General features: G+C 33.8%; 7 protein-coding genes and 1 long non-coding RNA gene across 9 annotated transcripts; 5 read left to right on the plus strand and 3 right to left on the minus strand.

The window, feature by feature from the left end:
• The first annotated feature begins 8,232 nt into the window (after positions 1 to 8,232).
• Positions 8,233 to 10,108, plus strand: LOC107953962 (ammonium transporter 1 member 3). The gene has a single exon (XM_016889412.2). The coding sequence runs from the start codon at positions 8,575 to 8,577 to the stop codon at positions 9,961 to 9,963; it is 1,389 nt and encodes a 462-aa protein (XP_016744901.2). The 5' UTR covers positions 8,233 to 8,574; the 3' UTR covers positions 9,964 to 10,108.
• A 1,091-nt stretch (positions 10,109 to 11,199) lies between these two features.
• On the minus strand, positions 11,200 to 14,078 carry LOC107953961 (LEAF RUST 10 DISEASE-RESISTANCE LOCUS RECEPTOR-LIKE PROTEIN KINASE-like 2.5). The gene is made up of 4 exons (XM_016889411.2): positions 13,806 to 14,078; positions 12,742 to 13,416; positions 12,612 to 12,653; positions 11,200 to 12,528 (listed from the first exon to the last, which is right to left on the minus strand). The coding sequence occupies exons 1-4, from the start codon at positions 13,876 to 13,878 to the stop codon at positions 11,363 to 11,365; spliced, it is 1,956 nt and encodes a 651-aa protein (XP_016744900.1). The 5' UTR covers positions 13,879 to 14,078; the 3' UTR covers positions 11,200 to 11,362.
• Positions 14,079 to 16,979: 2,901 nt separating this feature from the next.
• LOC107953960 (probable transmembrane ascorbate ferrireductase 2) lies at positions 16,980 to 20,363 on the minus strand. Its single transcript, XM_016889410.2, has 4 exons — positions 19,963 to 20,363; positions 19,394 to 19,442; positions 17,529 to 17,728; positions 16,980 to 17,426 (listed from the first exon to the last, which is right to left on the minus strand). The coding sequence occupies exons 1-4, from the start codon at positions 20,128 to 20,130 to the stop codon at positions 17,121 to 17,123; spliced, it is 723 nt and encodes a 240-aa protein (XP_016744899.1). The 5' UTR covers positions 20,131 to 20,363; the 3' UTR covers positions 16,980 to 17,120.
• A 17,597-nt stretch (positions 20,364 to 37,960) lies between these two features.
• LOC107953958 (probable inactive receptor kinase At5g16590) lies at positions 37,961 to 40,394 on the plus strand. Its single transcript, XM_016889409.2, has 2 exons — positions 37,961 to 39,497; positions 39,585 to 40,394. The coding sequence occupies exons 1-2, from the start codon at positions 38,210 to 38,212 to the stop codon at positions 40,205 to 40,207; spliced, it is 1,911 nt and encodes a 636-aa protein (XP_016744898.2). The 5' UTR covers positions 37,961 to 38,209; the 3' UTR covers positions 40,208 to 40,394.
• Positions 40,395 to 42,531: 2,137 nt separating this feature from the next.
• On the plus strand, positions 42,532 to 46,662 carry LOC107953957 (protein FLX-like 2). 2 transcript variants are annotated; one of them, XM_016889407.2, is made up of 6 exons: positions 42,536 to 42,691; positions 44,375 to 44,955; positions 45,232 to 45,377; positions 45,474 to 45,571; positions 45,966 to 46,405; positions 46,511 to 46,662. In XM_016889407.2, the coding sequence occupies exons 2-6, from the start codon at positions 44,396 to 44,398 to the stop codon at positions 46,521 to 46,523; spliced, it is 1,257 nt and encodes a 418-aa protein (XP_016744896.2). In that variant the 5' UTR covers positions 42,536 to 42,691; positions 44,375 to 44,395; the 3' UTR covers positions 46,524 to 46,662. The 2 variants fall into 2 exon arrangements, with proteins under 2 accessions (XP_016744897.2, XP_016744896.2); XM_016889408.2 differs by having other exon boundaries at positions 42,532 to 42,691; positions 45,966 to 46,662.
• Positions 46,663 to 48,499: 1,837 nt separating this feature from the next.
• On the minus strand, positions 48,500 to 49,380 carry LOC107956605 (uncharacterized). The gene is made up of 2 exons (XR_001700169.2): positions 48,976 to 49,380; positions 48,500 to 48,887 (listed from the first exon to the last, which is right to left on the minus strand). It is a non-coding gene; the product is annotated as an uncharacterized lncRNA (long non-coding RNA).
• Positions 49,381 to 53,238: 3,858 nt separating this feature from the next.
• Positions 53,239 to 55,840, plus strand: LOC107953955 (probable endo-1,3(4)-beta-glucanase ARB_01444). The gene has a single exon (XM_041097385.1). The coding sequence runs from the start codon at positions 53,506 to 53,508 to the stop codon at positions 55,696 to 55,698; it is 2,193 nt and encodes a 730-aa protein (XP_040953319.1). The 5' UTR covers positions 53,239 to 53,505; the 3' UTR covers positions 55,699 to 55,840.
• A 333-nt stretch (positions 55,841 to 56,173) lies between these two features.
• On the plus strand, positions 56,174 to 58,428 carry LOC107953956 (cinnamoyl-CoA reductase-like SNL6). The gene is made up of 5 exons (XM_016889406.2): positions 56,174 to 56,955; positions 57,257 to 57,429; positions 57,527 to 57,712; positions 57,790 to 57,943; positions 58,034 to 58,428. Exons 1-5 carry the CDS (start codon positions 56,748 to 56,750, stop codon positions 58,345 to 58,347), a joined length of 1,035 nt encoding a protein of 344 aa, XP_016744895.1. The 5' UTR covers positions 56,174 to 56,747; the 3' UTR covers positions 58,348 to 58,428.
• Positions 58,429 to 60,948: the final 2,520 nt, after the last annotated feature.

Genomic DNA, 60,948 nt, shown 5'->3' on the forward strand with positions numbered 1-60,948 from the left:
TTATTATATATTTTAGAAATATATAAGAACATATTTGATATAAAAATTAATAAAACTAATTAATCTAATAACTTAAACTCTAACATAACCGTTGAAACCCTAAACCCCAAATCCATAACCCCCTAACCCCTTACCCTAAATCCCCTAGCCCCTAAAGCAAAACCCTTAAACCCTAAATCCCCCTAACCCCTAAACATCAAATTTTCAATTACACAAACAAACGGTGACGTTTTCACAAAATTGTAGACATATTTGCGGCGTTTTCCCGAAAAACGCCAGTAATAGAGTACATCATTCAACTGAAACGACGCCGTTCTGATAGAGTATTAAGAATATTAGCGGCGCTTACCTATAAAACGCCACAATAGAAACTGATTCCCTAACACGTAACGACGTCGTATATTGCAATATTTGTGGCGTTTTTTACTACAACGCCGGTAAAGGCTACCTTTTGCGGCATTTTTCTATAGAAACGCCGCTAAATTTCTCTTTTTTTGTGGATCTTACATTTAAATAATTAATTACCTATTTATTTAAAAAATACATAATTACCTACTTATTTATTTGTTTATTTATTTATACCAAGATTATTTTGGTCCTATATATACAAATTAAATAGTTAATTATAACTATATATATATATCCATATACATCAAAAATATCAAATGGCCGTTAAATATTTCGGTTAAATGTTTTTAAATATACAACGTTACTATATATTATTAGTTAATTGTATCATTTAACAATCTTCAAATTATAAATTAACATGTATCCATAAAATGATCATCTAACTACCACGCACCTATTATATCTATTAATAATTATAATATAAACTATACTAAACTTCATTAATATATATATTAATTAAATTTATTGATCATCTGGATTTATTTTACAAATATATATATTTACCATAAAAATTAATCAATCTAATATTAACCTCTTAAGAAACCCTATCATGACCCCGACCAAACCCAAAAAATTCCCTAAATTTATATTAATAATCACAAATTAATATAGTGAAAATCTATTAAACATGCAAGTTAATTATATATATATATAGTAGTTTAAAATGTTGTGTACAAATTAGTTGAAATATGCTAGCAATATTATCTTTATCATGACAAAAATTTCCGTATGGATCTAAATATAAGTTTTTATCATTTTTGAACTTAAGTATCGATATTTTTGCATCTGGTATATTGCTACTAATTAACCATATATATAGCCATGCATATATATATATCAAAAAAATCAAATGGTTATTGGGGTCGGTTAATTAATGTTTTTAAATATACAAGATAATTATCATTTAACAAGTCTCAAATTATAAATTATCAATCGACATGCATAAAGTGATCATGATCTACCTATTATAATATTCAATATTTTTGAAATTTATTCTAGAATATCTATTTTACATATAAGAATGTATATATTCACCATAAAAAATAATAAACAAATCTAATTAATTAAACCCTAATTAACATGCATGACCGTTGAAATTAACCCTAAATCTCAAACCCTTAAACCTCTAACCCCTAAATTAACCTTAAATCCCAATTACCTTAAATCTATACCCCGTACTCCTTAAAATACCGTCCATAAAAAAATTTCCCTAAATGTTTAATATATATATATTAATCATAAAATATAGTCAATAATTAATTGTTAAAATATATATATTTTGTATAAATTAGTCGAACAATATATATATACTACAAAAATTTATTACTCTTATAAAAAGTTAATTCTATTTTTAATTTATTCTTTACATTAATACAACAATTTAAGTTTTATTATATTATATTTTATTCATAATTTAATATATTTTCTCTCGTAAAGTAGTAATTTAAATCAACTGTTATAAATAGTTCGCACGTTATATATATACGACTTCTCTTTAATAAAAACTTTTTATATTAATCAATATTATTTGTTAATTATAATTTAAATGTAAATTGTCCCACTATATAATAAATAGAACAAAATATTAATTATTTCAACTTATAAGATTTTTGTTACTATTAGCGGCGCTTCGGTAAAAACGCCGCTAAAGGTCAATACATTAGCGACGCTTAGATACAAACGCCGCTGAAGACAAGAGAATTAGTGGCGCTCAGTTAAAAACACCGCTAAAGATCCGAGTATTAGCGGCGCTTGTATAACAACGCCGCTAAAGATCCAAGCATTAGCGGCGCATAGACAAAAACGCCGCTAAAGATCCGAGCATTAGCGGCGCCTACACGAAAACTCCGCTAAAGACTCGAGCATTAGCGGCGTCTAGACAAAAACGCCGCTAAAGATCTGAGCATTAGCGGCGCTTACACAAAAACGCCGCTAAAGGTTTAAAAAATCGCAAAAACGACGCCGTTGGTCTTAGGTTTTTTGTGGCGCTTTATGTAAAACGCCGCTAATTCCTATTTTAGCGGGGCTTCCAGATAATCGCCGCTGAAGCTCTACCTTTAGCGGCGCTTTGGATAAATCGCCGCTAATGCTCGATTTTTTGTGGCGCTTTTGTTTCAAACGCCGCAAAAAGTGCCGCTAAAAGCCTATTCTGGTGTAGTGATATCATCTATACCATACACTTATCATCATTTATTTTATTTATCACACAAAAATCTTATAATTTCATTATTTATCTAATAAATATCTATCTAATAATTTAGTATAATTATTACAAATGTATATACTTCTATCAATATATTTGTATTAAATCACTTCTATACATTTGTCTTTGTTTAACTTATTTCATAATAATAATATAATAATAATTAATATAATTTATTATTTAATATTAAACCTTAATGATTATTAATGAAATTAAAAAAATATCACATAAAAATCTTCAATCTTACCCACTTATGCCGCTTCATACTTGTGAATTGGCTTAATTTTCATTTTGGTCCTTTATACTTTCTTTTAATTTGTAAGTAAACTTTTACCCTTTACTCTATTTAATCCTTTTTCCTAATTATTCTTAATTAGACTAAATTTACCCATCTAAAACCTAATTAAACACACAACTAGTCTCATAAATATTTCTAATAATTATTTTCGAACTCAATTTACTAAGACGGAGGCTCAATATCATACTTTTCTGATGCCCGTGAATTTTGGGTCATTACAGTAACGACGCTTGGATGGAATCTTTTCCTAACTATTCCGTTTCTCATCTACCTAGAATTAAATTTGATCATCAACCACTTCTTTTAAATTTATCCATGAAGTTAGATATGCTCCTAATTGTCCATTCCGATTTTTAGCTGGTTGGCTACATCACCAAAATTTCACTGATTTTGTCAAGGAAAATTAGAGTTTCGACTGTAATATGACTAGCACGATTGTTGGTTTTACTGATAAGCTTAAAAGGTGGAACAATTGTGTTTATGTACATATAAACCAGAGGAAAAGGAAGTTAATGCATAAGCTTTCTAAAATCTAGCATGTCTTGGACCTTTCGGGGTCTAGTTCTCTTATTCATCAGGAAGTGATGATTCGATATAAGCTTGAAAATACTCTTCATCATGAGGAGATGCTCTAGAAGCAAAAATCAATACACGAGTGGCTAAATTTGGGAGACCATAATACTAGCTACTTCCATAAACACACAGCTAAGAGAAGGAATTTTAATAAAATCATTGTTTTATGTAATGCTGATGGGGATTGGATTTTTTATCATGAGGTTCTTAAAACCGAAGCGGTTAATTTTTCCAGAATCTTTATGGGGAGAATCCAGGCCCACTAGGAATTCTTCCTCCTAGTGCTTTTCCTTGTCTTAGTCCTGAAGATGTTGATTTTCTCAAGAGAAATGTTATGAATGAGGAAATAAAGATTTCTCTTTTCGACATGGCACCCTTGAAAGCCCCAAGTAGTGATGGTTTTCATACTGCTTTCTTCCAGAATCAATGGGATAATATTGGAGATGCTATTTGTGGGTGGGTCAAGAAGGTTTTTGAGGAAGGTACCATCGACCTAGAGTTAATAACACACTTATTGTGTTAATCCCCAAAGTTTCAAACCCAAAAAATTTCTTACAGTTCTGGCCTATCAGCCTTTGCTCTTTGTTGTACAAGTTGATCATGAAGGTCATTACTAATAGATTTAAGAGTATCTTTTTGAAGATCATAGGTTAAGAACAAGTGGGCTTCATTGTTGGGAGAAGTATTATTGATAACGTCATTATTGCTCAGGAAGTTTTACATTCTAAGAGAACTATGAAAAAACTCCAATGGATGGCAATCAAGATTGATTTGGAAAAGGCTTACGATAGAGTCAGATGGGACTTTGTAGAAGCTTCTCTCAATGCAGCAGGTATTCCTTCGCATTTGGTTAAAGTTATTATGAATGCTATCTCATTATCCTCTATGCAGGTATATTATCCTCTATGCAGGCATTATGGAATGGTGCGCCAGCATAAAAATTTAGGCCGGTAAAGGGTATTCAACAAGGCTGCCCTTTGTCACCATACCTCTTCGTCCTCTGTATGAAATAGTTGGGTCATAGATTTTATGTGGGTATCTCTTCAAAGGAGTAGAGCCCCATTCGATTATCATGCATAGGACCGAATCTTTCACACCTGTTCTTTGTAGATGACTTGGTGATTTTTAGTCGAGCTAATTTGATTCATAGGTGTCTCTTCAAGAATTTTTTGAGTAAATTTTGTGAGTTATTTGGTCACAAGGTCAATTCTAGGAAAACGAATGTGTTCTTTTCTACAGGGGTTAACAAACTTTTAAGGAATAAAATCAATGACATGCTTGGTTTTCAAGAAGTTAGTGAATTAGGTCAGTATCTCGGGGTTCCACTTTTTCATCGAAGAGTTACTAATAACATATTAGATTTTTTGGTGAACACAGTTTGTAGTCGACTTTCTAGTTGGGATGCAAAAAGACTTTCCTTTGTTGGAAGGGTTACCTTAGCACAATCAGTTTTGTTGACTATTCCAAGCTACCTCATATAGTCAACTCTAATCCCTAAAGGAATTTATGACTCTATTGAAGAATTAGCAAGACAATTCATTTGGGGTGCTGCGAATGGGAAAAGGAAAATGGCTGTGGTGGGTGGGATGATGTCTGTCAGCCTAAGCTACACGGAGGTCTCGATTTTTGGGATCAGAACAAAGCTTTCATGTTAAAAATTGGTTATATCCTTATTACTAAGACTGAAGCTCCATGGGTTCAGGTCCTTAGAGCTAAGTATGGACTGTGTGAAAGTATGTCGAACTCTATTATGAGGAACAGTTCTATTATGAGGAACAGTTGCTCCTATATGTGGAAAGCAGTTGCCAAAGCTTGGCCTCTGTTGCGCAGTAATATGATCTGGCCCATTGAAAATGGGAGGGCTATTCGTTGTTAGGAGGACAATTGGATCCCTAATGTGGGACCTCTCAATCAAAACGTTCCGGGTCATAGAAACATTGTTCCTGAGAGTAAAGTTAATGAGATGGTTTTGGTTAAATGACGATTGGAACCTTGATTTTTTTTATACTGTGGTTGTCAAAAGAAGTGGTTAAACGAATCATTAGCATTTCTCCTCCTTTAGACTTAGCTGGGCCAGATATTCTATCTTGGTCTAGAACGAGGACCGGTGTCCTTTTTGTGAAAAATGTTTATTATATGCTGAATGAGGAGTCTTGGAATCCGGATGAGGTGAATTGGAGTATTGTATGGAAAATTTTAAGGCTCCAACGTGTCAAGCAGTCCATCTGGTTAATTCTTAAACAGAGACTTTTAACTAACTCTGAAAGAGTTAGAAGAGGTATTGTGCAAGACGCATCGTGCCATCTTTGTGGCCATACTACGGAGGATATCCTTCTTATCCTCAAGGATTGTTCTTTTGCGAAGGAAATTTGGCACCATGTCATCCCAGCTAATCATCTTGGAAGTTTTTTTTCTGGTAATATTTTGGAGTGGCTATTCTCGAATTTGCAATCTCTTTCTACTAGCAAGACGAGTGACTCAACTTGGGCTTGCCTCTTTGGTATTATTCTTTGGCGCATTTGGAAGAATCATAATTCGATCATTTTTCAAGGGAATGCTATGAATACAAAGGATATAATCAGTGCCTCTTATAGTTGGGCGAAACATTTTCTATCTATCCATAATGAAGCATTGGTTTCTCAACCGAAGCAGACCTCAGTTCGTCAAAATTCAGGTATGTGTGTCTTCTTTAATACTGATGGTGTTGTTCACTCTGTGTCTGGTTTCTCTGCTGCAGGTGGAGTGATACGCAATAGCAAAGAGAAGTGGATCCTAGGTTACAATCACTTTTTGGGGAAATGTTCAGTAGCGGTTGCTGAGCTGTGGGGTATATTGGATGGTCTACTTCTCCTTCAGAAACAAGGTTATGACGAGGTCATTATTCAATTAGATAATTTTGAAAATGTGATTTCTATCTGCAAAAGTAAGGTTGGTGGTCCAAAAAACTCCCTAATAAGGAGGATTCAACAAATCCTAGCCTTTGAAGAGAAGTGGTCCTTGAATTATGTTCCTAAAGAGACCAATCAGATAGCTGATGCTTTGGCGAAAATAGCTCTATTAAGTGATAAATCTTTGCATATGTTTGAGGATCCCTTTTTGGAGATTAAAGAGATTTTGAAGGATGACAGCTCTTTTGATAATTTGCCTATGATCTTCTCTATGTAATTCTTTGTTTAATTTACCAAAAAAAAATCTCTTTATTTCTTTATACATTTTCTTTTCTGATTAGGCACACTCATTGAGATAGATAAAAAAATTTATATAATAAACATATTTATAAAAAATTGATGCAAAAAATAAAGGACTTTCCTATAAAATAGTAAAATTGAGATGTTGAAATTCATCTTGTCTTAAGTTGAAATGTGATCATATATTTTTCTTTTTCTAGATTTTATATAAAAATATATAAAAAGATTTAACCTTTCGTAGCATTATTTCTTACTTTGCAAAATGAATAGGTTGTTGGTAATTTCAAATAAGAATTGGGATCGGATTGATGAGTGATGTTAACTCATTTAAAATAATTAAACATGTTTATAGTTATAAATTAGGTTTAATATATAATATCTAATACCTAGGTTTTGCTTCAATGTTCAATTTAGTATTTAAGTTTTTTTTTGTCCCAATTTGGTAGTTGAATTTGACTTCAATGTTCACTTTGGTACTTAATTTTTTTTTCAAATTTATACTTAAAGGTTTTTTCGTCCTAGTTTGACACTTGAGTTTGACTTCAACGTTCAATTTTTTTTTAAAGTACATCGACCACACAATGCTAAAAATAAAACATTTTTTTAAAATTACATTGATCATCACTGTATTCACTAAAAACATTTGTGTTCAACATTCTAAAAGATAATCAAATAAACATTTGTGTTGAACATTTGTGTATCCACTATACAATTAGACCAATCAGGACGAATTCGTTTTTAAGGTAGTGGTTTTACCACGATACAATAAAATTTTTATTTTTAATTCGGTATTTATTTTTCTAACAAATTTATATTAAAGTAGCTCATTTTTCAACATTTTATTTATGGGTTGTTTTTATTTGAATTTTATTATTCTCTAATACAATTATGATCTTGGAGAGAGTATCTTTGGATTTTTGCATGTTTATCTATGAATTTCTAAAAACATTGTTTCATTTTTGTTTGGGATTACAATTCCTTTCTAGAGAGTATTGTTTGTTGCATCTTCAACAATTCTATGAAGCCATATTGTGGATTTTGTTATTTAAGAGAGTTAAAAATTTCGACTTTTAATTCTTAAACATTATTGCTTTTCCTAAAAAAAATACAGTAGTAACTTTTGATTTGCTAAAAAAACATATTTTTAGGGTTCTCTCCCTCATTTGTTTTCAGCATCCAAAGAAAAAAAAAAGTTTCTTCTCTTCACCCGTTTGTTTCTCCTCCGCCAAGGGCGGTCGTCTTTTGTCCGTTCGCAACTATTTCAGCACCAACATAATACTCCGTTACTTTTACGGTTTAGATCTTCAAGGAACCGACCCTGAGTCTTCTGAAACGAAGGCCAAAGTTTCGAACCTCCTCTCGCGGATCTCCGTTTTGCACCGTCGGATCGTCAAAGGTCGTGGAGTGGACATGTCGCTCCCCTTGGCTTGCCTCGTCACCGTTCAGAAGCCTATATTATTATTGCATATATATGCATATAAATAATATTTCATGGAGAAAATGTTGATATTAAAATACAACTGATGGTGACATAAGCGAAACATGATCTTTTTTTTTAAAATTACCCTTTAGTGCCGAAGTATTTAATTTTAAGGTTTCAATAAATTAGGGGAATTGTGGCATTCCACCAAGTTTTAACATGGATGATGATCCAATCCCTTAGTATTGGAGATGGCAATTTGCCCCGGCTAAACCATTTTCAAGACTGGCCCTATCTACCCTATAATGGCCCCATATATGGAATGGATTATGGAATGCTCTCAACCAACCACAACCCACAAGCATAGCTACCATTCAATGTACCCCCAACTAGATACAATGTTATTAACTATCTCACTATATCTTCATTTTCTCCAATTACAATTTAGAACCAACCAACACTACCATCTCTATCTTCAACAATCATGGAGATGTCTTGGGAGCAAAGCGTCACCTACTCTATCAACACTGTTTACCTTCTATTTTCCGCTTATTTAGTCTTTGTAATGCAGCTTGGCTTTGCCATGCTCTGTGCTGGTTCAGTCAGGGCCAAGAATGCCATGAATATTATGCTCACAAATGTTGTGGATGCTGTTGTTGGTAGCATCTCTTATTATCTCTTTGGTTTTGCCTTCGCATTTGGTGACACCTCCAACCCTTTCATTGGCACAAACTTCTTTGCCCTCAAAGATATTCCTAATACCTCATTTGATTACTCTTTCTTTCTTTACGAATGGGCTTTCGCCATTGCAGTTGCAGGGATTACCAGTGGGTCAATAGCTGAGAGGACCCAATTCAGTGCTTACCTGGTTTTCTCATTTTTCCTCAGTGGGTTCGTTTACCCTGTTGTGGCTCATTGGGTGTGGTCGTCTAGTGGGTGGCTCAGTACCAGTTCAACCAATCCACTGTTTGCTTCTGGTGCTATTGATTTTGCAGGGAGTGGCGTGGTGCATATGGTAGGTGCGGTCGCTGGATTTTGGGGTGCTTTAATTGAAGGTCCAAGAGTGGGTAGGTTCGATGCTTTTGGCAAGCCTGTGCCAATGCGTGGCCATAATGCAACCCTAGTGGTTCTGGGGACATTTTTGTTGTGGTTCGGTTGGTTTGGGTTCAATCCAGGCTCATTCGATAAGATCCTCGTGGCCTATCCTAGTACAACAAATCAAGGTAATTGGACCGCAATTGGCCGCACAGCGGTTACAACCACACTAGCCGGATCAACGGCTGGAATTGTAACATTGTTCGGCCGAAGATTACTAGTGGGCCATTGGGATGCACTCGATGTATGCAACGGAGTGCTAGGGGGGTTCGTCGCGATAACATCGGGCTGCGCAGTCGTTGAGCCATGGGCTGCTATCGTTTGCGGTTTTTTCTCGGCCTGGGTCTTGATTGGGCTGAATAAAGTGGTAATGAAACTGAACTTTGATGACCCATTAGAGGCTACCCAATTGCATGGGGGATGTGGTGCATGGGGTTTGATTTTTACTGGATTGTTTGCAAAAGAGGAGTTTGTGATTCAAGCCTATGAGGCAGGAGACACCAGTGTGGTGCGACCTTACGGGCTATTCATGGGTGGGGGCTGGGGACTGCTGGGGTGCCAAGTGATAGAGCTTTTGGTGATAGTGGGTTGGGTTAGCGTCACAATGGGGCCTATATTCTATGCTCAGCATCGACTGGGGATACTGAGAATATCAGTGGAAGAGGAAATTGCAGGATTGGATATTTCCAGCCATGGGGGATACGCTTATAATACACATCAGGAAGAAAATCAGCCTCGTTTTTATGCAGATTATATGAGAATGCATGGTCACTCATAAGCTTATCACCCATTTATTTTCTATTTTTTATTCTATCTTTCAAACATCATTTGTATTATTGGATTATTAGTACATGCGACTGCTTAATTTGGTAAGATGTAATTAATCATTACTAAATATGTTGTAAATTCCAAATTTAGTTTAAGTTTAGTTTTTATCCTAAGTTTTTTTTTCGTCCCAATTTGGTAGTTGAATTTGGCTTCAATGTTCACTTTAGCACCTAAAGTTTTCAATTTTATGCTTAAAAGATTTTTTCATCCTAATTTGGTACTTGAGTTTGGCTTCATTCAATTTGGTATCTAAGATTTTTTTTCTTTGCCCTAATTAAGTGCCTACATTTTTTTACTAAAACATGTGTCAAACATTCATTGAGCCGCATGATGTCATTTGGTTTGTATTTCAAGTTAAAACTTGAAGTCAAACTTAAGTACCAAATTAAAAAAAACCCCTAAGTATCAAATTAAACCTTTAAACTAAATTCAAGTACCAAATAATAAATTAAGCTTACAAATTATGGCTTTTTCTCGTAAGTTTGAACAAGTGTTTGAACTTGAGAAAGTCAACCCTTGATAGCACTCAATATGGTTATATATACCCTAATATAAAAGTTGTCTTAATTGAAAACTCATTGTTTAAAGGACAAGTAATGATAATTTTTTGTTGCATGAAGACTCAGTCACTTGCTATGTAAAAAATAGAAAGAAAGAAAAGAATGGAAATATGGAAGAAATTGAAAAAAGAAGAAGGAGAAGTGATATTTGTGTCTCTGTTCATGTGATTTCTTAAATGAGTTTTAAGTTTTAAAATATATTTTTATTGATAATAATTTATTTGATGTATAATCAGATTTTAAATAAGGAAATGATTAGTATATTAAAATGGTTTAATACATTTGATATTAAAGTATCACACTTTTTTCTAATATAATAATGTATTATTTTTTGGTCTAATTTAACATATGTATCTGACAAAAAATATATATTTAGATACTCAAAGATAACAGTGTTAACTTTCTAACGTCTAATTCAGATTTTAGACTTGGTTTGATGAAAGTTAATTACTAATAGTATTAAATAATTATGTACTTTCATCAAATTAATCAAAAAAAACCCAAATTAGAAAAAAACAAATACCATATCAAAATTTGCAAATATTTTGCTTATATTACCACAATTTTTTTCTAATTGCATGTACTAAAATATATATATATGTAGATTTGAGATTACATCGATCAAATTAAAAATAAAATATTTTATTTTTAAATTACATTCATCATTACTATATTCACTAAAGACATTTGTGTTCAACATGCTAAAAGATAATCAAATACTAAAAACTATGAACTAGCCAAAGTTAATGGGGTTCATTCACATCTATATATCACACACGCTAATAAATTTTATACACTGGTAGTTGAAATAAATGCACTGTCCTCCGTCTGAATGGATGGTGCAAAAAATGATGTTGTGAAGGTGTTTTCCGGTGATCTTGGAGGAGAAAACAGGAACGGCGTCGGCGGAATCGTCAGAGCTTCAATGCTTCCTTGCAACATTTCTATAGCTTTAGTCATCGATGGTCGATCCGACGGATTACTTTGAATGCACCACAAACTCACTATGATCATCTTTCTAATTAGTTCTTCATTTTCAGCTGTCATTCCTTCCAGGTTCAAATCTGCTCCTTTAAGACGGTTGTAAATCCATACCGGAAAATTCGAGTTACTAGTCTGACTATGAATGTTTTCTTTTTCTCCGACCATTTCAAGGACCATCATCCCATAGCTGTAAACATCGGACTTGTGGGAGACTCCTCCAAAGCTACGGCAGAATACTTCTGGAGCAATATATCCAATAGTTCCTCTAGCGCTTATCGTGGAAATGATACTATCTTTCCGCTCACATAGTTTAGCAAGTCCGAAATCTGAAATTTTAGGACAAAACTTTTCATCTAGAAGGATATTGTGAGGTTTTATGTCGAAGTGTAGAATCCTTGTATTACAACCTTGATGCAAGTATTCCAATCCTCTGGCTATTCCAATTGCGATGTTATACAATGTTTTCACTTCTAACTGTTCAGGTTTATCTGGAGATTCTCGATGACAGATGAACTTATCCAAGGATCCATTCGGCATGAATTCGTAGATTAGAGCTCTTATTGATATCTCATAGCAGAAACCTACAAATGCCACTACATTAACATGGGAAGTCCTGCTAATGCTAGCCACTTCATTTATAAATTCATCTCCACTTCCCTTGGCTTCATTTAGGACTTTAACGGCAACAAGTCGACCATCGGATAATGCACCTTTATATACAGTTCCGAATCCACCTTGACCTAGTTCGTCTTTGAACGACTTGGTTAGTCTCTTGATGTCTGAATATGAATATCGCTTGGGAGCAAGTTCGGCACCATACTGCAAAATGTATGCCTCGATCCTTTCCCATTGCTTCTTTTTTCCTCGTTGCAACTTCAATAAAATACCTCTCGACAACGTCTCGTTCTTAATCCGGAAAGTTACTGTCATAATGACGACTACAAAAACAACAGCCCCAGCCACTCCCAAGCCTAAGAATGAAATTGGGAAATATTAGCTAGCTGCCATTCATTGTTATCAATTGAATTAAAATGTTAACCAATATAGTACCTACCTAAGGCTAATTTGAACTTTGGAGTGAAACCATCTGATGACCCTGCAACCATCGAAGAATCGAGTTACGTATCGTAGCAAAAGTACTGATTTAAGTGATTATAAAGAAGAATGATTGTTGATTATGATACCCGAGATGGAATCATCATCCCATCCCACTCCAAAGCCATTTTGAAGGGTCACATTCAGATTAGCTTGACTTGGACCGTGCTCCAAAACCCTTAATATCGAAGCGAAGGCTGGGACAAGAACATTGCTCCGACATGATCTCAAAGCATCCTTTGCTTCAACGGAGAGGTCAGGAAAGGCAGTTGGAACAAGGTAGTAGCCGACAGTATCAGTTCCATTCATGCTGCAATTAAACTGATGATTAGTAAGGCCTTGATACTGATTGGCCTCGATGGGGCAACCGTAATAGAGTGATATGTTCTGGGTATTCCAAAGAGCGCGGAAAGGGCTGAGATTCAAAGAGGTGTTGACAAGGCGGCGAGGACAAAGCACACTATCCTTATTAGACATAGGTTCAAGAGTCAGAGATCTGAGGGTGGTATTGTATACCAGAAGTTGGTAAGTCCGTGAACTGATTGTAATCATGGGATCACCACCCTCACAAAACAACTCAAATCCCGGTTTCCCGCAATACGCCGGGCTACCCTTTCGCCGAAACGGGTAGCTTATCTCTTTGACGATTCCGCAGTTGAATGGTTTGTTACATTCAGGGGCATTCCTAGTGTCAGTGCTGCACATACACACCAGAACCTGGAAGGAAATAAACATTGCAACTACTCCAACAATGGGGGAAGTTCCTGCAACATTCACTTATTTCTTTTAACCAAAGCCTCCTAATTATTGACAATTAAGTTGTAATACCCCCACACAACACTACATGTCATAAAGATATAACATGAAAACAAATTAATACACAGGAATTATTAAGTTACCAGCAAAATCTGCATAACTAACATAAAATTACGGAATTAGAATGCAAAATACTTGTAGCATGGTCTATTGTTAAAGAAACAAAATCAACACAACACAAGCAAAGACAAGACAAGTATTTAATGTCATCTGTGTCTCAAGAATCAGTCCCAAACGCATGAATACTCCGGGGAAGAAAAAAGATGGACAAAGACAGAACCCTCAAACAAGCAGCTAAGAAGCAACATCCTTGACTTTTAAGAAGAAAAACTCATACCAGTTATTGTCAGAGATTCCATCAACCTCATTCTATGCGTTAGTACACGAGAAAGGCCCACAGAGGTTGCCATTAATGCTTAACTTGACAAGTTCAGCTAGCGTCTGAAGCTATCAAGGAAGTTGATTTGCTGAGAAGAAAGGGTTGTTGATTTTAAGGACGGGAAAACAGAGGAAATATCGGAGTCTCTTCTTCTTCTTGGCGAGGCTGTAGGTGTGGAAGCACCAATCAGCAGTAATTAAGATTAAGATATTGAGAGTAAGGAAGACTATGAAATTAAAATAGGTCATAAAGTCTACCATGATATGACCCATCATTTACAGCAAACAATGACTCTAGTTTCCATCATGTAGGGCCAACTAATTTATACCTTTGGGACCGTGTTTCCCAACTCACATTAAATACCACATTGATAGAAGTTGGGATCGAAAGTTACATTCTTTAATTTAATTCGGTAACTTTTAATTATTTATTTTTTAATTTTAAAATTTTAGTCATCAAAAAATAGTAATTGTTAAATTCATTAAATTAAGTTATTTTCAAAATATAATGTGACAAACATATTATCACGTGTAATATCATGTCAGCTTGTTATTTTTATATATTATTCACAAAAAATTCAGTTAATTTATTAACGAATGTTATTTGTGTTAAGACTAAAATTTTTTAAATTCAAGAATAATCCAATTAAATAAATCTATAATTGTACACATAGTACATGACTAATAGTTAATTTATTCGAACAAATTTAACTATTACTAATTGGGTTAGGATTAAAATTTCAAATTTTAAAAAAGTACAAAAAATAAAATTGATCAAATTAAAGTATAAGGACCAAATTCACAACTTTCACAAAGTACAGAAACTAATAACACAATTTAACCAAAATAATAATAATAATAATAATGTACTAAAGGGTTGAACGAATCAACGCTCATGATACAATGGATCCGATAAAAAAAACCACCTAGTTTTCCCGACAATCAACTAAGGTAATATAATGGATCATGATAAAACACACCTAGATTTTCCATGAAGGAACCATCAACAAGAAACAGGCAATTAACAAAGTAATATTAAACCAAAGTCTCTAGTTAAAAAATAGTTATTTATTTTTATTTGAATGTGATTCGCATCGACATTGTTACCAATATAGGATGACGTAAGTTTGAGTACCCTGAAACGTATTATCATCTTATTTAAAGTTTGGGGAGGGGTTAATTTTAGACATTATATCTAAAAGAGCAAATATGATAAGAACTTATAATTAAATTAATGTTTAAAAAAATGTACATGTTTATCAATTGAGATTGTATTATGTTGGTAGTTTAAAATCTATTAACTATTCAATCATATTATATATCATTTCCTTTTATTTTTTATTATCTTTATATACACATGCATTTTGAATATTATTATTGTTGTTAATCTTTTTTTTTTTAATTTGTAAGACTTTCTACCATTAACTATTTGCTTTAAATAAAATATCTATTAGTAAGATGTGGAAGAGAGGATAAAAAGGATCGTGATATTATTTTACTTAAACATGAGTATAATGCATCCATATTATATGTATTCTTTCAAGTCGTATATAATAGTAGAAGATTTTTTTTTTTTACTTTTGAAAAAATTATTAATAATTTTAGATGAAAAAAATTTAAGAATTTTAGTTTATTGGTAATTATAATAATTATTTATAATTTAAATTATTTTTATAAAACTATTGGTTTATATTATTTATTTTTTATAAAAATGAATTATATGAATTGTATATATAAAATTTATTTATTAAAAAGTTATTTTTTAAAAAAATTGACATCATCTCTCGTGAAACCATTTGAAGCAACAAGATAAACGAGTGTTCTCTTTTTGACATAAAAGATAAATTTTTTTTTTCCAATTTTTGGCAAAAGCAGATTAAGGGTTTTTTTTTTGTCAAAGGGAAGATAAAGTTATTAAAAAGGAAAAGAGATAAAGTTGAACAAGGGAGAACCAACGCTTTCCAAAAACCTTCAATCAAGCAGCCAAAACCAAAACGTCCACACGCCTAAAGCTTATTTATATTAAAATTTTAATAAATTAAAAAAAATTAAGTATTAAATAAAAATTAAAAAAAAATAAAGTGAAGTGGGGTTTAAATAGACATATATGATATGTAAAATTAATGAGAATCCGATTAAACTTTACCCATAAATATTTATTGAAATTGGGGATAATATTTGATCCGTGATATATGAAAAAGGAAAGGAAGAGAATGAGGAGTGAAGTCCCCACATAGGTAGAACAAAAGTCAAAACCGTCGACTAGGTAGCACCATAAAGTTGAATCCGTTAAGACAAGGACAAAACTTGTAAAGTTAAAAGAGAAGACTAATTCGATCCCCATCTTACCCCAAAACTATCCAATTTGCCCAAAGAAAAATAACACTACAATCTAGAACCTAAATAAATAACAGCCAACAACTGAATTAAAAAAAGAAAAAACGTGGGCATCGAAACAGCTTACTACATGGCATAATTTGTTTTCTACAATTGTTTCTCAAAGAATTAAATGGCGAAATTACAGTTACGGCCTTGTAAGTGTTGCATCATAATGCGGCAATATTAGTGTTGCGTCATTGTCATGCTAAGGTCCAAGTGGCGGTTGACGAGGTGCGGCACTGAGGACTTGAAGGTTCATATTAAAGTTGGTAAACTCTTGTAATCATGCGTTTAAGTACCTCATAACTTTGACCAGTACCACCACTCGGGACCTATCAGTTTCTGGGGCTGACCCAGTTTTTCATATCTGATGATTACTATCCTACTACATCATAGACTTTTGGTTAATCGATAAGTATCCTGCTTAATATTTGTGTTCAACAGTGGTTACACCTACATCTACATAACAGGAATGTAAACTATCAAGGTTCAAGAAAAATTGATGATATCAATATTATTACTTTACCCTTTTTTTCTTTTAGGATTTAGTTTGGTGTTTCTGTTCTTGGGTATGTAGAGCTAGATGAACTGCTTCAACCAGCCAATCAAGTTCAGTTTTTTCAGTTGCAAAAAATGGTTGGCAAAGAAGGAACCATTTGCCATCTCCTTAATCATCAATGTAACTCAACTTACTGCAAACTAGCTTTATGGTTGGTAAAGAAGAGGAACTAGTTAAATTGAAAATGAAAATCACTGAAAAAAGAGAGTAAATATTAAACCATCGACACCTCGAAAGTCCAGTAGAGGATTAACATGTACTAGTCGTTTTTAAGGTTTCATTACTGGTTCCATTTATCCCCTGGAAATACAAACACAGATTGTACCTATAACCTATTCATTCCACTAGTCCCCTGTGGACATCACTTTTGCCATTCACAGGAGTGAGTGTGGCCAGAATCACAAACCCACCCAGCACAACAATCAAAATACCCAATGAGTTCACTAGCAATGCCTCCGTAGAGTAGCGTGATATTACCCGGTTTGTTTGGAGAAATGTAAGCTTTTCTAAGATACCCGTAGTAGCAGTAGCAACAGCAAGTGCATACGTATACATCCCGAAGAACACATGCCAGGGCAACAATGCAGCTCTGCTGTTTCTTGAGCCACCTGGGTACCAAAAAGTTGCGAATCCAGCAGCCCACTGGTGGAGAAGAAATTATAAAGTAAAATACGAGACATCATTAAGGTCCGTAACTTCACAAAATGAAGCCAAAATGCACTGGAAAGGAGCAGAAAATAGAACCTGAATGCCGAATAAGAAAAGGCAAGCTATGCCCAACCATGAGTGTAGACTGTAAAAGTTTTCAATGCCCTTATCGTTGTGGAACTTCAAAGCAGCCCATACACCAATAGTACTCAAGATAAAAGCAAGACACTGAACTGTAAGATGAACTAACTTTTTGAAGATTTTTGTCCCAGGAACAGTCTTGTATGCCAGCATGGCTGCATTAAACAAATATCAAATGAGTTATACAAAGCAGGATGGCAGATCAAATGTAGAATTAAGTTCTATTCTTCATGAACAAAATATTTTTAGACAAGTCGCAGTTTCACCATGCTATGGCAGATCAAAGGAGATATATATGTGTGAACAGATAAATTTATCATGAATTTGCTGGCAAGTCCTAGAACCAGGGAAATGGGTAAAAGAACCAAAATAGTATTTAATTATCCAAAGAGCATCTGGCACAATCAATTGTGAGTATGACTAATGTGTGACTAAACTAAAGGGACTTCAAATCAGGGTGAAGGCTCTGTAGAGACTTTGCACCATCTAATTGTAGATGATTAAAGAATCTAGGCCATCCATGAATTTGGATTCCAAGTGGACCCCCATAAATAAACAGTTGAGATTCAATGCTGTAGAACAGTAGAGAAAAGATTATTGGAAGTACAACCTCGTATTATTCTCTTTTTGACTCCAAAAACTGACAGAACCATCCCTTATGTTCTCCCACTAGACCCAACATCATGCCTCCTAAAGGACAAAAAAAGAAAAGGATAAAGAAAAATAAAAAAACAGATGCAACTATCCTTCTAAGTGTCACTATAAGATGATTTCCTTCGAGAAATGGACTGTTGAGTTACACTTGATGATAAAATATTGAAGCAACAAAGGGGAAAACAAAACCCTACAAACCCAAGGGAGAAATTGAATGGAACTTGGTTTATTTTCTTCCCTGCATGGAAGATGAAGTAAATCTATACTTGTTTTGAAGCCAGCAAATTGATGAATATAGTATCTGAAAATATCGATCTAATAGGTATAACAGCTTCTGGAGAGGTATAGAGACAGGAAGGGGGAAAACAAACTTGTGCTTATTAGCTTATGCATGTATCATAGTTAATGTATTAGGCTTGAAAAACAACAACTCACATCAATGTACCATGTAAAACATCCACAAACTCTTAAAATATTTAAGCCACAGTCCTCCATAATAGCAATGATATCTCAAAAGAGAAAACAAAAGGCATAATATATACTTTCATATCAAAATCCTTCCAAGAAATCATGACAATCCCCTTAGGTAGCAATTTGGAACTCGGATTTCAAAAATAGTATAAATAACATACATACAAATGTAACATCCATGCTTATTTCTCAAATACATAGATTTGCTAAATGCCTCTTTAGTAGAGAATTTGAAATTCCTAAGAAATTTATAAATTTGACAAATTCATACTTTTTATGCTTTTCAAATATATATTATATTGAAACTGAACTAATTTTATTCACAAGGAATGCATTCCATTATTATAATTTATATGGAAAATGAAATCCAAATCCAAATTTTCAAGCAAAATCATGTCATGAAAAATTAAAGAAACTGCAGAGTCTTAGAGGTACATAAAAATATTAGAGCAGCTCTACTAATAATTTATAGGCAAGTCACTTCTCAAGTCCCAAGAAAACCTCAATAAACCTATCAGTGACAAAAAAAGGGATAAGTTCTCAGAAAACAACCAATTTCTAGATATGCAACAGTTTTTTTTTTCACTCAATAAGTATTTATTCTTTCATCTCGTCCAATTGGCATAATTTAATCTGAATAATAGAAATCAGCAGCATCAAGAACATGCTTATAACAATAAGAAAATGGCATTCACCTTCACCATTTAAGAGCACTAATCCAATGACCATTAAAACAGGATGGACCTGCAATAAGTACACAACAAAGATTACTTTTCTGAAATGGAAAAAGAAGATACTCCTCTTCATTGGTTGAAATGCTAAGATATAATATCAATAGAAATCAAGTTTTTCATTTTTACTTGCTCAAAAACATGGTTCAATTCTCAATGGCAATAACAAAATTTACCTAAAAACTAAAGCTGATCATCATTTTTTTTTTCACTTTCTTGTAAACTACTTGTACAATTAAACAGTGTGAAGAATGGCAGTATGTCTTGATGTCAAAACAAATGAAACATTGATGTTTAATGTATCCACAATTTTCAACTTATAAATTATCACAAATTATAAAGCAAAATGGAAACAAAATCATTGAATCGCCATATGTAAACTAATAAAAACCAAAGAAATGGAAACAGCCCATTAAACAAAAACAAAACCAAGTAACTGGTAAATCAATTAAAATGAAATTTATCGCTTCTCTACTTTACCCAAACACACACACACACACAACAAACTAAAGGCAAAAGAGGGAAGAGATTACATTAAAGATGAGATCTTTGTTATCAGAGATGAGAGCCAATCCTCCTCTGTAATGAACAGTCCATACGAAAAGAATAGCTGTTATTACTATTCCCAGTCCTCTAACTACCATAAAGATTGGAAATTTGATCACCGGAACCCCCATTTCTGTATCAGAAGAAACACACATACAAGAACAAACACCCCCCCCCCCACAAAAAAAAAAAAGATGTTGTTTCGAATGTTGGAGAAATGGGTATCCTCAGAAGAATGCGAAATTGCTGCCTTTTGATTACAATGAAGTGAAGAAGGATTTTCTATTTGATTAATCTGTAGAGAATAGATCAGAAACACGAGGCATCAGAGTTTTCAACTTTCATACAGCGACCAGGTTTTAGGCCAATATTTTTTATATATTAATATAGGTCAATTTCTAAAATAGCTCCTTGTATTATGCATTTTTAGCAGATATTTTTTTCTCTATACTCTAATTTCATCATTTTTACTCTTTATTTTTTGCAATGTTTACTTTCGATCGTAGGACAATTTTTCTTTTTCGTAAAAAAACCTCTCAACTCCTCAATTTTGTTATAGAGCAAATTAGTTCCTCTCAAGCCCTCAATTGTACATAATTTTGATTTGTACAATTGTAAATTTAGTCCCGTTGTTTACATATTTTGTCAATTTGATTTTGATTTAACAAATTTAGCCAACAATATTTTGTATAAATGTTCTGGCTAGATTTGTTGATGTTTTAGAATCAGGATCGAATTGACAAAACATATAAACATTGAAAACGAAATTAAAAAACAATTTACTGGTTAAATTTTTTAAATTAGGATCAAATTAATAAAATATGTAAATTTTGAGGGTTAAATTTATTATTATATCAATCAAAATTACGTACAATTGACGGAAAATATTAACATCTATATTAATTGCCTTAATTAATTAGTTTAAATATTGATAAAATTAAATTGCTCTAATTTTTTTAAAGGAACCAATTTGTTGAATATCTGAAAAATCTTAAAAGTTTTTCCACCTAACTTATTTTCTTTAGAAAAAATTGGTGTGGCATATACATTTTTTACTTTTATTAAAGTTAAATATTCTTTTGCAGTTTGCACATTCAAAAAAGATAAAAAAAAAAAGTTGAGAATAATATTTTTTGTAACTATATAGATGTATATACCACATTACCAAATACATTCTTTGAAAATCTAAAGAGATTAGAAATGTTTAAATTATAATAAAGGGGCTAAATCTATAAAAAGCACTTAATCTATGACCTTTTATACAATTTGATCATTACTATATTATACATATCACGTTCGCTCAACTTTTCTTTTTATTTTGTAATTTATTATTTTCTTTTATTATATTATTTTTAATAAATATTAAATTTTTTTTTAAAGAAATACAAAATTTTAGTTTTATGTATTTAGTAACACCACTTAAGAATCTCAAAATTTTCGGATATTTTTGATAAATTAAAAAATTAAGTATTGAAAAAAAACAAAATTAAGTATTGAAACTTTAAATGCTAAATTAAAGTTATGAAATTTATTTGATATATTACTTAAAATTAATCGAAAGATAAATAAATTATTTGATAAATATAAATTAAAAATTTTATATTCTACATTTTACTCTTAATTTTTAAACATTTCATCATATTCTAAAATGTAAAGTTTTTATATAATAATATAATATTAAAATAAATAAAATAAAATTGAATTAATTAAGAATATTCTTATAGAATTAATTTTTTAATAATTTATCAAATAAATTCTTATTTAAAAATGTAATTATAGTTATCAAAATAATTATTCTCTACTAATTCTTTATTTATGACATTTAAAAAAAAAAGACATCAGCCAGCAAATGGAATTTTTTAAAGAATGTTAAAATTTTAAGATAAATCGTAACATTAATAACATTTTAATCTTTGACATTTACTTTTATGTCCATCAAAAGTTCCACACCAAAAATCAAATAAAAATAAAAACAAAAACTTTGAAAGAAAGAAAATTAAAAAGACTCCTTTTTGGGCTTTTTTTTACCTCATTAATATAAAAATAATAATATCGCAAATAGTATATGAGTCAAGTTATTTATCAAAATGAGATGTTTGGAACAGTGGCCATGGGTGATACCTGATAAGATAGCGGCACCTCCCAAAATTTCCCACAATCATCATGCAATCATTAAGCCGTAATTGGGTTAAAAAAATATTTTATTGGTGAAGGGTAGACATATGGCGACACCGGTATTATCTGCCAAAATACGAGTAAAATATGAGTTTGAAACGTCTTAAAGGGGTGGAGGAGATGTGTTAGGCGACACTCAGGTGGACGAGATGTGTCAAGCGACACTGGGCCCTATTTAAACAATATCTTCTTGAACGGTTTAGCAATTAACAGATAAGAAGAAAGGAGAAAAAAATTGTAGATGAGGAGAAAACAAAGAAGAATTCGTAAAGTTAGTACAATATTAATTTTATTTTCTTATATTTTTATAGTTGAATATTATTTTTCAAATATATATTGAGAAATTTAATTATTTTTATAGATTTAATATTGAAGATGGATAATCAATTCTTCGTATGCGTTTATTTTGATGAAGTATTTTTAACAACAACAGTTGGTTGTATATTTGAATGTCGCCAACAAATAGCAATGAGATTTAACAGAAATGTGTCGGTTGATGATATGAAGGAAATGATCAGTGCAAAAATTGTTAAACGTTGTGGGAGGAGGATATTGGAACTATTCTACAAATTCTCAATTTTGTCAAATCTCATCAAATTCATCGAGATGGAACTTGTAGACGATAAAGACGTGGAGACAATGGTCGCACTTTTATTGTTGGACTGAGAGTGGTCACACTGAACCGATTAAGTTGTTTTCTGAGTTAGCTAATGTGAAGCCAGTTGAAGATTTCACTTCATTGAGTGAAGAATATGGAGTTCAAGATTCGTGTACGAATGTTCCGAGAGCATCTATTGATAGGTGATTGTCTGTATGCGGGTTTGACATAGATTTCAACATATTTTTTGAATATTCTTAATACTTCCATAAATTAATATGAAAAGGTAACATGTCTTTTCAAAATACATATGAAACGTACGAGTTAGAACAACACCGTTTCAGGCAAAAGCTGACCACACTTGAGGGTGATATGCATAGTGAAACGAATACTCCTTCCCGAGAGTGGTTGGATACCATAGAGTCGTGGCAATAGGCTCAAAGTTTCGATGATGGGTCTCGATATAGTCATATGACTACCAACCTAGCAAATGTGGTTAACTCCGTCTTAAAGCGAACATGACATCTTTCAATTTATTTATTTTCTCAGCTACGTTCTACAAGCTGGCAACCTTGATGTCAAGAATGAGGCTGAAACAAGTAAACTAGATGGAGGCGGGACACGTGTTTGTCATGGAGGTCAGGAAGGCAACGGATGTGAACAATCAAAGAGCGAGGTCGATGAATGTAGAAATATATTCTCGACAGTTAGAAACTTTTTAAGTTACAAAGTCCATCAACCACCAACCCGACATCCCACCTAAGTCCTACAGAGTTGATCTCCAAAATAGACGGTGCGACTGTGAGAATTTTTAGACACTTTATTTCCCTTGTATGCATGTCGTTGTAGCTTGTGCTCACACCTCGATCAATGTTGAACAATATATCGATGAGGTGTACACTTTGGAAAGCAGATTGCGTACTTGGGGAAATGAGTTCCCTATCTTGTGTGATGTGTCAATGTGGGAAGTGCATTCCTCGACTTTGGGGTTACGTAGAAAGTCGAAAGGACACCCACACGTTACCAGGATTCAAGATGAAATGGACTTGAGGGAGAAAACTGACCCTAAACATTACAATATGTGCAGAACAGTTAGTCATACTCGAACTAAATGCCTGCATTGAACCAACCATATTGGACAATCATCTCGATCGAGTGGAATATGAATTAATGTACTCCATATTCAAATTTATGTGAAATGTTGTTATCAATTAAAGTAATATTTTATTTTACGTAGAATTTGTGTATACTTTTAGTTTTATTAAAATTTATTTGATTATGATGGAATTTTGATATTGCTTAAACATGTTCAACTATAAAATGAAAAGATTGCACTTCAGTTAATACTACATTAAAATATAGAGAAAATAACTAAACAATATAATATGCAAACTTGAAAATTTGAATTACAATTACAAAATGCATGTAATAAAGATAATATTACACGTGCTAAAATTGATGGTTCGATGATGTTGTCTGTGGGGTAAACCGTTGTGGTGTCTGGCGTTGGCGTTGAAGGGTGCTCGTGACGGTCATTGTTATCCTCATTCGGAGCATCGCTCACGGCATCTATCGGCAAATCTTGGGGTGTGTTAAACATACTAAAAAAATCTTATGTCCCAAAGGTTTACCCATGAGGGGTGGAGTATTAGGGTGGTAATAGGTTGAAGATATCAAAACTCATTGAGGATCTCGGATCCAGATAATCAGAACTGGAATCAGGAATCTTCGACTAATATGCGTAACTTGCCAAGCCCGAAAAATCTACCCCTAAATTCAGATGATAAGAACTACCTCTAAATTGTGTATAAGGCTGCTCTAGTTTGGGCTCGAGCTTAGGTTGGGCTGCAGGAGGCGGATGCCCTCATCGGTGCTGTTGGTGGCCTCGTCGGTGCATGTGTGAAAGGACTAGCATTAAGTGCCCACCAAATAAATACGGTTTCCAATTCTCGATGTACCAGCATTGGTACTCAACCGTAGGCCACAAATCAAAATCAAAATACATCCGAGGTCTCTGACCCTTCATGTCGTTCCTTAATACAAAATATTATTGATGCTCTAATGCCCAATTCTTTCATTGTTTCCCCCTTTTGTTAATTCCGTGGACATTGTCAAAACTCTGTGGAATATCTGGAATATTTTGTTTGCACTCAAACTGTCACAAAACTCGATCCCTGTTCCACTAGTCGACTGTTGAGAAATTCAGCAGGGGTGCGTTAATGCACCACAAGTGTGAATGGATGTGAGCAGACGAGGGAATAATAGTTGCAATGTCTGAGGCAGAATATGACAAACAGACGAAATGCACAATTAATAACATGATTATAGTAACACAAGTCAAATAACATAAATAAAGTAATTACATATCATGAATATTAGAAAAATTACCCCTCCCTGGCGTGTGTCTCAATCATCTGTAGGTAAATCGCAAACGTATAGGACCTTCCGATACTCGAATAAGTATACTATCTATGAAAAACTTAAAACTTGTTAAAACAAATTTTCATAAAAAGGCAAGATTCTTGATGTAATGCGTAAATTTTATCATCTATTTACAAGTGGGAAGGCATGTGTTTGGTGACTAACTAATGCCAAAAATGGTATCTTATACAACACCCAGGATATAGTAGCAATATCATGCACCCGCCTATGTCCTTTGTATCGTGCTTTGTCGCCCGACAAAGCTCATGATACAATGTTGCTAGTACAGTTGAGCCCCAATTGTACGAACGAGCAATTGTCAAATCAGATAACATGGGCAAGTACATCAAGTGGACCTTGTTTTTATTTGCATCTGGCATAAGTACACCCCCTATAAGATACATTATATATGCTCGAGCAACATACATCATCTCCTGCTCAATGGCATTACTTGGTAAATTTTCGAAATTTCCCTTCAACCATGAAAATCTCAAACTTGTAAATTTATCTCCACCATCACCGAGCGAGTGTCCTAGTAAGTGATAGCAAAGCACCGTCAATTCGGACACTATACTTGTACCTGTAACCGCACTACTGTCAATTGGGAGCCCAAGTTGTAGTGCAACATCTTCTAGAGTGATGGTGCACTCCCCACACAGCAAATGAAATGTGTGGGTCTCCGAGCGTCATCACTCGACCAAAGCGGATATCAAGTCGGCCTTCAAACCAAACATGCAGATAAATGCCGCTAACCCGAATCCAGATGCCTCCAAGTATGGCATAATATGTTCATCCGGATTGTTGACACGGGCCCTTAATACGCGATACTCACCCTAACCATATTAAAGTACCGCATTAGTTAAAATATCCCAAATAAATAAAAAATGATGTGCAACTTTATAAGGGGACCCGTGAATAACAAATAACAATTTTATTACCGACACATTAACCATATTTGTTGTATGGTCATTTTTTCTAATCAAATAACTCATTTGGATATTTTCAATTTCAAAAAAAAAATTGAATCATCGCCTGAACAAATAAACAATATACAAATAACAAAAATGAATTTTGTACCATTTGTTATTTTTTGGAAGTATTAATAATTTTTTTACCCATATAAACAAATAAAAAACAACGTCATTTTGGATACACTAACTCTAATGTAAACCGATCATTTATTTTTTAGAAACTATCTAATGTAACTCGCTCAACCAAAAATATATATATGCATCCACATGTAGATGTGCATAACAAATATTTAACATATATAGATTGTAAAAATTTGTAAAGCCAATTGAGTTCAATTAATTAGTATTCAATCAATTTAATGTAACATGTTTTTTTCTTATAAAAATCGCATCAATCATTTATTTTTCTTACAAAAAATTAAAAGTATTATGATAATTTCTCTACTTGAAGACAATTAATTTAGTGTATATTTGGGCCTTTTTACCCCAATAATCAAAGTATTGAATTTGTAGCAAACGACCTATTTCGGTAATTAATACTGTAGCAAATGATCCATTTTAGTAATTAATTTGTAGGGTGGCCCATTTTGGTATTTAATTATTTTTTTAGATTATTGAGGTAAAAAGGCCATACACACAGTTTCTTCTCTTTTAATGCATTCAAACAAATAAATAATAATTATAAAATATTAGTACCGGAGAAATAAAAAAATTTAAATGTTCAATAACACAACAACACATAACATAACTAATAAATCCAGACAAATAATACGGATTACAAAACAAATAAATAATAACGTAATTACAAAAAAAAATTAAAAATGTACCTTTAAACCTTAATCTATTGCTACTCCTCTCCTTACAAAATCACAAAATAATTAGAAATATTTGCAAAAAATTAATTAGAAATATACCTTTAAAGCTTAATCTATTGTTGCCTCCTATAAACCCTAAACCACAAAACATAACAAAGATATTAGTTATAACACCACAAAATAATCTTAAACCCTAAACAAATAAATGATAGTTAAAAAAAGTTTACCAAACTCAAATATATTGCTGCCTCCTCTAAACCCTAAGCCACAAAATATAACAAAACTATCACTTATAACACCACAAAATAACCCTAAATCCTAAACAAATAAATGATAATTAAAAAAATTACCTTTGAGTCCCAATGCTATTACTGCCTCCTCTTCTTCAAACACCATAAAATCTTCTAATCTTCCCTACTCTCTTCTTTTCTCCCTATACTTCTCTTTCTTTTTTTTCTTTTCACAGCCACAACCATGGTTGGGGACCAACTTGGTCCTTTTATGGGGTAAAAGATTTACCTGTGAAAGGCCCTGAAAATCGGGCTGAGAAACTGAAAAAGCCGTCAGAAAAAAAAATCTATGACTATCCGGTCACATCTGCCACATAGATGCCGCCTTACACTCCTTTTCCAACCAGTGCCACCTAACACTTCTCCTCCAACAAACTAGTGCCGCCTAGCACCCCTCCTCCACCCATTAAAAAATAATAAACTCGCATTTCACCTGGTATAAGTCCTATACCGGTGCCGTCGTATTTAAAGGCACTACCAATAAAAATATATTTTTTAAAAAATTGATAACGGCCTAATGATTGACTGATGATGGTGGCCAAAAATTAGGGTGGTGCCGCCACCTTGTCAGGCACCACCCCTAGTTACTGTAGCCATCATACCATTTTCATAATTAATCGGTTTGAGATACCATTTAAGATATTATTTTATTTTTTTAGAATATTGGGGTAGAAAAGCCCTCCTTTTAGCTATACTAAAATACTTAGTAGGAATCGTGAAACCCAAGTTAACCTTAAATTCCTTTAACACAAGTAATAATTCAATAAATAAAAATTATTATTTGTTATGAAATAAATAATAAAAAGAGTAAAAAAATAGAAAAGCAAAAGAGAACAAGAAATAGGAAAGTAAAAATGAACGAATTTTTATTGATCAATAAATATGTTTACAATACTTCTCCAAAATTTATATTTATAGAGTCACTTACTTAAAGGAGTTATTAATTTATTTATATAAATAAAGGAGTTATTAATTAAAAATATTTTTAACATAATGATATATATAATATATATTTTATTATATAATTACATATTTATTATTTTATTTATATAAATAAAAAAGTTATTAATTAAATAAATAAATTAAAAACTTGAAAATAATATATATATTAATTAAAAATTAAAACAAAATGAAATAAAAAATACAAATGTGAGTAAGAGAAGAATCAAACCCGAGACTCAAGAAAAAAATCACTAACATTTAACCATTTGACCAAAATAGTTAATGTGTTAAGTTATTAAAGAAAACGCATTTTGTAAAACACGTTTTCTGACACATTACCGGAAAATGCATCATGCTGAACGTGTTTTCTGACACATAATTGAGAACTCATCTTAAATACTGCAGAGTTATACTCACTTACAAATTTAAAATATTGCAACTTTAAATGCATCCAATCATAATGAGCTTTAGATAAATTAATCATATTTCGATGGTCATATATTTCTCTTAAATTAATCTACAATTCAAGTAGATCTTTCAAAATCAAAACCCAATCTTTCTCTATCCTTTTTCAAAATAAAGATAGGTAGTCAAGTATCATGCATAATATAATAACTTAATCTTTCTCTGCTAATAGATGTAGATATTAATAGCAAGAGTGATTCATACTAAATGTTTTTTTTTCCATTCACAATCTCAATATGAGATTCATCATACAGAATATCTTTTTAAAACAAAATAATTTCTCTGAGACTGACTAGAACATAATACATCTATTATCACTTTGTTTCTTTAAATAACAATGTATTAGCTCTTCTGGAGCCTTGAATTAATTTTGCAACACTAAATATTAGCATGTTTCATTGCCACATTAAACATCGGGTAACATTATATTAGCTCTTCTGGAGTTTTAAATTAATTTTGTACTACTAAAGTTTAGTTTGTTTCATTACCAAATAAGAAAAATACTTTTTATCCCTAAGGATAGCATGCATTGTTGCATTGTCTACGAGACATAAGGAATATTAATAGAGTGATAAAATATTCAGATGTGCGACAGATACATTTCATACATTGAGAACATAAGTTATTTCTCCTCCATTTCTAGTTGTGAACCTCTTATCATATTCATAATTATGCCCTTTAAATTTATTATTATACTCGCATTCACTTCAGGGAATGTCATTCAATATAACGAGCTTCTGTACATGTAAAATAACATTAGAATAGTATAAATAATTAGAAACTTTAGGGATCATATATAAGTAGTCACATAAATAAATGATCAAATTGTGAAATTTGATGAATAAGATCTCAACATTGATATATTAGTTCTTTTAAAGCTTTCAACTAATTTTTTACTATCAAATATTGCAATAATATTGGTTTGTTTCAGTACCAAGTAAGATAAATACTTTTTTACATGTAAGATAGTGTTCATTGTTACAAAATATTTGGGCATACGACAGGTATATGACCAATGATATTTCATATCTCATTGATAACATAAGTTTTATTTTGAGAACTGTTATTGTTGTCTTATGTACTACTATGTTTCTATTTCTAGTGATTATTTTTATGCCACTTATCATATCCATAATTGTATCCTTTAAATTTAGTTTATAGAAGTGAATGCAAAAAACGTAGTAGGAGTTTTAGAAGCTCGTCTTACTTGGCTTAAACAATAGTAAGTTAACAGATACTTGTTATGACAATTTTAATTAAATTTTCAAGTAATATAATGTAGAATAAAATAGATTATAGATTAATACAAAGTTCCTTACCGACAGAAAATGCCAAAATCTACTGAATTTTTAAAATCAACTTGCCGTTTCCAACTTTCCTTCATCTCTCATTTTCTTTTTTAATATCAGAATCTTTTGGGATCCTAAATTTAAATTTCTTATTTCACATCTTCACCATGAATAGTACATAACATTGCAATTTTTTTTACAAAAAAGAAGAATCAGATTTATTTAATTAAAATATTCAAAATGAAAATAATTCATTTGCTATAAATTTAATATGTAATTTTTATATTTGACGTTACAACGGGTTGAAAAATCAGAATTTAATATGTTATTAGTGTCTTCAATTTTATAAAAAAAAAACCATTATAACCCTTCATAAAACAAATTTTAGCTTACTTTCACCCAAGAATTCGCTCTTTTTGTCAAAAGTGTCTAAAATGGATGAAATACTTAACCGCTGTTAAGTCGCTTAGTTGGCGCAGGTCATTAAACAATTCAAAAAAATAAATATTTTATTTAAAAAATATAGAAATTTTCAAAAATATTAAAAATTATAATCTCTAATTGCTTCTTCTTTTCCATGATTTATTTTCTTTTAAATATTAAAAATATTGGACAATAGTCCAGCCCAAGCAGAACCAATAGCAAAACTTCAATTTTTCATTTCTTGCTTACCAATAACTTGCATTTTGAAGAGAAGAAAAAAATAATGGACCCATAATTGTTAAACTCAAAAGATAAAAATATTTATAAATTCTCTTAAACCTTAAATTTTAACAAAATCTAAAATTAAAAAACAAAATTGCTCACTCCAAAGGTCCATTTGCTGCAAATCCCTGGGGTCTTTATCTCCTTAACCATTGACCTCGGTCTTATTACCTTAGTAATCTCAATGATGTCATCGAGACTGATATCGCCGTTGTGCTTGAAGTTCTTGGTCGTATTCCTATCTCTCACTAGTTCTTTCAAAGCATCGATAATGAGCACCACCATGAAAGGGACCACCGTAAACTCTGCATTTCCATTCCTTGGTGGTTTCTTTGACGATGTGATATCGTATAGAAATTGAGAGAGAAAAGACAGCTAGAAAGAGAGAGAAAGAGAGAGCATGAGAGAAGGAAAAAACAGTTTCGGAAATTGATTGTCCAAAAACATAACCACCATGTAGTATTGATAGGTGGCTAAATAGGAAAGCAACAGCCCCTAAGAGTTGTATAACAACCTATGCGCACCGTTTCACTAATAGCCCTTATTGGTATAACACCATATTGGTACCAAGTCACATTCCCTTTCCCCACACGATTAAACTCTCCATTTTATTAAAGTAAATTAAACGAGGTTTACAACTTAAATAAAAAGAAACATAAATTAACAGAAAATTAAAATTTGGTTTGACCCAAGTGTTGACTTCTTGTCTGTTCCATATCAATTGCTCCCTTCTTAAAATAAATCCTTACCTCAAGGATCAAAAGATGGAAATTTCTACTGGAGCTCTTGCAGGTTCTCCCAAGTTGGATATTTTGGAAAGGTTTTGTCCCATTCGACTAATACCTCAGTAGCAATAAGATCTCATTTCTGAACCATCCTTTAATCTAGTACCCTCATTGGTTCCTTGTTCATGGCGCCATTGGTCCCAACCAAGGGTAGATTAGGAGAAATAGTAGCCTGACCAATATGTTTTTTGAGTTGAGACACGTGGAAAGTATGATGGATTCAGGAGCCTACTGGAAAACTAGCTTGTAAGTAACAACACCAATCTTAGCTTCCACTAGAAATGGCCCAACATATTTCGAGGAAAGCTTTTGGTTTCGTAGCTTCCTTATAGTGTGTTGCCTATAAGGTTGCAATTTAAGGTAGACCAAATCCCCAACTGCGAATTCCCTCTCAGATCTCCTTTGATCAGCCATTTGTTTCATTCTTTCTTGAGATCTTTTGAGGTGAAACGAAAGGAGCTTCCTGGAAGCTTCTTGGTTTTGAAGGCTTCGATCAACAATAGCTATTGAAGAGGACCCTACTAGGTAAGGTAGATGAAGTGGAAGGCTTTGGCCATAGAGTGCCTCGTAAGGGATAGCTTGAATAAATGAGTGGTAGGTGGTGTTTTACTACTATTCAGCCAAGGGTAGCCACATAGACCATTCACTAGGAGTCTCACCTGACATACATCTCAAATAACCCTCAAGGTATCGGTTTAAAACCTCTGTTTGGCCATCCATTTGGGGATGGTAAGTAGTGGACATATGCAATTTGGTTCCCAACTGCTTGAATAACTCCTGCCAGAAGTTGCTCACAAATATTTTGTCTCAATCAGAAATAATTGACTCAGGGACTCCATGTAGCTTATAAATTTGTGCCATATACTCGTGAGCTATAGTCAGGGTTGTAAAGGGGTGAGAAAGGGCCAAAAAATGGTTGTATTTGTTTAATCTATCCACCACCACCATAACCACAATTTTCCCTTTTGAACTCGGTAGCCCTTCCACAAAATCCATGCTAATGGATTCCCATGCTCTTGTAGGTATAGGAAGAGATTATAGGAGTCCCAAGAAAGCAGAAAAATTGGCCTTGCACCTTTAACAAGTGGGGTATTCTCTAGTCCATAGCCTCACATCTCGAGGTAGGCCCTTCCAATACACCAACTCTGACAACCTGTGTCTAGTTGTGTGTACTCCTGAATGTCATCCAATTGAACCATTGTGGAAGTACTCAAATAGTTCCTTTCTTAAACTAACATTACTACCAACTATTATCTTTCCTTTCCTTATGAGCACATTGCCATCCCAAGTGTATTTGGAATGAGTTTGAGGGTTCTGTTAGAGTTTCTGGCATATGAGTTGTAATTTTAGATTAGACAAGTAAGACTCTCTAACCCTCTGCCATAACTCTGAACAATATATACTTCTCATGCATTGTAGAAATTGACCTTCTTGTTCGTGCACCTTTTGAGACAAAGCATTAGTTACTTTGTTTTGGGCCCCCTTTCTATAAGTGTTATAGTAATCATATCCAAGCATTTTCACAACCTATTTTTGTTTGAAGAGTGTGATTGTTTGCTTATCAGCTAAGAACTTCAAACTTTGGTAGTCAGTTCGTATTTGGAACCTTCTACCTACTAGATAATGGTGTCATTTTTTACTGCTAACAAGACAGTTAATATCTCCTTGTCGTAGATTGAGAGTACTTGGTGCCTCACCCGCAACCCTTTGCTGAAAAATGCCAAAGGTTTTCCTTATTACAACAAGACTGTCCCCACACATTGACCACTAGTGCCTGTATCAATGCAAAACTCCTTCTAAAAATCTGGCAAAGATCGAACCAGAGCTTGGCAGATAACCTTCTTAAGTAGTTCAAAGGTTGAGATAATAGCTTCAGTCCATATCCGAGGAGAATTCTTCTTCAACAATTTTGTTAAAGGTCGAGCTAGAAGGCCATAATGTCTTATGAAGCGTCTATAATAACCAAACAATCCAAGAAAACCTCTTAATTCATTTACTGTCTTTGGAGTGGGCCAATTCAAGACCCCTTCCACTTTAGACGAGTCCATTGTAACTTATCTAGCAGAGATAATATGCCTGATATATTCAATATGATGAGTACCAAAAATACATTTACTTTGCTTAAAAAATATTTGGTTGTCTCTTAGAAGCTGGAGTACCTCTTTAAGATGAACCAAATGAGCAGACCAGTTGTTGGAGTAAATGAGAATATCATCAAATAACACTAGCACAGTTTTCCTCAACAGCCTTTTGAAAATAGAGTTCATCAATGCTTGGAAGTTGGAAGGGGTATTGGTTAGGCAAAATGGCATAACCAAAATTTCATAATGCCCTTCATGTGTTTAAAAGGCTATTTTGAAAATGTCTACATCTCACATTCTGATCTGGTGATATCCAGCTCTCAAGTCCAATTTAAAGAAGATAAAAGCTTGGCCAAGCTCGTCTAGAAGTTCTTTAATAATAGGAATTGGGAACCTATCATTTATTGTGAATTGATTTAGCTGTCTATAGTCTACACATAGTCTCCAACTCTCATTTTTTTTCCTCACAATGACAGTGGGAGATGCAAAGGGGCTGCTACTATCCCTAATAACCCCAGCTTGTAACATTTCCTGAATAAGTCTCTCAATTTCAGTCTTTTGGAAAGAGGGATACCTGCAGGGTCTTACATTTACTACCTTGTTCTCGTCATGAAGAGGGATTCGATGGTCATGTAATCTTTCTAGCATCTAAAATACACCATCGTGCTCAAGCAAAAGTTGCTGAAGATCTCATTTGATTGGTACAGGTAACAATTTAAGGGTTGTTTGCTGTTCATAAGTATAAATCATAGGAAAAGGGCCTGGCCATGGTCAAACGTTTGGATAGCTGCTGTCCTAGCAGAAACTGCAAACCCCCCGAGAAGATGCCTTATAGAGTGTAAAATTTCTGTTGGTGCTCAAACTGCATGGTAAGTGACCTAAAATTCCATATAATGGACCCCAAGGACAAGAGCTACTGTACTCTTAAGACCATATCACAGCCTTTAACAGACAAGACAAAAAATATGTGACAAATTTAAGTTTCTAAGCTTCCCAACTCATTGCCTTGCATAAACCTTTAATTGTTAAATTGTCCCCATCAGCTATCATAATTTTTAGTTGACAAGATTGTTCCATAAGTAAATTTAATCTCTTGGCCAACTTTGAATCCACAAAGTTGTGAGTACTTCCAGAATCTACAAGAATGATCACCTCTATGTTCCCTATTTTAGCTACTAATCTCATCATATTATGTCCTTGAGAGCAGCGAAAAGCATGTAAGGAGAATACTGGAGTGGTATTTTCAGTATCTTGCTCCACCGCTTCCAGCTGTTCAGGACAGTCTAGGAATTCCTCTGTCACTTGATATTTTAGATCTACTAAACAATCAAATTGAGGCTCCACCACAAGTTGATAAAGCTGGGATTTAATGCATTTGTGCCTAGGTGTGTACTTAGACACATACCAAAAACACAACCCCTTCTTTATTCTATCTTCAATTTCTGACTGAGTCAATGACTTGGCGGTTTTTGCCCACTTGAAACTGTAGAAGGGCCAATAGTTGTAGGATGTGCAGATATGGGGTAACTAATATGTGATTGGGAAACAAGGACTTAGAGTATCCAACACTACTATTGACTGGTGTCATTTTCCTTGAAACAATGGTTACTGTCCCCTCAACTTGCCTAGCAATCTAAAATGCCTCCACCAAGGTTTATGGTTTAAACAACCTAAGATATTGGCATACTTCCACACTTAAGTTGTTTATTAAAATGCTTAAGGCATAACTTTCTGGAAGATGTAACTAGTTAAGTATACTCATAAAGTGGTCATTGTATACATCCATACTACCTGTTTGTTTAAGCGATACCAACTCTATCATAGGGTCCAAGAATGCAGTAGAGCAGAACCTCTCCTTAATTCCCATTGCATAAGTATCCCACGTAAGCTTATGGAATCCTCCATTTTTCTAGTAGAAAAAGTGATGCCAATCTATGGCTTTTCCCTCAAGGTGAAGTATCACTATTCTAACCTTGGCATGCTCCTACAGTTCTTCAGCTTCAAAGAACTGCTCTAATTTAGACCACTATCCCCAAAAGTCTTCTCTATCAAACCGAGGGCAATTGAACTTGAGTGCCCTTCCAGACGACTCCACTGTATTGGTTCTTGAAAGAAGTCCAGCCTATCCACTTTCCTGCATAGGAGACAAGATCAAACTTTTACTAGGAGGAAACTTCCTTAGTATTCCCTTAACTTTGTCCATTGAATGTCCAAATTTTGCTACTGATGATTGCCCCACGTACTGCTCGAAAAGGTTTTTCAAGTAATCTTGGAGCTCCTTTTTCATTTTCTCACGAAACACCTCGAGACGAGACTCGATTCGACCATCCACTTGTGCTATTTCTGCTTGCAGTTGGGAAAGTCCCTTCTGCATCGTTTCCATATCATTTTGTAACCTAGTAGTCACTCTGTCACCGACCATGAGGATCATTAGAGCTCTGATACCTTTGATACCGTACATAAATTGAGAGAGAAAAGACAACTAAAAAGATAGGGTGAAAAAGGAAAGAAAGCGCATGAGAGAAGGAAGAAACAGTTTCAAAAATTAATTACCCAAAAACATAACTACCATGCAATTCTGATAGGTGGCTAAATAGGAAAGTAAGGTCCCTTACAGCTGTATAACAACCTATGCGCACTGTTTCACTAATAGCCCTCATTGGTCGAATGCATCGTTTTGGTACTAAGTCACATTACCCTTCCTCACACGACTAAATGCTCCATTTTATTAAAGTAAATTAAAACGCAGTTTACAACTTAAATAAAAAGAAATAGAGATTAAAATTTGGTTTGACCTGAGTGTTGACTTCTTGTCTGTTCCATATCACGGTGTCTTCACCGATCTTTTTGGGGAAAGACCTAGCAGACCAATCTTCGAAGTGAAGGAATTGACTGCATCAACTTTGCTGCTAGTGATATGGAGGAAGACATCAATGACTTGGGTTGGGTCGAACTTGGTTTTGGTACGAATCCTTACCTATACAAACCCCTAAATTTCTTGGTTTGGATATCCTTCCTCGACAATAGGGGTTCAACCACCAAATACCATATCATATATCATAGTAACTCTAATTATTTGGGTTTTGAAACTTTATTACCAACCCTCAAAAACAAAAACACGAATAAACAAGTACAAAACCTCACCTTTGCTTCTAATATAAGAGAAGTAGATATGCGTTCAAGCCACTATAAAAATGGGAACCAATCCAAATCATTGTTTTCAAGCCACTATTTTCTTGGTTCTTTTTCTCTTAACAATTCGTTTGAATTGATTTTCAGTTTTGTTTGAAGTTAGGTTTTTTCTTTTTGGTGATTACTGAAGTAGTAAAGTTGTGACTTTTTCACTTAGAATTGTCCATTGGTGGTGTTCGGGCTGCGCCTTAACAAAATTTTAGGTCGAATTGATAGGCTCAGTTCGGCCAAAAAATGGGCTTAAATTTTTGTCTAAATTCGACCCAAATAAAAATGTTAAAACTCGAGTTTGACTTGACCCGTATTAATTTTTTTTAATTTCTATTTTTATACAAGAAATTAAAAAATGTATAATAAATCATATACACTAAAAATATTAAAATAAATGTTTCTCAACAAATTGAAAATAAATTTTTAAAAATCTTTATATTTAAATAATATTAAGATAAATGCAATTTAACAAGCAAATACCTCTAAAATAGTAGCAAAATTAACAATAAAACAAGTGTTATATTAACAACAAAATAGTAATAACATAATAGTGAAATTGTAGTAAAACAGTGGAAAAACAACAGCAAAACATGAAAAATAAGCAGGGTTTTTTATTGCAAATTTGGGTTAGGATCAAGCAAAAAAAACCCTTACCGAAGCGCGATCTATTTTCTAAACGAGTCTTATTTTGTTCAAATTCTCTTATTTTTCGGGCGGACCTTCGGGTTGAGTCGGATGGTCTGACCCATGGACAACTCTATTTTCTTTATTATTTCTGATATCTTTTATTTTCTTTTTTTAAAGGTGGATTTCCATATGTGTAATCAACTCTATGGACACTTTTGACAAACCACATAAATTTTATAAAGAAGCCAAAATAATTTTTTTTTAAGTTGGAGGGCATCATGAAAAAAAGGCCATAAGGTTGTTAACTAAAATTTCAAAATTTCCATAAAAAAACTAAAATCTAAAAATAAAAGATTCTAGGATATTGATTAAAAAAATATTAAAATTTTGTGATGAAAGTTGAAAAAAAATATAACGTTAACCTATAGTTAAATATAATACAAAATTTCAAATATTTGTCCGGGAGCTGAATTTTTTAAATCTGATATATTAACGTTAAACCCCCCCCAAAAAAAAAAAAATTGGAGATTAGCCATTGTAACATAATTAGGAAATGCAATTCCTTAATTTACACGACAAATCACTTAATTATTTCCTTACAAATATATATAATAATGAAAGAGCCAAGTTGCCAACTCAAATCCAGTGCTTTTTTTTTATCCCACTACTGGGTTTTAATAATTAATGTTGATCAACAACCTTAAGTTTCATTTTTTCCCTTCAAACCAAATTCATGAAATTCATCAATTTCCATAAGTTAGCATTATCAGCAGAAAGAAAATTATAAAGTTTTCTATGAAATCCATCTTCAAATCTTTTAACTGCTGAAAACCCAGTTTTCCTGTACTGTTTGTTCTGCCATTGTTTTACTTACAGCAAGCAAAACAATGAAACTGATGATGTCTTTCTCTTCAACCTTGTTATGGATAACAACATTGTTGGTCAGTGTAAGCTCAGATCTAGCTTCCGACAAGGCAGCTTTAGTGGCTCTTCGAACAGCTGTTGGTGGACGCTTACTTCTATGGAATCTGTCGAGCAGCCCATGTAATTGGACTGGTGTATACTGTAGCGGTAACAGAGTAGTGGAGTTAAGATTGCCTGGAATGGGACTATCAGGCAAGCTTCCTATCGCCATTGGCAACTTAACTCACCTTCAATCACTTTCTCTTCGTTTCAATGCTCTTTTTGGGCCAATCCCATTTGCTTTTCCCAAGCTTACTTCCCTTAGAAACCTCTATTTGCAAGGCAATGGATTTTCTGGTAAAATTCCTGTGTTTTTGTTCACTTTGCAGAACCTGGTTAGACTTAACCTTGCAGATAATAATTTCACTGGTTCGATCCCTGAGGGTGTTAACAATTTGACCAGGTTGGGTACTTTGTATTTGGAGAACAATCAATTATCTGGTTCATTACCAGATATTGATTTGCCTTCACTTGTACAATTCAATGTTTCTTTAAATCAGTTAAATGGGTCAATCCCAAAAGGATTATCAAACAAACCAAAGACTGCTTTTCTAGGGAATGCTTTATGTGGGAAGCCATTGGAACTTTCATGTAATGGGACTGATAGTAGTGATAGTGAACTTTCAGGGGGAGCCATTGCTGGTATCATTATTGGTTCCGTGATTGCTTTTATATTGATTTTGGTTCTCTTGATATGTTTATGTAGAAGGAAAAGTGGCAAGAAAATGGAGGCTCAGGCAAGGGACATTGCCCCTTCAAAACAGGCTGAGGTTGAAATTCCTGGAGATAAGGTGGTATCAATGGAGAATGATCATAATCATCATCATAATAATAATACAAGTAATGGCTTATCTGGGGTTGTCAAAAAGGATGCAAAGAGCAGTGATAAAGGTAAGAAGAGCTTGTCGTTTTTCCGGACGGGGGCCGAGGTGTTCGATCTGGACAATTTGTTGAGAGCTTCAGCAGAGGTGTTAGGGAAGGGAACATTTGGGACAACCTATAAGGCCACATTGGAGATGGGGTTGGTTGCTGCAGTGAAGAGGATTAAGGATGTGGCGGTGCCGGAGAAGGAACTTGAGGCAAAAATGGCGGCTGTCGGAGCCATGGATCACCACAACTTGGTCCCGTTAAGGGCGTATTACTTCAGTGGGGATGAGAAGCTTCTTGTTTATGATTACATGCCCATGGGAAGCTTGTCTGCACTTTTGCATGGTCAGTATCTCTTATAGCTCACTATGGAGTAAAGATAGTAATATACTGTCGTCTAACATATATATGTTGTGTTTTTTTGTTATTCAGGCAACAAAGGAGCTGGTAGGACACCATTGAATTGGGACACACGGTCAAGCATTGCACTTGGAGCAGCTAGAGGCATTACATACCTCCATTCCAAGGGACCATTAATCTCACATGGAAACATCAAATCCTCAAATATCCTACTCACTACATCCTACGAAGCTCGTGTGTCCGATTTCGGTCTTGCTCAGTTTGCTGGCCCTACATCGAATCCCAACCGTGTTGATGGCTACCGTGCTCCGGAAGTAACCGATACTCGTAAAGTATCTCAAAAAACCGATGTCTACAGCTTCGGTATATTGCTTCTAGAATTACTTACGGGAAAGGCACCTACACATGCCTTACTGAATGAGGACGGTGTAGACCTCCCAAGATGGGTCCAATCCGTAGTTCGAGAGGAATGGACTGCCGAGGTGTTCGACCTCGAACTTCTAAGAGACCCCAATGTTGAGGAAGATATGGTCCAACTCTTACAACTTGCCATTGATTGCACTGCTCAATACCCCGATAAGCGTCCTTCCATGGCCAATGTGACGAGCCAAATCGAGCAACTTTGTCGATCAACCTCCGAGAAAGAGAGTCATCAAATCCATAATGAAGCTCCACCTTCTTCATTAATGGACTAAAACTATCAGCAACCTTCCATTTTCATTATGTTCAGATAGAGTTTTGATTCTTTAAGAAATATGTTCCCCCATGGCAATATTTTTCTTATTTACCGGTAATTATTTTGCTGTTTTATTATATTGTATTTGGTAAGGGGACATCATGTTTTACTTGGTTTGAAAATGCGAAATGCTAAATAATTGTATATTCATTTGTGTTATTGGATGAATGATCCTGTATGTTATGAGTACCAGAAAAATAATGAATAGAAAAATAGTAAGAAGCTAAATTCTAAACTTAGCCCAAGGCATAAAAAAAGTTAAAATGAAAAAACCATTTATTTGGTAAAAGAATTATAGGCTAGGAATAAAATTATATTTTGTCTCTTTCACAAAAAAAAGAAGAAGATGAATTAGACTTTGTATATTATATCAAAAAGCAAATTAGCCTTTATGTTAAAAATTCTATCCATTTTTACTATTAAAAATTGATCCATATATATCAACGCGAGGTACACAAGAACAAAATGTAATCTAACTTTTAATATAGAGACATCCGTAATACATTTACCTTATTTATTTGTATATGAATTTATTAATATTTTTGGGAATACATCAACAAATTATGTGTTAGACTTTCATTTTGGTATTTTTCTATTTTAAGGTTTAAGATTTTACACTCTCTCGTTCAATAATATTATCTCCAAAATTTTTTACATATATTTTTTTATAAATTTAGGGTCTGTTTGATTGCCAATAAAATATTTTCCGTAAAATGATTTCTGGAAAATGTTTTACTTTTCTGTAAAATGATTTACTGGAAAATATTTTCTGGTGTTTGATTGAATCTGTGTAAAATATTTTCTGCTGCTTGGCAGATTTTTTGAAAATATTTTTCGGAAAAGTTGTTTTTACATATATTAATATATATTAATAAATTTTTATATTTTAAATTATTTTTACTTATATTGCAATGATTTATTTATAATAATACTCAATTATTAAGCTACAATATTAATCGTTATAAATTGAAAAAAACTAATATCAAATAAATTATTTGTAATTGTGTTAAAAAATAAGTATTGAATAATTAAAAAAACAAATTACTGGAAAATCGATAAACAGAAGCAGTTTTCTACCGGAAATGAAGGAAGGAATGAAGGAGGCGATAGAGAGGAGAGCACGGAAAATGTCTTACGGAAATTGAAAGGGTAAGACATTTTCCCTAAAATGTAACCCATTTTCCTTTGTTTTGGAGTTTATTTTCCAAATGGAAAATGTTTTCCGCTAATCAAACACTGGAAAAGTTGGAAATAATTTTCCGGAAAATCAATTCCGTCAATCAAACAGACCCTTAATGTAAAAAATATAGAAAAGGAGTGTTTTCTGTTTTAGAAATGTTGGCATTTTCTTTTGGTTTTAATTTTGTTAATGATTTGATTGGTATGAATTGTGAGTTAGATGAAGTGGATAATTTGTCAGTGGAAATTATAGTTAGTTAGCTATTGCTTTGTGATGCAACTGAGTAATAACTAAGTTGCTTCACAACAAAACAACAGCAGCAATATTGCTTTTGGTACAAAATGTTGAAATTTTGTTAAGTTGGTAGGCCCAGTTTTAATCTCCTTTCTTTGGTTTCAATTTAAGACTAGTAGTTTAAAATAATCATAATTAGAATTAATTCAGCATTCTAACCAAAATTCAATTTAAAATTCATATATAATAAAGTTAATTTAGAAAAAAGAATCTAAAGATGATATTAATGTGAACTTTTGCAATTATTGTGACATTAAATATCTATTTTAAATAAATACTATTATTGTATATATATTTAAATTTAATTACTATTTTGAATACTGCAAAACAAACTCCACTAACAAAAGTTTTATCATACTATACAAAATGCAATTGGTAGCTAACTTGGATTCCCTCCATTTTATAATTATTATTATCAATTTCATTCGGGTTTATAATAATTTTTCATCTTTAAGATCCGAGTTTAACCTTTTTTAGAGTCATTTTTCTAATTCAATTATTTTGAATCCGAACTTAAAATATTTAATTTTTTAGGGATAACTATCAAAATTATATCTAATATGCAATACCATACATGAATTTTGATTTGTGTGATTTCATACCTTATATATTAAATTTTCACAAATCACTAATAATATTATTAAATTAGAACAGTTTGTATTTATTTCTTTAAATTTACATAATTGAATAATAAATAAGATTTCATCTATAAATATAAATTATATTTCAAATTTTAAATATATAATTACACCAAATAATAATTCATACATGTCTATAATCCTTTTAAAGGCTGGCTAAGCTAGAATGTTTAAAAGGACAGTTGAAATGAAACGACGTCGCAAAAGGAAATTTGAATTTCATTTCAGAGAAAATAAAAAGTAAAACAATTCATAGAGGAGTTGTATTATTCCCTTGGATTGGAAATATCTGCGGCCACAATCTATCTTACGGACGATTTGCTTGCTTCAGGTATCCCCAAATTCCATATCGTTGCTGAGTTTTCTGTATCTTTTGTATTTAAAAGTTTTGATGATGTTCTTTTTAATTGTTTCTAGGGTTTAGCTTTACGATAAGAAACATTACTAATTACTCGAGTTCAAGCTCTCCAATCTATGGTTGATATTTCGATACTGAAAATTAATTATATAAATGATCATAAAATCACATTCGACGGTTGGATTTTGCAATGAATCTCTGAATATTTAACAATTATTGTTATTTAATGAAAGGTACTTTCTTTCTTATGCACGAAAATTGTTGTATTTTTGGATTTTTTTTAATTCTAGTAGAAAAAAATATGATTAATTCAGTTAAGTGATATTGCCATTAGACAGATAGCTCTTTGTAGTTGCTTATCTAAATGTGTTTGTTTGTGTCTATATATATGTGCAGTGGTTTTAAAATGGAGAATGTCATTCAAACCTGTAGAATTTTAATAGCTTTCTTTGGACTTAGGAAGTTTTGCTTTGTGTTTCAAACATAATGAAAGATACCATGCCTGTGTTTCATTTTGGTTGAAGTTATCGTCGATTGTATGATTCTTACTTACCATCACTTATAGCGGGAAAGCAGTTTCTGATGTAGGGCAGATTTGTTGAAGCCTTCCTGCTTATAGAATACAGCTTTTTAAGGTTTACAGTAGGAACTTAGGGACAGGGATAGGAATCCAAAGAGGGTCAGATATCGGAGGAAGATTGCTAGAATTTTCTGAAGCATTGGAATGACAAGGAAATAAACTCATGGTTTTACCCTTGTGCTGTGAATCATCCCTTGAAGCATCATAGTAGTAGTCGAGAGAAGAAAGTAGAAATATGACAATGGAATTTCCTTGACTTATAGTAAACTCAAGACAACATAATCCCTAACTAGTTGTCTGACTCTAAACTCAAAGATAGACTTAATGGACCACTCTTTTTTTTTTCCCTGGAAGCAATTCCCAGACTTTCTGTGACAGGTATTTGACTTCAATTTGTTCCAGAGGAACATACCTTATCGTCTAGGGTTTATAGCTTGTGGAAAATAAGATTTGGAAGATAGCTGGATATAGTGGTAGTTATAGAAGGCCTTATTTTGAATTTGGCAAGAGCCTGACTGCTTACACTATTGAGCTACAGTGATATTGACATGGAAACCAGCAAGTAATTCCTATTGCTGTTGGCCAGGCTAACCACTTTAGTTGTAGATAAGAATCCTTTCACTGTATGTTATAAGCTTTGATGTTCTCTTTATGGCATGTGATTATTTATATGATTGTTATTTGGTAAATTACTGCTGTGGATAAACTTTATATCTAATATACTTGACATTGTTATGATAGAATGTTCTTTCAATTTTAAAACTGTATGAGCAAAATGAAATGGACTAGGATACTGCAAAGGAGTAATCACTTTGATAATAAGTATTATTTGATGAAATCTTCTACATATTCCTTAATGTTTTTTTCATTGAGTTTAAGTTGGATTATAGGTTCAATTGTATTTATTGTTCCTTGACTGTGTTGTGTTGCATGCATGTACTAAAATCCCACAGCATTGCATCAATATTCAATTGTTATTCATGTCACATGATGCATGAGTAGTTTTCAAGTTTCTTAATGAAGTCAATCAAAGTGGAGAGAAGCAGTGTTCCTATAAGTTGTATTTCTTTGCACAGGTCATACAGTAGCCACTAAAAATGGGAAGTAAAGGCCGAATTCCACCCCCTCATCTGAGGCGTCCTCTACCTGGACCTGGCATGGTACATTCTGACCCATTTGGTCCAGGAATTCCTCCCCGTCCAGGTCCTTTTGCACATTTTGATATGTTGCCACCTCCAGAAATCATAGAACAAAAGCTTGCTGCACAGCATGTGGAGATGCAGAGACTTGGTACAGAAAACCAGAGAATTGCTGCTACCCATGGGACATTGAGACAGGAACTTGCTGCTGCACAGCATGAGTTGCAGATCTTGCATGCTCAGATAGGAGCTGTAACATCTGAAAGAGAACAACAAATGAGGAGCCTTACGGATAAAATAGCTAAGATGGAAGCAGAACTGCAAGCAGCTGAGCCTGTTAAGGTAGAGTTGCAGCAGGCACACTCTGAAGCTCAGAATTTGGTTTTAGCTAGGGAAGAACTTTTGTCCAAAGTGCATCAATTAAATCAAGATCTTCAGAGAGCCCATGTAGATGTGCAACAGATACCAGCTCTGATGGCAGAACTCGAGAGCCTCAGACAGGAATATCAGCATTGCAGGTTTTTGTTGTGCTCTTGTCTATGGGTGTTTTTGGAGCAAAGTTGAGAAAGATTAAGAAAGAATGGCTGGTATTGAACAGGAAATTAATACTAAAACTTTTTTTCCCTATTGTTTGGAAGTCTGCTGTAGTTTGTTTTCAAAACGTTTTTCCTTTCTTCTTTCTCCTCTCTGAACATGCCTGGTCATTCAGTTAAAGTTCTTTCAGATCTTTCTTTCTGGATTTGTTTAAGTTCCTTGGGTCACAATTATGTGATGACCTATTCTTGATCATGCAGGGCTACATTTGACTATGAGAAAAAACTTTACAATGATCACCTTGAATCACTTCAGGTGATGGAGAAAAATTATATGACCATGACTAGGGAAGTGGAGAAGCTTAGAGCAGAGTTGATGAATGCTTCTAATGTTGACAGAAGAACTGGTATCCTTTCTTCTGATCTTTTCCTTTTTGAGATTTTGAATTTTTTTTACCCCTTATTACCAATGTAGATGGCTCATATATGGCAACAAATTGCAGTTGGGCAATATGGTGGTGCCACAGGAAACAATGAGAATGATGCTTCCGGGCATCCTGTGGGACAAAATGCATATGAAGATAGTTATGGTATTCACCAGGTGTGTAATCCTCCATGACAGGCATAAATCTGTGTGTGAAACATGAATGGGTTGTGACTTGTGAGTATGTGTGCAACTGGTAGTATGGATCTCTGCACATTGAAAAAAAACCCTGTAAAATTTAGATATCTAACTGCAGAACTTTCTGCTGTTTTAGGATAAATTGCAATCTATCAAAGTTGATGCTTATTTATAGAAACATGGATTAGTTAGCATTTGAAAGTATGAAACATTAAACGCACAAACAGCAGTAGAGTTCTTCCACTTCTCTGCCTCCATTGTAATATGTGGTTGCTAATTCCAATGCGTCCGTGATTCAATTTATTGATGATCGTATTTTCTTCTGCTAATTCTGTCTTGTAGATTAATGACATTTTCTCATTCTGCATTATAGAGACATGGTGCTCTACCACCTGCTGCTACTGGTGCAAATGCAGGTGCTGCTTCTGTTTACGGTGGAACTCAGTCTGGGTCTGGACCTGCATCTATGAGGTCCACCTACGAGATGTCTAGAGGGCCTGCCTATGATTTGTCAAGAGTGAGTGGTTATGAATCACAAAGGGTGCCTGCTTACAATGCACAGAAAGGACCTAGTTATGACAGTCAAAGAACCCATGTCTATGATGCACAAAGAGGAGCTGGCTATGACACTCAAAGAGGACCCGTAAATGATCCATCCCGGGGTGCAACCTATGATGCAGCAACTAGAAGTCTTGGCATGCCACACGGACAAGCAGCACCCCTGAATAATGGACCTTATGGATCTGCAACACCTCCTGGTCGATCTGGAAACGCGTACGAGCCACCCACGCGTGGTGGAAATCCTGTTAGGAGGTGAGAATTATATCACTCAACATTTTTACAGGGATAGTAGCTTGTATGAGTCCGGTAATGATTTTCTTTTGTCTCTTGTCACTCTTATATTTGCATGGAGCAAAGTTTGCTACTATGATATTTTCGTCTCTGCTGGATCCGAGTGCAAGAGTCCACCATTCCCGTCTATTAAAAGCTTTAACAGTCTTGTACGACAGTGAACTAGTTGTATGATCGCGGTTTTCAATTTTCATAAATAAAATCCGTATGATTCAACATATGGATATCGAGTTGATATATATATATACACCTAATAGCTGTATAGGGACCAACTCTTGAATATATGAAGCATAATCGACCGAATAAACTCAAAACATGTATATATATTTGAATATATCTACTTAAATTTTACTTGTAATCTTATCTTCGACTAATAAAAAAAAAAAACTGACATGTAAGTTTTAATTCTACAGTTATATAGATTCATAATGCAGCTTAATTTATTGAAACTGATGGTCGTCTGATGATGGGATGCTAAGCTATGCAAGAGCCAGCTTCTGCATTAGCATAACTTTTTGACAATGAAATCCATAATGGTAATGAATATGGACAAACTCTTTTGTTGTCATTCCAAGAGATACGTAAATAATTTAAGATCATTCTAAAGCATGATGTCCACCATTAACACTTCATATTCATGTGGCAACAAATTGCCAAATCATGGTGTCACATATTCCTGTATATTTTTGACCGACCAACTACGTGGTTTTAAGTAAAATATACATATCTTTAGTGGGTAGTTTTTCAGAGTCAGGTATTTGATAACAATGTAAATGTTATATCTTCATTTTAGTGTTTGAATGTCGATAATATTCCATACCCTCTCACATCATTGATATCAATAATTTTGCGTTGCAAAAAAAGCAAGCAATGTCATGTGTGTACCTGGTTCTGTAATTCTTTTGTCGTTTGTTGTTTGGTTGCTGCCTTTACATAATGTTTAATTTCAAAGCTGTTCTGACCGAAAGGTTATGGAAGCTTTTATCATATGTAATGACCCAATTACTGTAGGCTTTGTCTCATCTTTGCTTTATTACGTGGATAGATAGAACCCTTTTGCTTTTAAAATTGTAACATCCCTTTGAAAGCCATGGAATTCTTAGGCTTTTAATTATTATATATATAAAAAGAGAGAATGGCATGTATACGAGATATAGTGCTGATTTATGAGGTTGTATTTGATTGTTGCTTTGAAAATGGAATATAATTTTTTTTTGTTTTTCAAAATTTAATATTGGAAAACATATATTATAATATATTGCTTATAGGAGGTTAAAAGTTGGGTAGCTGAAGATGGTTCACACTGTGGTTTTGGTGGTGAGAGTTGCAAAATGGAGAGAAAAATATTGTCTTTGTGGTTTGATGGGAGGAGGATCCGGGGGCTTAAAGATAATGTAGGTAGACCCCAGTGAACAAGGATTCTAGTTAGTCGACTGGTGAGAGAAAGGTTATGAACAATATGACCGGATGGATGGCAGGAAAACATGTTGGGAATGTGATGGACGTGACTAAATAAAATCTTCAGTTGATTTCCTAAATGACTGCCTTTGATGATGGAGGAACAGGATATTGGTATATATATAGTCAAGGAAATTGTTTGAACAGGTGACAAATTTTCGGTAAAACTATTATAAAAATTTAGATTGGATGTCTATTAAAAATTAAATAAATTAGTTTCCCATACTTTTTTGCTAAAATTTCCTTGTTAAAAATTGGTTAATATATGTGGGTGTGTAATTACTTGACTATTATGTTAGTTATATCAATTTTTAATAATAAAATGGATAAAATTTTTAACAAAAAAATCAATTTGTTATTTGATTTAATGTATAATGATTAATGTATCCATTTTATTGATGTAATCCGACTCCTAATATCAAAGCTTTCATGATAATTTTACGAAAATCTTAAATTCCTCTTCACATCTAAAGCTTTTCTTTAATCTTTATGGTAAAATTATTTCACTTCAATCGCAAAGATATATATGACTATTTTCATGTTGGTAATTGAGAAAAAAAATCATATGGAATGAAATACTTTGGAAAAAAATAAAGATAAAATGAAAAGAGTTACGTAGACGCATACTTTATAATTTTACAGATAAACATGAAATTTCAAGTTTATAACGATTCATGGAAATTAAACACTGAAATTAGACAGAGAGCAAGGAAAGCAAGAAAATGAAGGAAAAATAAAAATCAGAAATGGAAAGTCCTGGTATGGGGTGAATCAGCAATCTTGAGAGTATCTTGGATAAGCTTACGAGCTTTCCTGCTCCTAATCTCAACCCTCATGCTCTCCGTCTTTTCCATCTTATCATAGTAACAATAATGCTCACCTGTTGTTATTGGTTTCTTCTTCGTCATCTTCAAGCTCCTTAGTTTTGATTTCAAGCTCACCACCATTCTCCCTATCCCCATCTTCTTCTTCCTCAATTCAAACCCTGTGCCGCCCATCAAACAATAACAAAACTTGAGACACGAGATTAAAGAGAGAGACGATTAATTAATTAATTGAAAAGAGAAACAAACCACAACTCAAGGACGATATGACTCAACAGTTGATTTCCAGAATCTGCATTTTAGAGAGTGTAAGGCAGGCTGCCTGACCACGCCTTTTTGTGCTTTCGGCTTCTTTATATTATGATATCTGTGGATTCTGTTGCTATTTCTTTTTTCTGTTTAGGAATTTTTGTTATTTATTTTCCCTTTTTTTACCCTCCTCCCCCCTCCCTTCATTTTCTTCGTATAAATATCTATAAATTTTGATTGGCTATAATTATACATATTAAGCTTAAATCATGGTTTATATGCAATCGCATAGCGTAATAGAGACTCGGGAACTATGCCCCTAAAATGGTAAACATCCTTTATAATTTATAAATTTTTAAATTAATAATGCTAAAAATCCTTAAAAATGATAAAAATTTAATTTAAACTTTTAAAATTTATAAAGATATAAAGGATTAAAATGATGGAATTATATTTTTATTATTGTAAAAATATACAATTTAATTCCACCCCAAAAAATTTTAGGCTCTGCCATTGTTCATATGTATACATGAAATTTTGATATATTAGATTAATATAATTGTTTGTGTATGCAATATATCACATAAAATGATATTAATTCGATAATATTATCAATAACTTATAAAAATTGAATCAAATCAAATCAAATTACAATTTCATATATAAAATCGTATAAAATCGAAATATATGTATGACATTACACATTATATCTAAATTCATGCATAGTTTAGATATATATATATGTTTTTTTTTCTTTTATCCTACTATTATTTGCTGGGTTCCTGCATGATAATTGAGAAGGGAGAGGGCCCTTAGTGTTTGGGCCAATGCCAAGTGTAAGTTCATGCCTTGCCTTACCTTCATTATCCTCTCGTCACAAATTTAAATAATTATATACGTTGGACCAACATTTATATTGGTTCTTTGGGCTTGATGTTTTATTATTGGGCCTTGAAATCCGTTGACTCTATCCACTTATTATTGGGCTATACACTAACACTACACTAAATTCAGAGACAAAACTCAAATTAAAATATAATATGCCACAATAATTTAATATCAACAACCCAACCACAAAATAAGGAGTGGTTTGATAAGTGTACGATTTTGGTATTAGGAATTAGATTATGTCAACCATCACAACAGTTACTATGCAAGTTCTGTAGAATGGAGTACCCACTGAAAAATTTAAACCTACAAGAGGAGTAAGACAATGGTGCCTCTTATCGCCTTACTTATTTGTCATATGCATGGAATGACTAGAGCCTAGCTTTCAATCCTCCATCACTTCCAAAAACTGGCTCCCCATTAAATTATCTAGAACTGGACCCAATTTATCACATTTATTCTTTGCAGACGATTTGGTGATTTTCTCAAAAGCAGATATTAAACATGACATGTTACTAAACAATATTCTTGACTAATTCTGCAGTTTTTCAAGATACTATGTCAACACAAGGAAAACCAACATATTTTTTTCAAAAGGAATAACAAAAGACCTAAGTGATAGGCTTAGCAGGGTCTTGAGGTACTAGAAAGTACAAGATTGGGCAAATATCTAGGTATCCCTTTATTCCACAAAAGAATCACTAAATCCACAGTTCAAATTGTGATTGAAAAGGTCCGGTCCAAACTATGCAATTGGGATACAAAGCAACTTTCCATGGCTGGATGCTTTACCCTTGTTCAATCGGTACTCTTAACTATCCCCAATTATTTCATGCAATCCATGAAAATCCCAAAAAGGATGTGTGATGAAATTGAACGCTTAGCAAGATAGTTCATTGGGAATTAAATACGAGAGAAAGAAAGCTAGCACTTGTGGATTGGGAAACAGTATGCCAGCCTCGTACATACAGCGGTTTAGGCTTAAGACGATTACATGAACAAAATAAATCCTTCCTGTTAAAAATTGGAATTAATCTCATTTCCAATCGAAATGCATTGTGGACGAGTGTGCTACGTTCAAACTATGGAATGAAAGAGGTAATCCCAGAGAGTAAATGAAAAGGAAATAGTTCTGCACGATGGAAAGCAATTGAAAAGATTGGCCTATGTTGAAAGATAACCTGTGCTGGTCGGTTAATAATGGAACAGAAATACACTGCTGGAAAGATAACTGGGTCCCTACAGCTGGACCACTGATTAAACAAATTCAAAATCCAAGTAGACCAATAAGTGAGTGTCTGCTCAAGGACATGATAACAGCGGAAGGAGTCTCGAACCTAGAAGCTTTTAGAGAAAATTTAGCGGAAGAAACAGTGCAAAAAATTATTTATATACCTCCCCCACATCATTTAGCAGGACCAGATAAAATCAGATGGACGCCTGCCTCAACAGGAAATTTCTCGATCAAAACTGCTTACCAAGTGATAATGGAAAATTCATGGAATAATCAGGATACCAGGTGGAAGGAAATCTGGAAGTATCCAGGACCCCAACGCATTCGATTCTTCCTTTGGCTAGCTTGCAAGCAACGGCTACTCACAAACCTAGAAAGAGCACGAAGAGGGCTTAGCAACAATACCTCTTGCCCGGTCTGTCAGCGCAACATAGAAGAAGTTATTCACGTTCTCAAATACTGCCCGAAGTCTGGTTAAACATTGTCCCTTTAAACTGGCAAGCACAATTCTTTTCTAGTAATATTTTTGAATGGGTGGAGGAAAATTTAAGGCATAAGGAATGGTTGATATGGGCTAAAGCTTCCTGGCCAACGCTTTTTGGACTTGTTGCATGGTTAATATGGAAGAATAGGAACCTATTTGTTTTTCAAGATATAACATAGAGCTTAGCAGAGACCATCAAGATCTCTGTCTGTTGGGTAAGATAGTACACAAACTTATATGCGAGGGATCCATCTCAAGAAGTAAACGAAGAAATTGAGCAGGACTCAAGACCTGTCAAGTAAAGATAACGTTTTAGGCTTTGTTTTTTTTTAAAACTAGTTTATTTTTACATACAAAAAAAGAATAAACTGATCATTTCTATTAAAAATTTAATGTATTTCTACTATTAAAATATGATGTGACAGACAGAATAACCATACAGTTAGACATGGCATGCCATGTGTACATTATGTTGACGTACAAGAACAACTTTTTAACAGTAATATACATTAAATTTTTAACAGAATGACTAGTTTGCTATTTAATTTAACGTACATGGATTTTACCCATTTTTTAATTAGGAGTAAAGTGCAATCTAACTCATAATGTAGTAGCCTCCATGGTACTTTTACCAAAGTGATTTAAGTTTCATATTGTCAGTTTAACAAATTCAAATGGACATCTCTACTAGAAAAAGAAATTGACCTCTTTCCTGATTTGTAATGAATTAAAAATTTTAATTAAACTTGATTGAGTCTTATCTCGGTTGACATCGACATTGTTGCTAGTGTAGGAGAATGTGGGTTCAAGTGTGTTGAAGTGCATTATCCTCCTATTTAAGGATCGGAGAGGGCCATGAGTAGTTCTGGAAATGTATAAAAAAATAATTAAACTTTAAAAATATTAAAAACATGAACCAACTAAATTTATCTATATATATAGCAATAAGTTATTAAACTCCAATTATTTTCGGGTCAGGTCGATGCAAAATTTTAAGCCCGCTTTTTAGGTTCAAGCCCAGCTCAACTTGATAAATAGGCCTAAAATTCTGTTCAAATCCAGCTCATATTAAAAATGTTAAACTCGAGCTTGACCTAACTCGAATGTAATAATTTTTAGATTATTTTTTTATATAGAAATAAATTTAAAAAATATAATATATATAAAAAAATACACTAAAAATATTAAAATAAATATTTCTCAATAAATTAGAAATACAAAAAAAAAAGTATAGGCATGTGATTCGGGCCGAGCTTGGGCTAAAAAAATTATTCCCAAAGCTTGACCCATTTAAAAATTGGGCCTTATTTTTTTGTCTAAACCCTTTTTTTGAACTAATATTTTTATCAAAACTTTTCGAAACTTTTATTATCGAATTAATTAATGGAAGCAAATTGAAGAAATGGTTGGAGTTCCCTCTTGCATTTAATAAAATTATCATGCTTTAAAAAAAATTAAATTTGATAAGAAAACTTAAAAGCAATAACCAAAGTTCTCAAGTTGTAAAAACCGTGTTGGATTGAAAAGGATAATTCTCAGGATTTGCTTACCTCTTAAGCATGAGATTGTATTGAATTGACAATATCCCTTCCTTTGATTGATAGATTAGATATTCTCATATTACAAAAATGTTAGCATAACTTGCAATCCTCAACAACGGCAATAATAAATAGTCCCACATTCGTCATCATCTTCTTCTTCTTCCCCTTAACTTCCAATCCAACCCTTGTTTATGTTGTATATGAATTTCATGTTATTGTCATTATTCAATTCAACATCCCCTCCAAGCCAAGTCCCTACATTTCCATAGCCAGAGCAGCCTCATTCATTTGGCCACTCTCACCTACCAATTCAACAACAAGACATAGTCAAACTTTCCTTTATTTCCGCCCACGTTCTACTCACCTTCCTATAAATACAAATCATGTTGAAGAAACTCGGGAGAAAAGTCAATACTTTAATCACCAAACCCTTTAAAAAGCCTAAAAAACCACCCCCTAAACCATCATCACCACCACCACCACCCCTACCATCTCCACCAATGTCTCCGCCGATGCCTCAAATCCCTCCCAAAAACTACCCTTTTCTCTTCCCCAAAGTACAATCCTCTGTTCTCTCTGACCCTTCTCGTTTCTTCTCCCCAAACCTCCTCTCATCCCCTCTCCCTACTAACTCTTTCTTCCAAAACTTCACTCTCAAAAATGGCGACCAGCCTGAATACATCCACCCTTATCTCATCAAATCAGCCGACTCTTCCCTTTCTATTTCCTACCCATCCTTCTTTCACAACCCTTCTTTCATTTACCAAATTTTCGTCCCTGATTTAACCATCTTTGCTACCGATAAAACCACCTCAACTTCGGATAAAAGCCACGTTATCTCTTCTTACAGTGATCTCAGTCTTACTTTAGATATCCCTTCCTCCAACTTCCGTTTCTTTCTTGTTCGAGGTAGTCCCTTTTTAACCTGTTCTGTAACCGGCAATACACCGATATCGATCTCCACTGTTCATGCAATTCTCTCGTTTTCTTCCAATAGTTCACTCACCAAGCATACCATTAAGCTGAACAATGGCCAAACTTGGATTATATATGCATCGTCATCCATCAGTTTGAATCATAGTGTTTCTTTGATTACTTCTGGTGGGTTTTCGGGTATTCTTCGGATAGCTGTATTGTCTGATTCTGACCCGACATGTGAATCAATCCTCGATCAGTTCTGTTCTTGCTACCCGACTTCAGGTGATGCAGTTTTAACCAAACCGTTTTGTGTAGAGTATAAATGGGAAAAGAAAGGATGGGGTGATTTGCTTATGCTTGCACACCCACTTCATCTTGATATTTTATGTAAGGACTATTGTGATGTTAAGGTTTTAGAGAATTTTAGGTATAAAAGTATTGATGGGGACCTTGTTGGTATTGTTGGTGATTCCTGGGTGTTGAAACCACACCAAGTTTCAGTAACTTGGCATTCAATTAAAGGGGTTAATGAAGAATCGTATGCTGAGATTGTAACTGCTCTTGCTAAGGACGTTGATGCCTTGGTTTCATCGGCTATAACGACGAAATCATCTTATTTTTATGGCAAGTTGATTGCAAGAGCAGCAAGGTTGGCTTTGATTGCTGAAGAAGTGTGCTTTCTTGATGTGATTCCAGCTATAAGAAAGTTCTTGAAGGATACAATTGAGCCATGGCTGGATGGGACTTTTAATGGGAACGGTTTCCTGTATGAATCGAAATGGGGTGGAATTGTGACTAAACAAGGGTCAACGGATTCAGGGGCAGATTTCGGGTTTGGAGTTTACAATGACCACCATTATCATATTGGTTACTTCCTTTATGGAATAGCTGTCTTGACCAAGATTGACCCTGCATGGGGAAGGAGGTATAAGCCCCAAGCTTATTCACTTGTGGCTGATTTTATGAACTTAGGCAGGAGATCGAATTCAAATTATCCACGAGTGAGGTGTTTTGATTTCTACAAGCTCCATTCTTGGGCTGGAGGGTTGACTGAATTTGCAGATGGAAGGAATCAAGAAAGCACTAGTGAAGCTGTGAATGCATATTACGCTGCTGCACTAATGGGGTTAGCCTATGGAGACACCCATCTTGTTGCAACTGGTTCAACACTTACAGCACTGGAGATTCAAGCAGCACAAACATGGTGGCATGTTAAGGAAGGAGATAATCTATATGGAGAAGAATTCACTAGAGAGAACAGAGTTGTAGGTGTTTTGTGGGCCAACAAGAGGGACAGTGGTCTTTGGTTTGCTCCTCCTGACTGGAGAGAATGCAGGCTTGGAATCCAATTGCTACCAATATTGCCAATCAGTGAGGTATTGTTCTCTGACATTGAGTTTACCAGACAGCTTGTGAACTGGACATTGCCAGCACTGGGAAGGGAAGGTGTAGGAGAGGGATGGAAAGGGTTTGTATATGCCTTGGAAGCAATTTATGACAAAGAGAGTGCTTTGGAAAAGATAAGGAACCTGTCTGGCCATGATGATGGAAATTCACTTACTAATCTCTTGTGGTGGGTTCATAGCAGAGGTGATGAACTTGAAATTCAACATGGTGCAGAAGGGAAATATTGCTGGTTCACTCATTATTGTCATTGAATTTGCCTAAACCATGAAATGTTACTGGACTCAGTTTCTGCCATTTTCTTCTGTGATTGCTGCTTAATGCTATGTATGATGCTTGCTGAAAATGATGTGTACATCCAAACTGAAAGGACATATATATCTATATCTATATCTATATCTATATCTATATCTATATCTATATCTATATATATAAATTCTTATTATTAATATATACCCTGCTGTTTCCATTTAAGTTAATTAACCAGTAACATCAAGTGTCTTCATGTGATGAAATATGTTTCCCAATGATCTCAAGCATCAAATTAGTGGTTTTCAAATGAATTAGTGTAACATCATCATTAAAAACATAATAAACATGTTTCCGGGAAACAAAAAATAACATAAAAAACATGATAGATTTATTATATCTTATGTATTATGATGAAACTCAATGTTCAAATATCAAACAATCTAGTATAATTGCAACTTAATAATACACCATTGCTTGCAAGAACTATTAATACTCAGATTTCACATGCATCATAGTGTTGAAGGGGATAATTTACCCCTGAATTTATAACACTCATAAATTGGTTTTGCCACTGGAAATAAATGAAAACAGGCTGACGACTTTTCCAGTTTTGTAAGATATGCTTGCCTGTTATATCTCATTCTTGATTCCTACCAGTCTAAGGCTACCAAACATACAGGGTAGCCGACAAGCTAACCTGTTAAAACTTATCTTAAGGCATAGTTTTTATTTTAGTACTGGTATCAATGCAACACTTCGAGATAATTGTAATTTCATGATCTAATATACTATATATTTATGCCCCAACTTCACAGAGGAATTCAAAACTTCTATTTATTTCATATTATTGCAATTTGCATGTGGAAGTTGGGAAGGTGAAAGCAAAATATATGTATTATTGGTCAACTATGGCATCAATCCGTTATTCTGACTTCACTTACTTACCACTCTCGTGCTTTTTCCATCTAATCTTCTCCATCTACCCTGCAAACACTTCCTTAAACTCTCGTATAAAAACCCAAGCTTATCACACTAATAACAAATAAAGAAGATGGAAGAAATAGAGGTACCAAAACCAATATTGATGCCAATTTCAGGAAAGGAGCAAAAGTGTGTTGGGAATATATTTAGTTGCAGTTTTAATGCAAGAGAGAAGAAACTGATATGTGTGACCAGTGGCAACTCTTACTTGGGTTCTTTCATTGTCAAAGAGCTATTGGCTCATGGTTACCTTGTTCGAGTAACCATTCAACACCCAGGTGCTTTATTATCGTTGCTTTTCTGTGTTTTTCTTTTCTGTTTTTGGGAATTACAATCATGCATAGATTATTTTAGTCAACACCTTATTCTTTTTTTTTTTTTCGCAATTTGTCTGCTTCTCTCGTGAGTATGGAGATTCGATCATCCTAATAGTAACATAGGCTACAAAAAACAGTTGTTGACTTTGAAATATAATTCTTAGTAGTAATCAAAGAAGGGAAGCCTACCATGGTTGATATGTGCTTAGTACAAAATGATATGCTGGAACTTATTACAGTGTTGACGTTCTTCTCTGAACAGCTGAATTTGAAGATGTGAAAGACCTGCTAGGGGTGGAAGATTTAAACCTATTGGAAAGTGTAGTTGTAACCAAGATGGAAGATTTACAAAGCCTTTGTGATGCTTTTAGAGGTTGCCATGCTGTTTTTCATACATCTTCCTTCATTGATCCACATGGTATCTCTGGTTATTCAGTAAGTTTATTGAACAAATGCATGTCGATTACAAACAGATTCTCGTACTGGAGTAACATTTTGTTCTGCAATTGACAACCTTGCTTGATGATTTAAGGAACAAAAGGTGTTTTTGGAGACTGAAGTGGCAAGGACTGTCATGGAAGCTTGTGCTAAGGCAGCCTATATAAAGAGATGCGTCTTCACTTCATCTCTATTGGCATCCATTTGGAGGAATGAAAATATAGATGGAATTATTGATGACAGCTGTTGGAGCAGCGAAGAATTTTGCAGAGAAAATAAGGTACTTTGTTTCCATAATTGGAACAATTACTTGTTCATAGGCCTCATATGGATGACACTGTTTGTTTTGGACAACAGCTATGGCTTGCATTGGGTAAGACCAAGGCAGAGAAGGTAGCTTGGATGAAAGCAAAGGAGCTAAAAGTAAACCTGGTTACTGTCTGCCCTGGTCTTCTCATGGCTCCCACTTTTCCAAATTCTCATATACAAACTTCTATACCATACCTTAAAGGTACATCGAAACAGAATGCTTTTTATGTTGTTCAACTGTTCATTTTTCCTTCAAATATGACCCTTCAAACTTATGAAAAACACCATGTAGGTGGGCAGATGATGTTGCAACAAGGTTGCTTAGCAATTGCAGAGGTGGGAAAAGTGGCCAAAGCTCATGTTAGTGTGTATGAAGGCATGAATTATGGAGCAAGTGGACGGTACTTATGCTTTGATGGAGTTGTGAGAAGACAGCAAGAGGCCATTGAGCTTGAAAAGGGTTTAAAAATGACAGGTTTTTTGTTGGGAGAAAGACATGTAGTCTTATCAGAAGAAGATGAAGAAGAAATTCCAATCAAAATTAGCAATTCAAAACTTGCTGCCCTCTTAAATAAAATCAATCAACGCTTGCCTTGTAAAACTTGAAACCTCGTTGTAATATTTTATTGAGATTTTTATTTCTCGAGTTAAATTATTGATAGAAGAAAAAAAATAAATCTTTGAGCACTCGAACATGTCTTTCAACACAACATGCAGGTTTTACAACATGATTGTTGGAATCAAACTGAATCTGTTGGACTAGAAATGATTGATATATGGGAAATATTCTAACATTTTGTTGAGATTTTTGTTCCCAGGGGTGAAATCATAAAATTATTTTGAAGGCCAAAACTAAATAAATTTTTTTGAGAGTTAGTGCGATTTATCATTATATTAACTTGTAGTTTTATAAAAGTTAAAATTACTACGTAGATAACTTTTCATTTTAACGCTGGAAAGATGCATTTAATGATCCTTGGATCGAGCTTTTCCTGGCTAACTTTAGCATAAGTAGGACAACCGAAAATTTTAAGATTAAAATAATTGGGAGGATTATCTGACCATATCTCCTCTGGAACTTTACCGTTCAACGCTCGATGAGGAGATCGATTCACCAAATAACTTGCTAGGTTTATGACTTAAACCCAAAATTCATTCCCTAAGCCTACATAAGAAAGCATGCATCGGGCCTTTTCCAGCAAGGTTCTGTTCATTCTTTCTGCAACTCCATTCTGCTGCAGAGTTCCAATAATGGTTCGATGTCTTTCAATTCCTTCCTATTTGCAAAGATCATTAAACTCTGATGAACATAACTCAAGGTCATTATCCATTATCAACCACTTCACAAATTTTCCAGCTTGTCTTTCTAACGATGTCTTCCACTATTTGAAGATTCTGAGGATTTCATTTTTCTATTTCAAGAAATAAACCCAAACTTTTCTGGAGTGATCATCAATGAAAGTTAGGAAATATTTATTACCTCCTTTTGAGATGTTGGGAGACGGACCCCATAAATTGAAATGAATGTAATCAAGAGTCCCTTTTGTTTTGTGCACTGCTGAATCGAAGTTGACTCGAGTTTGCTTCCCGAAAATGCAATGCTCGTAGAAACCTAACTTACCAACTCCAGTGTCTTTGAAAAGTCTTCTATTGCACAACCTTTCTCGCTCATAGGCCTAGTCGCATGTGCCAAAGTTTGGTTTAATCGGAATCGGTGGAGAAAGAATCATATCACATTGTCGTCACGTGGAGAATGTCATCGGCATGTCGTCACGACATCGGGGTCTTCCTTGTCTCGACGTGGTGACAATTTTAGTTCTTCTGTAATTGTAGTCGCACTAGTTACCATTGACCCTTGCAGAATATATAGACTGTCTTTTTTCTGTCATCTTATCACAACGAGAGCTCCATGAGAGACTTTTAAGCCATTTGATTCAATGACTATCCTGCAACCGTTAGAATCCAAAATTCCCAACGAGGTGAATTTTTTCTTTAAGTCAGGTACATACCTAATGTTTGAAAGTGTTCGAATAATTCTGTCATGCATCCTGATTTGTATGGTTCCTGTGCCGACTATCTTAAATGGAGAATTACTCCCTATTAGCACAATTCCACCTTCAACCGAATTGTATGTGGAGAACCAGTCCTTGTTGGGACACATGTGATAGGAGCACCCTGAATCTGAGATCCATTTGGAAGTAAGATTGAAGCTTTTTCTCGTTGACACTAATAAGAAATCATCACCTCTATCTTCGACTAAACTAGCGTTAGTAACTTCGGCTTTCTGTTTATCTCTCTCGTCATTTTTAGTATCCCTCTTAATTTTATTTTGAAGTTTCTAGCATTCTGCCTTAACGTGTCCCACATTTTAGCAAGAGCCACAATATTTGTCATGGTTCTTGGATTTGGATCTCATTTTAGACCTGTTTCAATTTGGCTTTCTCGATTGTTGTTTGCCTCTTGTAACTAGAACTGAGGCTTGCCCATTTTACTTTTTGTTTGGTCCTAACTCATTATCGAGTTTATCTTTGCTCAACAGATTCCCTTTCACGTCCTCAAATGAAAGATGATCTCTCCCATAAATCAAAGTTTCCTTGAAAGTTTTATAAGAAGAAGACAAAGAGCATAACAACAACAAAGCTTGATCCTTATCATTAATCTCTACTTCAAGATTATTTAAATCATTAAGAAGGGTAACAAACTCTCTAATATGAGCTCTAATAGGCTCACATTCGGCCATTCTGAATGTGTAGAGACATTGTTTTAATACTAACCTGTTGGCCAAGGATTTCGTCATGTATAAGGCTTCTAGTTTCTTCCACAACGTATATGTTATTTTTTCTTTCAAAACATCCTGTAACACATTATTTGTTAGGCATAATTGAATTGTAGATAGAACTTTTTTTTATCTAACTTATCCTATTTTAATTGTTCCATGTTGTTAGGTTTCTTCTCTACAAGGATCATTTCAAGATCACTCTGGATCAAAATTGCTGACATACAAACTTGCCATAGACTAAAATTTGTGATGCCGTCAAACTTGTTGATATCAAACCTTGATGCTTCCATGTCTGAACCAGTCGAATACGAAAATTGAACTAGCTCTAATACCAGTTTGTAAGGAATAAACCTCTGTATGCAATGAACAAGTAAATAAAATAGAATCGAAAAGATCGAAAACGCAAACTTTGACGTGAAAAAAACTCC

Source organism: Gossypium hirsutum, chromosome D07 (genome assembly GCF_007990345.1).
Source record: "Gossypium hirsutum isolate 1008001.06 chromosome D07, Gossypium_hirsutum_v2.1, whole genome shotgun sequence".
Classification (NCBI taxonomy): domain Eukaryota; kingdom Viridiplantae; phylum Streptophyta; class Magnoliopsida; order Malvales; family Malvaceae; genus Gossypium; species Gossypium hirsutum.

What these genes read in the sequence shown, in the direction of transcription:
- LOC107953962 (XM_016889412.2), top strand. Translation starts at nt 8,575, where the DNA reads ATGGAGATGTCTTGGGAGCAAAGCGTCACCTACTCTATCAACACTGTT.
- LOC107953961 (XM_016889411.2), bottom strand. Translation starts at nt 13,878, where the DNA reads ATGGCAACCTCTGTGGGCCTTTCTCGTGTACTAACGCATAGAATGAGG. An exon ending in GGAATCTCTGACAATAACTG is followed by an intron (nt 13,417 to 13,805) that starts GTATGAGTTTTT and finishes TGAATGTTGCAG; the next exon opens with GAACTTCCCCCATTGTTGGA. An exon ending in GGATGATGATTCCATCTCGG is followed by an intron (nt 12,654 to 12,741) that starts GTATCATAATCA and finishes CGATGGTTGCAG; the next exon opens with GGTCATCAGATGGTTTCACT.
- LOC107953960 (XM_016889410.2), bottom strand. Translation starts at nt 20,130, where the DNA reads ATGTGTGTTTCTTCTGATACAGAAATGGGGGTTCCGGTGATCAAATTT. An exon ending in AGTGCTCTTAAATGGTGAAG is followed by an intron (nt 17,729 to 19,393) that starts GTGAATGCCATT and finishes TGTTTAATGCAG; the next exon opens with CCATGCTGGCATACAAGACT. An exon ending in TTTTCTTATTCGGCATTCAG is followed by an intron (nt 17,427 to 17,528) that starts GTTCTATTTTCT and finishes CTTCTCCACCAG; the next exon opens with TGGGCTGCTGGATTCGCAAC.
- LOC107953958 (XM_016889409.2), top strand. Translation starts at nt 38,210, where the DNA reads ATGAAACTGATGATGTCTTTCTCTTCAACCTTGTTATGGATAACAACA. An exon ending in CTTGTCTGCACTTTTGCATG is followed by an intron (nt 39,498 to 39,584) that starts GTCAGTATCTCT and finishes TTTGTTATTCAG; the next exon opens with GCAACAAAGGAGCTGGTAGG.
- LOC107953957 (XM_016889407.2), top strand. Translation starts at nt 44,396, where the DNA reads ATGGGAAGTAAAGGCCGAATTCCACCCCCTCATCTGAGGCGTCCTCTA. An exon ending in TAATGTTGACAGAAGAACTG is followed by an intron (nt 45,378 to 45,473) that starts GTATCCTTTCTT and finishes AACAAATTGCAG; the next exon opens with TTGGGCAATATGGTGGTGCC. An exon ending in ATAGTTATGGTATTCACCAG is followed by an intron (nt 45,572 to 45,965) that starts GTGTGTAATCCT and finishes TCTGCATTATAG; the next exon opens with AGACATGGTGCTCTACCACC.
- LOC107953955 (XM_041097385.1), top strand. Translation starts at nt 53,506, where the DNA reads ATGTTGAAGAAACTCGGGAGAAAAGTCAATACTTTAATCACCAAACCC.
- LOC107953956 (XM_016889406.2), top strand. Translation starts at nt 56,748, where the DNA reads ATGGAAGAAATAGAGGTACCAAAACCAATATTGATGCCAATTTCAGGA. An exon ending in ATGGTATCTCTGGTTATTCA is followed by an intron (nt 57,430 to 57,526) that starts GTAAGTTTATTG and finishes TGATGATTTAAG; the next exon opens with GAACAAAAGGTGTTTTTGGA. An exon ending in TTCTATACCATACCTTAAAG is followed by an intron (nt 57,944 to 58,033) that starts GTACATCGAAAC and finishes AACACCATGTAG; the next exon opens with GTGGGCAGATGATGTTGCAA.